The 60,948-nt window shown below is 44.6% G+C and overlaps 1 protein-coding gene across 3 annotated transcripts; it reads right to left on the bottom strand.

Moving 5' to 3' along the window:
* Nucleotides 1–1,188: 1,188 nt before the first annotated feature.
* On the bottom strand, nucleotides 1,189–30,150 carry TMEM39B (transmembrane protein 39B). Of its 3 annotated transcripts, none has more exons than XM_040337053.1 (9): nucleotides 29,970–30,150; nucleotides 29,230–29,408; nucleotides 18,088–18,307; nucleotides 13,601–13,684; nucleotides 13,359–13,513; nucleotides 8,444–8,762; nucleotides 4,593–4,780; nucleotides 3,971–4,091; nucleotides 1,189–1,517 (listed from the first exon to the last, which is right to left on the bottom strand). In XM_040337053.1, the coding sequence occupies exons 2-9, from the start codon at nucleotides 29,355–29,357 to the stop codon at nucleotides 1,281–1,283; spliced, it is 1,452 nt and encodes a 483-aa protein (XP_040192987.1). In that variant the 5' UTR covers nucleotides 29,358–29,408; nucleotides 29,970–30,150; the 3' UTR covers nucleotides 1,189–1,280. The 3 variants fall into 3 exon arrangements, with proteins under 3 accessions (XP_040192987.1, XP_040192988.1, XP_040192989.1); XM_040337054.1 differs by lacking the exon at nucleotides 29,970–30,150 and adding an exon at nucleotides 29,880–29,967; XM_040337055.1 differs by lacking the exon at nucleotides 29,970–30,150 and adding an exon at nucleotides 29,844–29,941.
* Nucleotides 30,151–60,948: the final 30,798 nt, after the last annotated feature.

Here is a 60,948-nt window from a genome sequence, read left to right as displayed (position 1 = left end):
ATTGCACACAGAAACTGATAAACTGCAGTTTATTTGGTGTCATTTTAAAAAGCCCATAAACTGAACTCTATGTTAGCCTATGTGTCCATGCACACATGGATGTTTAGTGTTAATGAGCTTTGGAGTTTGACTTTTTTCTGAACGTCCGAAATTTGCATTCAAAGTGCCGTTTTTTGGCAGAGGGGGAAAAAAAACGCGAAAAACGCTGGCGCCAGCGTTTATCCATTCGAAAAAAAAGCTAAAAAAAACGCTATTGCAAAAACGCTAAAAAACATTGAAAGGCTCCCTGCAAAGCTACTGGTGTTTTTTTATAGCTTTTTTTAGCTTCTATGTGCATGGAGCCTAACAGATGTGCTTTGGGGGGGGGGGGGAGAGAAGGGGAAGTAAGAGAAAAACCGAGGGTGCTCTTGAGGAGGGGGGGGGGGGGGGTATTGGTTTGATGTATTTTTATGTATGGTGTTTTTTTTTTTCTTGTCCCTACTGCTTTTGTTTCTGTATGTGTTGTAATTTTTTATAATAAAGAAAATAAGCAATTATGAAAAAAACGATGTGCTGGGGGTGGTGAACTCTATATGCGGAGGGCCCAATTATCAGTGTAAGATTTCTGGTAAACACCAAAATAAAAGTTGGTCTTTGTTTTGCGATTCCCCTCAGAGTCGGTTCACACTGGGGCGACACGACTTCCAGCACGACTTTCAGAGGCAACGCCAACACGACTTGAGCATGAACCACAGGGTGATCTGGGGCGATTTACAACACAACTTGAAGTCGTCTCCAGGACAGGAGACTTTCCAGTGTCCAATCAAACAACACTCAGCTCTGGGAGAGGGAGGGAGGGGTTTGCCTGAGAAATGTATGTTATCTTCCTGGAAAGTTGCTTTAGTTAAGACAGTGATCAGACTTGGAGGCGACTTCCATTGAAATCAATGGGTACAAATCGCCTAGAAGTCGGATTGAAGTAGTACAGGAACCTCTTCTGAAGTCGGAGCGACTTCAGTAGTGTGTATGAAGACGGCTCCCATTCACTTACATTGCTTTTCTGGACAGCGCGACTTGGGACGACTTGAGGCGACTTCAAGTCGGATCCCAAGTCGCCCCAGTGTGAACCGACTCTAAATCTATTTCAGAATACAAATCAAGCTGTGTACCAAAACAAAAAGAAAAAAACAAAACAAACACATCAGACAGTTTGAGAGTAAAAAAATAGTCTCTTGCTTTTAATTACAGAAAGAAACAAAAGCAATTTGTAACAAAAATACAGGGCTTTGGTGCAGGGGAGGTCAGTTCAGCTTCTGTTCAGTACTGGCGACCCCGGTATAAGAATACGCTTTTCCTAGTACAATTCTGTCACGAAGCAGCTTGAAAAAGGCATAGTAATTACTGAACAAAATGAGAGCTAGGGAGATTGTATGGTGCCACTTCTCTGAAGAGAAGAGTGAATACAGCTGATAAAATATAAGCAATCCTTCGAGGGCTGTTAATATGTTGAGGACCCGCAGCGGATTACTGAAGAAAAACTGGAAAAAAAAAAAAATTAAAAAAACAATTACAATTCATTAGCAGTATTTAAAAATAATTCTCCTGAATCCCAACTACCTAATACAGGAAATATGCTTTCAGAGATCCTAACCTGGAATAAGTATGTAGCCAACAAAGTCAGAACTCCTGATTTCCATAACAGTACCAAAGCCCATTAGATCAGCGCGTCAAGGTAGGTTATTAGAATTTTCAGAAGCAAAAAAATTGCAGAATTGATATTTCTCTTAGAGTAGGCTTCTTTTAAAAAGGAACCCGTCAGTAGAAATGTCAGGGCTGCCATTGCTGACCAGCTTTTAAAAAAGGTCCAAATGCCAGAGTTATCCTGACCTTGGCAATACTACCTTACGATTCAGTGACCTGACCAAATATGAAGCAATGGACTTAAGATTTTTTCTGGCTGGTTGGTAACTGAATAGGCATGGACGCTATGATCTGGATAACAACCCAAAGCTTACACCTTGAAAAATCAGTTTAGACATGGCACAATGGAAGCACCTATATTTCAGTGCTTACTGGTCTATGTTGGGAAATGTAACAAGAAGCAAAGAAATAATTGGGCTCCTGTAACATCTTTTTATTTTTCTGAACACACAAATGGATCCCCATCGGGTCAATTTAATAATGACCCTCTCAGGAAAATGTCAGGCAAAAAGCATGCCCTTCAAAAGAGATTGAATATGAACTTTTCTTGCTGCCTATGCACGCTGCTTCCTTGCTCCACTAAAATCTGCTGGGGCGATGAGCCTACCCTGCAAGTCATTCACATACGTCTCCCTCGGAGCTCAGTGGTTTTCCTGTCAACTTCCACACAGTGTAGTGTGGACATGAAAGTCAAGTTCTTTCATAAAGTTTAGCCATCTGTTGGGCCCATTTTGTTGAGTTTTCAACCTTCAGGCCACTTTAAAAAAAATCCTCCTACATAAGTTTTACTTGTAAATCTACTGTCTTCCCCATTCTACACTCTTTGGAAAGTGCAGATAATGTTAGAAATCTTTCTTCCCCTTTCAGCAGAGGGTGTGGAGTCTGACCTTACACTGTGCAATAGCTGATTGGAGGAAAGACACACATCCCCCTCCACAGACAGATGAATGAAGGAACGTGCAGAGCTGTAGTCTGAATAGACAAGCTCCCTGCTGATCTCCCTCCCCAAAACAAAATTTCAGCTGCTGTTATCTCATGTGTCGGACAGAAGTGACTCTGCCGATAACAGAGGAACCAAGCACCAGAGCGAAAAACAGCACTTAGAGCTTTGGAGAGAAATAAGTAAACGCTACAGATTTCAAATGCTTGGATCAAAATTCATGAATGGGGTTTACAACCATCTAAAAATCACTTTCACTGATACCAATATAGAATTACCACAATGAAAAGACTGCTTGAAGGCATTGAGCCATTTGAAGAAACTATTACAACAATGCTCTGATAATGGAGACTGCTTATAAAATATCTTACTCTGTATTTTTTTAAAGGATATTAAAGCCCGAAAATGAAACCAAAGTGACAGGCAAGCAGCAACTGGCACTCTTACCTGACATACGATTTATAATTCCGTTAAGCCAGTCTTATTATACATGCACTCCAGCCAAACAGCACTGAAGTAATGCTGCTATGACTAAAACACACCGACAGTATTAGGCAGAAAGCAATATAGTAGAGCAGCATTTCACCCTTTTAACCTAAAAGGAGCCCTTGAAACTATTTTGAGGGCTAAATCAACCCTGCAGCTCACAGCGAAACCGCATAAATTAGTGTCGAAAGTTTTAAAAGAATGTTACACGCACAAACAGTGAATTATTTTAAAGCACTCTTCTTGTTCCAATTAACAAAACTAATTATTAAATAAAACAGACTGAAATTTGATTTAAGGTGTCCCCTTACACTACTCCTTTTATTGGGGCTCAGTGGAAAATGTCCTCGTAGATTGGTGCTCAATGGACAAAAAAAAAAAAAAAGGCCCCCTTACATTGGTGCTCAGCAGAAAAACACCTACCCCTCAGTGGAGAAATGGCCCCTTATAAGAGTGGGCAGAGGAGAAATTCCACCCACCTTACATTGGTGAACAGTAAAATACCCACCCCACCACCCTTTACATTGGTGGTAGTTGGTGAAATTCCCCTTGTCTACATTGGTGGTCAGTGGTGATCCAATCCGTCACTGTTCAATGAACCCCTAGAAACAATTAACCCTAGTTGAGAAAGCTTACAGTAGAGCATTAATGGTTCACACACTGCCGTCTCTTCATATGCTAGATTGAGTAAAAAAAAATGAATTTGGGTAGTTATAGTAGCAGCGTTTAAAATTACATTTGATTATACATTTGCTTAATATACAAGTAGATTAAATGGTTACTGATTTTTAAAGGAGTGCAGCTTTTAAATATAATTTTTTTGTATTTTCTCAACCAAATACTAACAATTATGGTACTACTTACATGAAAACGAAAATGAGATACATCGGAGGGAACCGCCACATTATAGTGACCAACTGCTTTGTAGACATTCTTATTGTGTTTTACCAGCACTCCCTGGGGCCACATGCATTCCTCCATCCACCTGCCAAAGAAGTATTACTAAATTAGTCTTAAAGAAGTCATCCATTTCCCTCACAATAAAGAAGGAAACACAGATGAGGTGGACTAAGCAAATACTACTGAACACTAATCAAAATTCCTTCTGCCATCTCTCTGGAGTTATCCCCATTTAATTCTATAAGTTATTATAGGACAAGCGGAGAGATGAAGCAGCCAACCAACGGTCTCAAAGCTCCATAGGAATAAGACTTGATTGGGGGACCATGATCACATGGGTAACCTAACCTGTATTCAATCAATCGACTTATCTGATCCTCCATTTTGGGGAGAAAACAGCCAAGTCCAATAAACATGTAATAAATACGAACATTACTAAAACACTTATTTCTCAGAAACAACCTAAAAAAAAAAAAAAAAAAAAAAAAAGAATTTTTGAATATATAATTGATAAACACTTGCTTTTCTAGATCACTGACTGAATTGCAGATATGTAGAACTATGAAAATAAGAAGTGTTTACTTACGAATGCTGCAGCACATTAGAACAAAGTGTTGGATCCACCTTTTGCCAGCAGCCAAGGTGAGCTGCTGCTTTGTGAAGTAAATCACAGTACCGAGCAGGCAAAAGGTGCTGAGTAAGGATTACAGAGGTGCTGAGGGAGACTTGGAGGAAGAGTTCACAGGACCATCGTTTGTCATAATACTGAGTACTCTGAAAAGAAAAATGTGCCTATTTAGTAGTAGTTGTAATCTATCATTACATTTAAAAAAGAAATAAGAAAAAAATATATATATATATATTAGATAGATAGATAGAGATATATATATATATATATATATATATCTATCTATCAAAATCCTTTATATGATACATCACACATTCAGCTTATACCCAACAGGATCTGTACAAGTAGAATTATAGGCAAAACTTTTTTTTCCCCCTCCGCATCTTGGATAGAGCAAGGGAATGTTATAACCACACGTCAGATTTTTTTTTTTTTTGCCATCTGTGTCCCACTGCGGAGATTTCCCTTCACTTCCTGTCCCATAGCCAAACAGGAAGTGGGAGGAAATACCTGCAAATTAAAGTAAATTCCCTGGGAACCCCCAGGTCACCAGAACTAGTGTCCCCATTGGAAGATCTCCCTCTATTACTTTTCTGGGGATAACCCAAAAAAATAGGATTTTTTGTACTCACCGTAAAATCCTTTTCTCTGAAGTCCATGGACGGACACAGCTCCTTAAATCTTGACAAGTGGGTTATGTTCCCTGTTTACAGGAGAGGACTAGGCAGAAACATGTTAAATAGTTAAATACATGTTACATTAACAGAGTTGAACAGCCCCGCCCAGGGGGCGGTCCCTCCAGACATAACCCTCCTCACTGCAGCTTGCAGCCTCAGTTCGTAACAAGCAGTACAAACCTAAAAAGGAGGGGTGGGAGCTGTGTCCGTCCATGGACTTCAGAGAAAAGGATTTTACGGTGAGTACAAAAAATCCTATTTTCTCTTATCGTCCATGGACGGACACAGCTCCTTAAATCTTGACAAGTGGGACGTCCCCAAGCAGTGTCAAAAAACGAGGGGTGGGAAATATATCAGTAAAAACAATTTTAACTTCACCCCAAAACAAGCAGCGCTCCTCAACGGAGGAGGTGCAACTTTAAACAGCCGCCGGCAAAAACTAGCGGCTGAAAAAAACATCATAAGATGCACTCACAGCAACCATGTAAATTCTGGAAAAAGCGTGAACGGACGAGCAAATCGCCGCCTCGCACACCTGTGAGACCGACGCATGATGTCGGGAAAAAAAAAAAAACCCAGGAAGCACCAATTGCCCTGGTCGAAAGTGCCGTGACCGGAAAGGGGGGCCCGCCCTTAGGAGCATAGGCCTGTATGACGGCCTGCCCGATCCACCGAGAAATGGTGGTCGACGAGACCGCCAGGCCCTTTTGTGGACCAGACACCGACACTGATCCAAAAAAGACCGAGCCCTCCGCGGAAACCCAGCTGCACTATGCAGCTTAGGAGAGTCCCTTGCAGCAGTAAAAAGCGCACCCATAAATGCCTTATTCTGCCTTTTTTTTTTTTTTTTTTTTTAACTAGGTACCTAGTCCATGGCTCCATAACAGAGCATTCCCCAGGGGATAACGGGGGAAGGGGGCACTCTTTTACCGCCCGCCCGCAGTCCACCCCCACCCTGGCACAAACTGTGTCCAGGACTAACAATAAAAACTCTGTGGGAATCACAGGTGCCAACACCTGCTGCCACCACTAGCATGTGGGGAAGGACCCAGATACTGACTCCAATATTTACATATAGTGTGTATTATAATATGCACACCTGTCCATACAAATAGACAAAAGCTCCTAGAGCCCTATTCAGGGCCTCTCACCCACTTGCTGCGCTGACCAGGGGTAACCAGGGGACTCCCTCAGGAGGAGACTGCACAGCGCTGCCTGTGAGGAAAAGAACCGTGAGGTAACTTTTGCAGGGACCTGTGTTTAAACAGGAAAAGCCTCATAGGGCTGTTTTATTTAAGGACAAGTCACAGATACAGCATAAAAAGCAAAACCGTTACAGGTGTCACCAATCAGTCAGCGTCTGCTGAAGTATAATCATAAACATCTGTGCTCATCACAGGGCTTTTTACCTCACAGGAAAGCCCAATACAAAAAAGAAAAAACACAGGCCAGATAACACAGTCCCCTCAGGAAGGCCCCCTCCCCCCTGACAGCGGCAATGTTAGCAATGCAGCAAGGGAAAGGAGCAGGGAAGTAAGGGGAAGGGACCCCCGAACCCCAGGAATGCCCAGCCGTACCAACCCACCGAAGCAGGAGGGACTGTACTTACCCGTCCGAGCGAGGACTCGCTGACGCATTCCTGACAGACCTACAACCGCAATGGAGGTAGCTGTCGGCCCGGTCCACTGTGATTGAGGCAACACCACAGCTCAGTCATATGTGGACCTCGGAGCAAAGCTCACCGGCCACCTCAGGAGTCATGAGGTATGGCGTGGCAGACCAAGCCTCTTTGCAAAGGTGTGCCCACGCTTGCTGGTCGGACTGAGTAGACTACAAGGATCTATAATATCCAGCCTGTCTCTCAGCCAACAGTTGAAAGAAGATTCTTCAAGAAAAAGTAAAGTAAAATAAAATAAAATTTCTCCTCAGGGCGCTGGGCCCAAAGGGAGCCATACGTCCTTCTCCTTTGCTAGGCAGAACGAAACTGAGGCTGCAAGCTGCAGTGAGGAGGGTTATGTCTGGAGGGACCGCCCCCTGGGCGGGGCTGTTAAATACATGTTACATTAACAGAGTTGAACTATTTAACATGTTTCTGCCTAGTCCTCTCCTGTAAACAGGGAACATAACCCACTTGTCAAGATTTAAGGAGCTGTGTCCGTCCATGGACGATAAGAGAAATTGAGATTTTATTTTTTACTTTCCCTTTCAAAGATAATGGTAAACAGAACAAATAGAGAGGGCGAAATGCCTCAACAAGAACACAGACAACAATAAAAACTGACAAGTGGTCTAATCCCACGCCACTCAATTCAAAACAAAAATAAAATAAGGGTCTTTAGTTATACTTTAAACAGTAGAAATATGTGTCAGGTGAGAAGAGGATTTATCAGACATTCCTCCCATATGGCACGTTTAGGCCTCTTTCACACTGGGGCGGGAGGTGCGGTGGCAGTATAGCGGCGCTAAAAAAAAGCGGAGCTATACCGTTGGAATTGCCGCAAGATTCGGCCGCTAGCGGTGCGGGATTAACCCCCGCTAGCGGACGAAAAAAGGTAAATACCGCCCACAATGCGCCTCTGCAGAGGCACATTGTGGGCGGTATTACCGCGGTTTCCCATCGTTTTAAAATGGGAAGTAGAGGTATACACACCGCTCCAAAGATGCTGCTTGCAGGAGATTTTTTTTTCTCCCGCCAGCACATCGCCTCAGTGTAAAAGCCCTTGGGCTTTCACATTGAGAATGCTGGGCAGGAGTTTCAGGCGGTATTTAGGTGCTATTTTTAGATCTGAACTCAAGACAGCCACCATTTCATCCAATCATGTATTTATTCACTGAGTTTGTTGGCAGGTGGAGGGGGGAGGCTGGTGACCCTATTGTGATCTTATCTTGATAAATGCAGGCTGTTCCCTGCCGAAACCTTGACACTGATTAAACTACAAAAATGTCCCCTAGTTGTAAGTCCCACTAAGTGCACCTACTGGCCCATACATTTTATATTAGATAGATACACTTGTCTCTTCTGCAATAAAGTCTGCATATTTGTAATATTTTATACATTTAGGTCCATTTTTAGATATGAGCCATGTGTTCCCATCCCCTATCAGTTATACAAGTAATATGCCATGCTAGTACCTTGACAAACCACACAGGTACAAAGGCCACATAGTAGGCGGACAACATGGAACTAAGAAGCACCTCCCGCACACGCCAGTTGAAGTCCAGCTTCAGATAATGCACCTCACTGCGAATAAGGTCAGGAGAGAGGCAGCATGCATGCGTGGGAAGAGGATCTGTGCTGGGCCTCCACATGTGCTGCAGCACCGTCAGGTAATCCCGACCTGCCTTGTCCACAGAACTTAGATCGCCAACACGGGCGCCAGGAACATTTGCAAAAAGACTTGAACGCCGGAAATCATATCCCAGATGCAGAAAAGGGATGTACATGCCAAACCTGCAACGTAAAAAAGGGCTATATTAGAATGGAATTGATCTAAACTGAAACTGCACAACAGAAATATGGCTTATTTGCATGAAATTTGCATTTAAAGTGGTTATAAAGCCTAAACATTTTTACCTTAAAGCGGTTGTATACCCGCATATGCAATTTTTTTTTTATTTTTTTACACCTGCAAGGCAAAAGCCATAATGAGCTAGTATGCACCGCGTACTAGCTCATTATGAAATACTTACCTCAGAACGAGGAGAAGAGAACTTACCTGGTCCATGCCGAGCGAGATGTCATCTTGACTCAGGGTGTCTTCCGGGTATCGCCGCTCCAGCGCCGTGATTGGCTGGAGCGGCGATGTCGTCACTCCCGCGCATGTGCGGGAGACTTTAATTCGGCAAGTTCCGGCGGCTGCCGGTCCTTTAGCCGAGGATCCTCCCTGCGCATGCGCCGCTGCAATCAGCAGTGCATTGCGAGGGGAATATCTCCTAAACCGTACAGGTTTAGGAGATTATTTTTTTATACCTATAGGTAAGCCTTATTATAGGCTCACCTGTAGGTAAAAGTTTTAAAAAAGGCTATACAACCACTTTAATGCATTCCTTGCATTAAAAGGTAAAAATTTAATTTAGACATCAGTATTCCGGTACAGAGATGAAACCTACCCACCTACATATGTTATACCTGGTAATCCGCTGCCCTCTCTCTGCTACAGCCTCCTGAGGCACACATTTAACACAGCATTTCTGAGTTCCAGAAGGAGGGAATATGATGTCACACATGCACAACAGAGCAGGGATCTGAGGGTAATCTGAAACTGGAGGAAATAGACCCACCCACCTCTACACAGTCTCATAGGAGAATCATGCACAGTGTAGGCATAACCTGTCAGCAGTGACTCATGCAGACGACAAATATGGCAAATATGAACCGCACTAGGTGCTTTGGATTGAGGCAAGTACACGTTTTAACCACTTACTGGGCACATATACCCCCCTCCTGCCCAGGTGAAATTTCAGCTTCCGGCACTGCGTCGCTTTAACTGACTTGTTGCTATAATAAATAGCCCAATTTAAAAAAAAAAAAAAAAAAAAACATTTTCTTTTTCTCAGTCTAGGCCGATACATATTCTACATATTTTTGGTAAAAAAAAAAAAAAAAAAAAAAAAAAAAATCACAATAAGCGAATGGTTTGCGCAAAAGTTATAGCGCCTACAAAATAGGGGACAGAATTATTTTTTATTGTATTTTGTAATGGCGGCGATCTGCGATTTTTATCGGCACTGCGACATTATGGCGGACACATCGGACACTTTTGACACCATTCACATTTATACTGCGATCAGTGCTATAAATATGCACAGATTACTGTATAAATGTGACTAGCATTGAAGTGGTTAACACTAGGGGGTGAGGAAGGGGTTAAATGTGTGCCCTGCATAGTGTTTAAATGTGGGGGAAGGGGACTGACTGGGAGAGGTGACCGATCTGTGTCCCTATGTACAAGGGACACAGATCGGTCTCCTCTCTCCCTGACAGGACGTGGATCTGTGTGTTTACACACACAGATCCACGTACTTGTCTCTAACTGCCGATCGCGGGTGCCTGGCGGACATCGCGGCCACCAGGCACGCGCATTGGCATCTCAGTGATGGCTGGAGGCCGTATATAGACGGCCTCCCGGAAATTTAGATCCACCCTGTGGCCGTAAAAAGTCGTACGCCTGTCAGGAAGTGGTTAAAGGATATTCTTTGTTCGGGTTTACAACTACTTTAAAATTCCACCAGGAAAACTCTGTATGGAGTTTGGAAACTTCACATATTTATAACTTTTCGCCAAAAAAATCTCTGGCTGTCTCCTACAACTTAAAATATATGGGCGAGTTTACCAACACCTCACTAATTTGCCTTAAAGCGGTAGTAAACCTGTAAGGGAAAAGGCATAATGAGCTAGTATGCACTGCGCTGTGAGTGGCTGGAGCCGCAATGTCGTCACTCCCACAAATGCGGGAGACTTCTTTCCGGCAAGGTCCAGCGGCTGCCGGGCCTTAAGCCGAAAATCCCCTTTGAGCATGCGCCGCTGCATTTAGCGGCTCATTGCGAGGGGAATATCTCCTAAACCGTAAAGGTTTAGGAGATTTTTTTTTACCTACAAGTAAGCCTTATTATAGGCTTACCTGTAGGTAAAAGTAAAAAAAATAAAAAAATAAAACTTTACAGTGGACTGTGGAAAAGACTTTAGCCACTTCAATACCAGACACTTTTGCCCCTTCCTGCCCAAGCCAATTTTCAGCTTTCAGCGCCGTCACTGTTTAAATGACAATTGCGTGGTCATGCTACACTGTACCTAAACAACATTTTTATGTGTTAGCCATAATGTCTTCGTGCCGATTAAAACGCTTGGGGGAGGTAAAGAAGGGACCCTGCTTATGACGAGGCTCCTTACCCTTCCCAGATTGTGGGAGCAGAGTGCTCTTACCCCCCTGTAGCATCTATAATGATGTCATCCAGGGACGCCCCAAAAAGCCGTGCACCCTTCAAGGGTAAGTCCCCTAAAAGCCTTTTAGAGGTTTGGTCCGCAGACCAACACTTTAGCCACCCAAGGTGGCATAGTACCACCGCGTAGGCGGAGGCCCTGGAGAGCAAGAGGAGCGTATCCAGGGCCAATTCACAGACAAACTGCAGGCCCTGCACTAACTGGTCAGCCAGGCCCACACAGAGCTCAGGAGCAATATGCGCCTCCAGCTCCTGCAGCAGGGACTTTGCCTGGTAATTGTCTGACACTATAGCTCCAGCCAAAACCGGTCTCACTGCTGACCCCACTACTGTGAACATGGATCGGGCCACAGCCTCAGCTCTCCTATCTGCGGGGTCCATAAAGGCGGGAGCCCCTTCCACAGGTAACGTGGTAGACTTGTTCAGGCTGGACACAGGGTGGTCCGCTGACGGAGGACTTTTTTTTTTTTTTTAAAGTCTTCCTCAAGAGGATAACGGACCGCAAAGTATTTTGGTACATCAAAAACTTTCTGCGGCCGATCCCATTCCTTGTATAGTATTTTGTCCAGGTAAGGAACACAAGGAAACACTTTTGCGGTGCAGGGCGACGTGCGGAACCCAAAAGGGACCGGCATCTCTGATGTCTCCGCCATCCTCAAGTTTTTGAGTATCCCGCACCGCAGCGATAAAAGCTCCAAAATGCCTTATCAAGCGCTGACCCTGAAGCAGAGTCATCCTCACTGACCGTGTGGGCTAAGCCTGCAACATCTGACATGACAGAACCAGAGCCAGCAGCAGGGTCTGGTTCCGTGTCAGAGCCGTCCCCAGAAGCAGGTGCAGGGAGGGGGTTTTTACCCCCCTTCTGGCCGCTTGTCACTTCAATCCTGGCGATAAACGCCTAAGGGACTGCCGTATGGGCTCTACAGAGACCGCAGGCCGAGGGCCGGCGCACGCTCGATGGCCGAGCATCGGGGGACTACAAGGATCAAGATCCAGCCTGTCACCCAGTCGGCAGTTGATATTAGATCTCAGGATCAAAAAATGCAGGAACAAAACAAAATAAAAGCGAAAAAAATAAAAAAATAAAATTCGCTAAAAAATTGCAGAGTACATGGACTCCAGCAAGGCCATGTCTACTCCTGACGCTAGGCAGAAAAAAACTGGGGCTGCTGAGGCAGAGTGAGGGATATACCCGGGGGGCCACGCCCCCTGGGAGGAGCTATACTGAGAAGTGTTTTAACACTTGAAGTGCTGTTTTTTCTGCGTAGTCTCTCTGATAAACCCTAAGGTCAATTGCTGCTGTGCCCGTCCATGTACGGAAGAGAAATTGGCTTTTTTGAAAACATAAAATAAAAATTGGGGGTATTATAGCAAGTACAAAATAGTCTCTTTTTTTGTTTCAAAAGAAAGCTCAATTTGTGGGGAAAAAAAGGACCTCCATTTTGTTTGGGTACAATGTCGCACAACTGCTCAATTGTCAGTTAAAGCGACGCAGTGCTGTATCGCAAAAAATGCCCAGTCATTGAGCAGCCAAATCTTCTGGAGATGAAGTAGTTAAACTGATGGCCAGCGCAAGTCCAGAAATAAATTATGCAAAAAGGTTTTTCCTTCCACCACAATGGAAGGAAAAAAAAAAAAAAATTCTCAATTCCCCTGTCAATCACCCTCCCCGCAGCCCTATTGTGTTCTGCCATTAGGGAGTCTACATGCTGGCAGAACACAATAAGCGTTTTCTGGCTTATAGTTGGAGGCAGTAATCATTTGAGAAAAACCAGACAGGCTGGTTGTACATGTCGATTAATGGATTTGTGTACAACCAGGGTGCCCATACATAAATTGAACCAGCAAAGTTTTGGACAATGTATGACTAACTTTACCAACACATTTACTGTAAGATGAAAAAAAATTATCCGAGTATGTGATATCCTGTGTCTCCAACTATTCTAAACATGGTAAATCCCAACAGAAGCTGTAACAGAATACACTTTATTCTGCACACTTAACACCTCAGGCGTTGTAAGTTTTCTCTAGTGAATGCATTTTTAGGTTATGGATGTGAAAAGCTGCAACTGTGCAGTGCATACCCCACTAATAAACCTTTACTTACGGGTAACATAAAAAGAGCAAGTTGAGAAATGAATGCGTCCTGAACAACAGTATTATGGATCTGCAAAGACTCCATCCCGTTCCAGTCAGAACTGCAAACCGTGTAGCTACCAAAAGCAATGAATGCGGCAGGGAGGACTTCCCTCCTTGTGAAGCCTAGGAGGATCAAAAGATAAGGAATTGTTAAAAACGAAACAAAATGCAAAAATACAAAACTTTTCCACTGTTCTTTTGCAGACTCACCTCCCGCACAATAGCTGCAATCAATCTTCGCGCAAGCACAATCGTGGCGAGCGTCAAAACATTAAAATCTATTAAGTGGAAGTTCTGCAGTAAATGAAATAAATGAGGGATCCGTTTTAGATGAACCATGTTTAAATGAAAAAAAAAAAAAGTCATATCTCCAGTTATAGTCATGGAATATCTGACATGTTCTATCTTCTAAAATGATACACCATAACCTTAAAAGGAAACCTAGGCTACCTATAACATGCTCTGAAAATGCAAATTGGTGGCTATCAAGCTGACCCTTTTGGCTTAAACACTTTGAGAGCCGCTGACCATGAAAAGATATGGACTTCTGACCTCTTCTGGGGTCCTCCACCAGCTCTTGCTCTTCTCCGAGTGCCCCCTTAACAAGCCACATGCATAGCGTTGTTCAGCACCTCCCCAGCTCCCTCCTCACTGGATTTGATTGGCTCCTGCTGCTCTCAGAACCTCCAGTAAATACAGGAAGAGGAGAGAAGACCGTCATCAGACCAGCACAGTGCTGGATCAAGGATAGACTCAGGTAAGCATTTCAAATGGGGTGTGGAGAGCTGACATTGACAGATGTATACGCTAATGTAGAGAATGCATTAAGGGTTATAAAAAAAAAAAAAAAAAAGCTGTTATAACCACTTGCATTCAATCCAGATCACTTGCACATTTTATCTATTTTTCAGACCATCTGGTTTGATACAACAATGCACACACCTATCTTGACGACTAGCTTGTGGTTATTGAACTTTTCATATTTAAACATTCATTATGCACCCAGTGGTCCAGACGAAGCTACGCACTCACGATGCGAAACGCGTTGACGTCACTGGGTGCTGGAGGCCACTCAAACAACGCCCTCACCGCAGCGGGAACTAAAAAGTTTTCTGAACTTTAAAATACAAGAAGGCACAGTGAGCCGACTGTAGCGAAAGGCTACCATTTTCAACTGCAACATCCATTTGCTTACAAGCAAGGCATCCAAACGCCCCTCCAATAATCAGGACCTGGCATTTCAAGGAGAAGAATGTAAGTGGAAGATACAATCGAATACACGGCTGTTTTTTCTTCCTCACACGCTGCCTACACAGTCGCATCTGAAGGCGTACAGACGCTGTCAGCAGCAGATCTGCCATGCAGACGGCGGGAGAACACACCAACACTGCCGTTTCCCGAATCCACTAATTCAGTGACGGGTAAGATCGTTCCATTTCTCCTATTGTGTATTCTTACCAGGAAATCGGGGGACTACATTGGCCTTGTTTTTTCTTGAAAAACCATCTTTACTGTTATCAAGCATGCTACTACATGAACGATATCTGTTGCATTCATATTAGCTCCTCCCTTCTTTTCCCCTTTTTTCGTTTGGAACTGCAGGAAACATCATAGGAATTGCATTTGTTCTTTTTTCCTTCCAGGCTGACAAAATTAATATAGAACTGCCAGTGGATCCACTGCCTATTTTTTGGTCTCTTCCTGCATGACAGGACTTAATGCATTTTCATTATTTTCACTTGCAAGCACTTTCATTGGACTGTGCATCACTATCCTGGTTCATTTAGTATTCCCCTGCAGGGCCACTTCTGCTGTACATTCCATAGATCCAAATATTTTCAGTAACACAATGGTCCATTGTGGCCAGAATCTTCAGCAGAAGTGATCCATTTGGTGTCCGGATCGCCATAATTGTTGCCTTTCATGTTTGTCCATTGTTAGTGTTTATATGTGGTTTCTTTGTTGCACCTGAATGAACTCCGTTCATTGGTGCAGCACTGGCCGGCTCTTGTCTGTAGGTTTGTAAATAGAGCTTCTCAGCTCAGTTGGTTCTGATGTTTTTTGATATCTCCGCTTATTTATATATTTTGTATACTCTTAACCTCCCTGGCGGTATGATTCTTTCAGAAAAAACATGCTGAAAGCGGTACCATTATTTGCAAGGAAATTTGGCGTTTTATATTGTAGGTCTGTCATTTTTAGAAATAACTCACTTAAATCTGACCAAACAAGCTTCTAATAGGCATCCCGGGTATGACATTTTTTTAAAAACAAAATTATAAATTATAATATAATAAATAATTATAAATAATTATAACAAATAATAATATAATTATAATAAAAATTATTCAATAATGTAATCAAATCAAAATCACTGAAATTTGCTCAGTTGCAGAATTGTTGCTGTCATTATTTTTTTTTTTTTATGACGAATTTCCCCACAAATCGCTATCGCACAATTCTGCAAGTGATTATAATTTATTATCGCTGTTTTTTAGCTGATCTAAAACTATTTTTTACATAAAGGGACACTTTTGGTTGCTATGGACAATCTACAGTTTGCAGGGAGAAAGAAACGTTTTTATTATATAAAATGACATGCATGACACAGGACAGACCACTAGGGACAAGGGGTGTGTGTTTTTTTTACATACAGTACTGTAATCTATAAGATTACAGTATACTGTATGTATAGTGTTTGTTTACTTTTTTGAATTTGGCGCCGTTCTCCGTCCCCGTGCGTCGTAACGTCGCAGGGAACGGAGATCGGCGTCACACGGAGGCACTGTGTGAATCGAGCGAGGTCCTGCTCGCTCACACAGCGCGGTGGCATCGCTGGATCCAGGGACAAGGTAAGTAAAACTCCCTGTACATCCAGCGAGGCGAGCCCGAGTCTGACTCGGGGTTACCGATCCTAGCCCAAAAATCTCACCCCGAGTCAGACTCGGGAACACCGCCCAGGAGGTTAATATTTAATTAAACTTTTTTACCCATAACATTGTCCATCATTGCCTTAGTAGCCTCTCTGTTGCCCCATGGGATACCACCTCTTGGTTTCCCTGTGGGATGACACCCCTTTTTGTATGCACCCAGTGGCTACCTACCCAATTAAATAATCTTACCTGATCTTGTAGAATACGGCAGGATATCACATATGTACATTATACAGATTATAACATCAAGTTAAAGGGGTTGTAAAGGTACAATTTTTTTCCCCTAAATAGCTTCCTTTACCTTAGTGCAGTCCTCCTTCCCTTACCCCATCCTTCTATTTTGCTTTTAAATTTCCTTATTTCTTCGGAGAAATCCTCACTTCCTGTTCTTCTGTCTAACTCCACACAGTAATGTGAGGCTTTCTCCCTGGTGTGGAGTGTCATGCTCGCCCCCCTGCCTTGGACTACAGGAGAGTCAGGACGCTCTCTACGTAGCAGATAGAGAAAGGAGCTGTGTGTTTGTGGGCGTCCTGACTCTCCTGTATTCCAGGGTAGGGGGGGGTCGAGCACAACCCTCCACACCAGGGAGAAAGCCTTGCATTACTGTGTGGAGTTACAGACAGAAGAACAGGAAGTGAGGATTTCTCAGAAGGAATAAGGATGAGGTAAGTGAAGGAGGACTGCACTAAGGTAAAGGAAGCCATTTAGGAAAAAAATAAAATAAAAAAATTGTACCTTTACAACCCCTTTAAGCCAGCTCCAGTCAAACTTTTTTGGACAGAGAAGGTTTTTAACATTTTTCAGATTATTCTATCTATGCCCCCTTGGGGATTCTCTTTCACTTCCCGTCTTAATGACAATCTAGAGAAAAGTATAGAAACTTATATATTTCTTTGAGGCACAGACAGTAAGAAAGCATTGTAATTATTAAAGCAGGCGCATGAGAACCTTAGTGAGGTTTTAATGCTTAGGAGATCTTCCTGTCGCTCCCCAAATGGGTCATAAATGGCTATTAAGAAAAAGGGAACTCCAACGACATTAAAAGTATTTAAATACATTGAATTGTGGAACGCTAGACGGTGCAATCACAGGCAAAATGCAAAGGATAAGGTTGTTGGCGTCTGGAATATCCAATAAGATTAGTCTTCGGTATCAAAGGGAAAGTGGGGCACAGAGCAAGGAGAGAATAATGTTACTTTAGGGATAAGAGTTTCTTCTTTCATCCTGCACTGGCTCAGTGCAAATTTTTCCCGTCGTCCCACGCTGCTGGCTCAATGTGGTGACATTAGGAGCCATAGCTCAACCAGTATCCCCAGGCTGATAATTCACCCAGCAGTACATGAATGAATTACAGCTTAAAGGGTTGGTTCTCCTTCAGCAGAAAATGGCCTATGCAGATAAGGAGTGTCTTTAGCTATAAAAATAGTGCATCTTTGACCAAAGTTGAATAATGCCCTTATAGGTGTAGGCCATGCTTCATGAGGTATGCAAAGGCCTACACCTAATACAAGGGAACTATTTAATGTTAGTCAGCGCTGCACAGTTTGTTTTTATCTACAGATGCCCCTCATCTGCAAAGGCAGTTTTCTTGGTAAAAGGTGAACTAACCCTTTAGGAAGAACAGTGAAACCACCGATTTAAATACACTGCAACAGTGGCCAGAGGCAGAAGCCTATAACACTTCTTGCCCTTCTGTAATATACAGCTGTGAACTCGCATTTTAAAAGAATTTTATGACAAATAGGTACCATTTGTGGTACTCACCAAAGATGTATGTGAAGGGGGGTGAGATGGAGGGTACCACCAAACAGTCTTGTAGATATTAATGTAGTGTACAAATAAGGCAATGAGGTGACACAGAAAAAGCTGCAGCTCAAACAGGAGGTGGCGATCTGCAGGTAGCTCAGGGATTTTGCAGTGCCGTAGAGGAACTACTGTCTGAGCAGCCAGAGGGGGGCTGGACAAGCCGGTGCTGGAACTGCTTCTGAAAAGGAAAAAACACATGGTCTGATTAATAGAAATTACGACTACATTAATATAGTCTGAATACTGACTTTCAATGTAATTTAAAAGAACAGCTTTAAGTGTTACTATGAGCCAAAGGAAAAAAATAAAAAATACATATAATGCAGTTTCTCACTCCAACTCAGGGCACAAGAAAAACATTTTTGCAGTGGGGTCCCAGACACGAAGGGTTAAATGCTTGTTAAATCCTAGGGAAATGAGGCATAAGATACTTACCTTATTGCTCCCTACTACAGGCTTCCTCCATCTGTGCGACAGGTTCCCCCCCCCCCCCCCCCCCGCAACCTCCTGTCTAAATCCCCTTAAACACTATTAGATTTTCTGCAGATTTGTCTTCAGGTCTACCAAAACCATATAATATGAGGTCAAATCTTAAGAGTTTCAATTTGTATGCAATAATGCAGGCCCTTGCACTACATGGTTTTGGTAAATCTGAAGACAAAAATCTGCAGAAAATCTAATAGTGTGTATGGGGTCTTAGATTTTTGTAGCTGCTGACTTAACAGAAAAACGAGTGGAACTCACTTTAAAGTGGAGTTCCACCCTCTTTTGACACTTTTCTGCATCCCCTGTAGGTCTGTCCCCTTTAATAGATTTGGCATACGATTATTTTTTTTTTTTTAAACTCACCGTTATATGCCTGTTTGTTTGGTCCCGCCGCTGCCGCAGCAGCTTCAGCGCGTCATCCACGGACCGATATGCCTCCTGGGAGATGTTTGTCATCAATCCCAAAAGGCATAGCCGTCCATGTGCTGTAACATTGCATTCTTTTACAAACCGGAAATGACGCCGGCGCCATTTTAAATGAGGGCAACCAGGCTATTGTTGCCAAGTGTTTACCTAGCTGCAAGATCATCGGCAGAGAAATGTGATGTGCTGGGGACATGTAATGTGCTGTGCTGGGGACATGTAATGTGCTGTGCTGGGGACATGTAATGTGCTGTGCTGGGGACATGTACTGTGGCAATCTGCTGGGGACATGTAATGTGCTGTGGACATGTACTGTGGCAATGTGCTGTGCTAGGGACGTGTAATGTGACAATGTGCTGTGAACATGTAATGTGGCAATGTGCTGGCGATGGGCTGGGATGCAATTTACGGGGGGTGGTGTGATTTGGCGGGGGGCGATGCAATGTGCTGGTGCGATGCAATTTAGTAGGGGGCAATGTGATGTGCTGGGGCGATGCGATTTGGTGGCGAGACGATGCGATGTGGCGAGGGGCGAGGGGCGATGCAGTGTGCTGGGGCGAAGGCGATTTGGGGGAGGGGACGATGCAATTTGGCGGGGGGCAATGCAATTTGGCGGGGCAGTGCGGTCGGCATTTCAGACAACATTCCCGCAAACCTCTCCTCCCCCTTCTAGGAACCCGTAAATATACCGCATGTAAAACAAGCAAGATTATTCAAGAAATATATATTTCTCTATGTTATATAGATAAATCGTTAAAATTTTGTAAATATCTCCCCATCACATAGCATCGCCCCACCAAATCGCATCGCTCCAGCACATTGCATTGCCCCCCCACCAAATCGCATCACATCGCATTACCCCGCCACCAAATTGCATCGTCCCAGCACATTGCATTGCCCCCCGCCGCCAAATCGCATCGTCCCAGCACATTGCATTGCCCCCCCCCGCCAAATCGCATCACATCGTACCATCGCATCACCCCTGCTCGCTCTTCATATCGCTCGCTCTTCATATCTATATAAATATTTTCTTTTTATATTTTTTTGCAAATTTGTTGGTGTGTGTTTGTATCTCTCTCTCACTCAAACTTTAGAGTAAGAATATATACACATATTATTTCTATAAGATATATCAGCACAGAAAAAAAAGATTTAGTTTGCAATTGGGATATTTTTAAAGCTCTTACATTTAGCAGCAGATGTCTATCTCTAGAATAATATTCCTTTTACATACTGGGGGGAGGAGGGGAGGAGAGGTTTACATAGATGAGGGGTGGCAACTAGGGGTGTAACGGATCGTCACCGATCCGTGATCCGAACGGGCCACCCCGTTCGGATTGGCACACCCCGCGATCCGCGGAGCGCTCCGGAGCCTAGGCCTAGGAAAGTCCCCGGCTTCGGCCTAGCTCCGGCCAGTCTGCTTGCCAGAGCCCAGCGTGACACGCCTCCCCGGGGAGGCGTGTCACGCTGTGCACTGGGCTCTAGCAAGCTGAATGGGAATGTTAGCAGTGAAGCACTGGTGTGAGAGGAGGGGGGGAAAGGGGGAAAAAAAGAGCACAATAGCAATTCACAGGGGTGGATTAAAGAGGAAGCAGGTGAGGCTGTTTGGGACTTAAAGTACAATCTTGATGTTTTTACAGATTATATATATATATATATAGCTGTAAAAACATCAAGATTGTACTTTAAGTCCCAAACAGCCTCACCTGCTTCCTCTTTAATCCACCCCTGTGAATTGCTATTGTGCTCTTTTTTCGGATCAGCAAAAAAAAAAAAAAAAAAAAAAAAAGTTCCTTTTTTTAATTGGTCCAAAAAAAAATATATATTATTTTATTATATATATATATATAACATTTTTTTTTTTGGACCAATGAAAAAACGGACCCTTTTTTTTTTTTTTGCTGATCCGAAAATGATCCGATCCTTGACTCCTGATTCGAGGATCGATCCGATCCGTGAGTTTTTTGATCCGTTGCACCCCTAGTGGCAACTTCCTTTCACACTGGAGAGAAATTGAAAAATGAAACAGAAACCTATTATACTGCTTGTGCAGCACTGAGCATGTGCAAGATTTGCAAGTCTGAAATCCAGGAAGACATACAGTCTGGCTTCATGATACCCACACTTAAGATGGCCCCAGTCAATTTCTATTTTTAAAACTATCTAAATGCTATAACAACCTAACTAAACGGACCTTAGTTTACAGACTAACTTTACTAGAACACATTAAGCTTGTGTATTACAGGGGTATTTATATTTAAAAAGCGTAATTGTGGCCGGAGCTCCACTTTAACAAGCAGTTTTCCCTCCCAATCCTGGAGTTGGGCTTTAACACAGCAGATTTAGTTCTTCAGTTTGCTCTCTGGCAGGATCAATAGGTTTTACTACCTTTTGAATCTTCCTTTCCTGTAAAGGGGTAAAAATTACCAGTTACACTTACCGATAACGGGTTTTCTAAGAAATCTTCCAGGACGGCACGCCCGAGATGATGCGTCTCACCTGACAGGAAACACGAACAACAGAGTTTAAAAGGTCCCACCCTTCTCTCTGTCCCTCAGTTATGACAAAGTATAATCCCACACCGGTGTCAGAGGGTACTGTGAGAATTGAAACATCACTGACAATTAAGAGTAGGGAAGTAGGCCTGCCGTCCTGGAAGATTTCCTAGAAAACCTGTTACCGGTAAGTAACTGGTAATTCTCTACAGTCATCTTCCAGGATGGCACACCTGAGATGAGCAAGAAGTTCAGGCCTACCTTAGGGTAGGACCACCGCCTGTAGAACCTTCCTGCCGATTGCCAAGTCCTGATGGGGACAACAGCTCCACTCTGTAGTGCCTTAGGAAGGTATTTTGGCACATCCATGTTGCTGCCCTGCAGATCTGGTCGATTGATGCACCTGCCCTCTCTGCCAAGGAGGTTTCCAGTGATCTAGGTCTACCTGAGTGCTCATAAGCTATTGAGATAGTCTGTTTAATCCACCTGGCTATCGTTGGCTTGGAGGCCTGAAGACCCTTTCTCTGGCCACAAAAACTAAGCAATAGATGGTTTGATCTCCTAAAACATTTCACTCTCTCCAGATAGACGTTAGATGTTGTCTTCTGGTCTAATAGATGACATTTTTCCTCTTTATCTTTTCTTGGATTCTGACAAAATGAGGAAAGTATAATTAACTGTGACCTGTGGAAATCCGAGGTCACTTTTAGTAAACACAAAGGATCTTACCCGAGTATTACCCTATCTTCTAGGAGCAAAAGAAACAGCTCTTTAATAGTCAGAGCCTGAAGGTCGCTAACCCTTTTGGCAGTCGTGATCACTAGAAGGAAGGCCATTTTAAGGGCAAGAAATTTAACTGAAACCTGAGCCACCAGCTCAAAGGGCCCTTTAGTTAGGGCATCTAATACCAGGGATAGTCCCACGGTGGGACTTATGTGTTCTCACCAGGGTCACCCTCTCCCTGGCTGTTAAAAAAACGTTTTATAGGGAGGATTCAGGGCCAGTCTACTATCCAGAAACACCGATAGAGCTGCAACCTGGCCCTGAGAGTCTTTACTGCTAGGCCCTGGTCGACCCCATCCTGGAGGAAGTCCAGGACCATAGGGACTGTTTGGAGAGTGCCTTCCCTGGACTGAGCACAGAGAGAGAAGACCTTCCAGACTTTAGCATAAATCTGTCTGGTGACTGGTTTCCTACTTGGCAAAAGTGTATCAATCACCTTCTCTGAACATTCCCTTCTCCTGAGGATCTCCCTCACAAACACCAGCCAGTCAGTGAGAGGAACCCCGGATCGGAATGCAACACTGGTCCCTGGCAGAGGAGATCGCACCGGGACGTGAGATGCAACGGAGGAGCGACCGACCACCTCATCAAGGTGAGGAACCACGCTCACTTCGGCCACCAAGGTGCGATTAGAATGAGGCACCTGTCTGATTGGGACAGTTTCTGCAACACCCTGGGAATGAGGGCCATGGGAGGGAATGCGTAAGCCAGGCCGAAATCCCAGCTCTGGGCCAAGGCATCTACCCCCTGGGAGCTCCGCTCCTTGGTGAGAGAAAAGAACCTTTGAACTTTTCTGTTCTTCTTGCAAGCAAACAAGTCTATTTCTGGTTTGCCAATATGTTGGCTTACCAGAGAGAAAACCTTGTTCAGCTCCCACTCTCCCTGATGAATGGGCTCCCCGCTGAGGAAGTCTGCCTGGGTATTGAGGGATCCCCTTAAATGGACTGCAGATAATGAGGGAATTATCTTCTCTGTCTCCCACAGGATTTCCTGGGTGAGCTTCATTAGCCTGAGGGACCTTGTTCCTCCCTGGTGGTTTAGGTAGGAATCTGTCACTGCATTGTCCGAGAAGATCTGCTCCTCTCTCCCCTGAACCTGGCTTTTGAAAAATTCTAGAGCTTTTCTGACCGCCAGGAGCCCTCTGAAATTGGAGGATGCCCTGCTCTGCTCCCGATTCCAATGTCCCTGGGCGTAAAGATCTCCCAAGTGAGCTCCCCAGTCCCAGGCACTCGCGTCCGTGGTCAAGCTTCACGGATCTGTGTCCAGGTTCGACCCCCTCCCCTGACAGGTTGCTCAGACTGATGGATCTCAGAGACCCCCTCGGCTGCATTGAGAGCGGAAACCACCCCTTGCACCTTTGAGATCTTTTCCTGGGGAAGGAACACTTTCTGGGTTACAGAGTCTACCAGGTAAGGGACTGAGGGATCCAGGGAGGACTTCTCTCCCGACTAACCAACCAGCCTAGAGCTTCCAGAGTGGACAAGACTTTGTCTCAGTCTGACCGAAGCTGTTCTGGGGTCGGACTGTAGATCAACATATCGTCCAGATATGGGATCAAGGCTTCCCCCCCCTGGAGGTGTAGAAACGACACCACCTCGGCAAGAACTTTGGTAAAGATTCGACTAGCCGCTAAGCCGAAGGGGAGCGCCTTGAACTGCCAGTGTTGGACACCCTGCCCTGTCTGAACTGCAAATCGCAGAAACTTTTGACGATTTGGGGCAATGGGGACATGCAGGTAAGCATCTTTCTGATCCAACGTGATCATGAAGACTTCTCGCTGGAGGTGTCTTCTGACTGTGTAGATACTATACAAGAAATTTTGTATGGAAAGTAAATATCTGTTCAGCTTCCGTAAGTTTATGATCAGTCGGAATTTGCCTGAGGGTTTCTGGACCACAAAGATGTGGGAATAAAACCGCTGACTGACCTGACCTACAGGAACAGGGATGATGATCTCCTGTTCTGCCAACTCCTGGACACTGTCCAAAAGACCCTTTGTCTTCTGTGGATCTTTGGGGAGATAGGCAAGGGTAAAACTCAGAGGAGGGGTGGACAGGAATTATAGGCTGTAGCCTTCCCTTATGAGATTTAGACTATAGGGGCTTGGTGTGATCCTTTCCCACTGGGGGAGAAACCACGTGAGCCTCCCACCAACCATTAGGTCGGCGTCATTTAGTTTCCTTGTTGAAAGGACCGGACCCAAAAAAAAAAAAAAAGATCCCACTTTTTCTTGTCCTTTCCAAATCCCCACTTTCTCCTCTGCTCCTTCTTACCCTTAAAGTGGTCCTTTGAGGGAGGGCCTCAAAAAATTTTCTTCCCTTTATCCCTCTTGGGTTTAGGAGTAGGAGCAATTTTTTGCCCTTTTCTGTCGATCGGGATAGGACCTGATCCAGGCCTGACCCGAAGAGCAGCGAGCCCTCAAAAGGGTATGCCACAGAGACGTGATTTAGAGGTGAAATCCCCATTCCACATCTTTACCCAAATGGCCCTCCTAGCGGTATTTAGAAGAGCCACCGACTTGGCAGTTGTTCCAATGGTCTACTGATAAGCCGGCCTAACTCTTTGTGAATCTACCTATTAATCTTTTCTGACATTTGTTGCTTACAATTAAAAATCCTGTATTTTCTGCTAGAAAATCACTTAGAACACCCAAACATTATATATATTTTTTTAGCATAGACCCTAGGAAATAAAATAGCGGTTGTGGCAATATTTTATGTCACACGGTATTTGCGCAGCGGTCTTTCAAACGCAATTTTTGGGGGAAAAAAAATACACATTAATGAATAAAAAACAATAAAACAAAAAAAAAAAAAAAAAAAAAAAAAAACCACACACTAAAAACAGTAAAGTTATGTAAAAATAGGATTTTTGTACTCACCGTAAAATCCATTTCTCCGAGTTCATGGACGGACACAGCAGCCTTTGACCTTAGGGTATTATGCACCTTCCTTCCAGGAGAAATCTCTCCTGGAAGGAAGGTACATAATACCCTAAGGTCAAAGGCTGCTGTGTCCGTCCATGAACGGAAGAGAAAACAGTGTAGCGCTGAATAGATTAACCACTTAAGGACCTTAGGTGTTTTTCAGATTTGGTGTTTGCAAGACTAAAACAGTTTTTTCTGCTAGAAAACCCCAAACATACATACATACACATATATATATATATATATATATATATATATATATATATATATATATATATATATATATATATATATATATTTTTTTTTTTTCTAACACCCTAGAGAATAAAATAGTGGTCATTGCAATACTTTGTCACACCGTATTTGCGCAGCGGTCTTACAAACGCACTTTTTTTGAAAAAAATTCACTTTTTTTAATAAAAAAAAAAACAATAAATTTGTCCCAATTTTTTTTATATATTGTGAAAGATAATGTTACGCCGAGTAAAATGATACCCAACATGTCACGCTTAAAAATTGCGCCCGCTCGTGGCATGGCGTCAAACTTTTACCCTTAAAAATCTCGATAGGCGACGTTTAAAAAATTCTATAGGTTGCATTTTTTGAGTTACAGAGTAGGTCTAGGGCTAGAATTATTGCTCTCGCTCTAACGATCGCGGCAATACCTCACTTGTGTGATTTGAACACCGTTTTCATATGCAGGCGCTACTCGCGTATGCGTTCGCTTCTGGGGCGCTTAAAAAAAAAGGTTGTTTTCTTATTTATTTTTATTTCATTACTTTTTACACACAGAAAAAAAAAAAAATTTGATCACTTTTATTCCTATTATAAGGAATGTAAAACATCCCTTGTAATAGAAAAAAGCATGACAGGTCCTCTTAAATATGAGATCTGGGGTCAAAAAGACCTCAGATCTCATATTTAGACTAAAATGCAAGAAAAAAAAAAAAAAAATTGAAACTGTCATTTTTTTCAAATGACAAAAAAAAAAAGTTTCTTTAAGACGCAGGGCGGGACTGACGTTTTGACGTCACTTCCGCCCAGCAGAGCTATGGGGACGGGTGAAGGACATTTTTCCCTCACTCGCATCCCCAGTCAGCTGCCGAACAGGCCCGATCGCCTCCGCCGCTACCGACGGCAACGGTAAGCGGCGGAGGGCGCGGGAGAGCCCCTCTCCCGCCACCGATAACAGCGATCTCGCGGCGAAGACCGACGTTATCGTGTACAGGACCCTTAGCACTAAAGATGGATACCTCGGTTGTGGCAGCAGCTGCCCCCGTTACCGAGATATCCATCTTTAAAATTAGGACGTATATATACAGTGCAGGGTCTGGAAGTGGTTAAACCTTAAAAGGAGTTGTAAATAAAAAATGTTTTTTTTTTTGCTGAAATTACTGTTTACAGGGTATAGAGACATAATAGTTAACCGATTCCTTTTAAAAACGATTAAAAATAGATAAAAGAAAAAACAATCATATAATGTACCTGTAGTTTCTAGTTTCGTTTTTGCATGTTGTTTCCTGCCTCTGCTGTACAGAGCCACAGAGCCAATACAGGGCAGTGATGGTTTGGAAAACTAAACCGATTGGTGCTGAGGGGGTTTTAGACACAGTAATAACACCTCCTTGATTAGTGACCACAGAGAGAAAGCTCCCAGCACTGTGGTTATCAGAAAACAAGGAAGTGTGGAGATCAGAGAAGAAATACAGCAACTTGAGCGCAAAAACAAACAATGAGGACATGAAAACAGCACTGCATTAAGGTAAAGGAAGCTATTAAGATAAAAAAAAAAAAAAAATTCCCTTACAAACCCTTTAAGTCAGGGGTCTCAAACTCAAATTACCTGAGGGCCACAAGACAAGATTTCATATCCCATGGGGGGCCGCATGCAAACTTTCAAACTTCAAAAACAACAGTACTGGTGTCAGCGAACACATTATTAACCCCCCAGCACTGGTGTCAGCGAACACATTATTAACCCCCCAGCACTGGTGTCAGCGAACACATTATTAACCCCCCAGCACTGGTGTCAGCGAACACATTATTAACCCCCCAGCAATGGTGTCAGCGAACACATTATTAACCCCCAGCACTGGTGTCAGCGAACACATTATTAACCCCCCAGCACTGGTGTCAGTGGATGCATTATTAACCCTGACCACTACACTACACGATGACCACTACACACTGACCACTCACCATCAGGGCACAGCGCATCAGGGCACATCGGGGTACAGGGCACAGCACATCAGGGTACAGAGCCCAGCACACTAGGGTACATGCGGCACAATCAGGGTACATGTCAGCGTTTACTTGTTGTCTTTTTTCTTCACATGCAGAGTAGCGCAGGAAGCGTCTGTCATAAGTTCACCTCTGTCTCACGCTGCGGCTGCTCCCCGCCCCTCTCTTCTCGTCCATCACAGGTGATATCACAAGCAAATGGGGATGGACGAGAAGAGGGGGGGCATCAGGGAGCAGCGTTAGACAGAGAAGTGAACTTATGACAGAGACGCTTCCTGCGCTACTCTGCATGTGAAGGAAATCTACTCCCCCCACTTCTGCGGCACCCTCCGCCCTGCCTGCGGGCCATTTATAACCGGTCCGCGGGCCGGTACTTTGAGACCACTGCTTTAAGTACAATCAATATATAAATATTTAAATAAAATCTAAAAAACGATTGCACGTGAACAAATAGTTCACAAATCAATTCATCCGATAGATCCACAGGTGAAAATCCAAAGTAAGAAAGCTTCAGTGAGTTCAAAGAAAAGTTGTAAACATCCAATGTGCAAAAAGTGATTCCACCGAGTGCAGTCAGCCCGTCACCTGGAGGTAAATTAAAGGCTTACCAGAAAGCCAGTGACCGCCCTTTGCAGGGGGGTCAAAACAGGCTAATAGATGAATCCTACGGAATCGTTCCTCGGTCTCTCACACACCGATCAGCTCCGATCCACAGCTAGCAGATCCTTCCAGGGGTATCACAGGTGTGTGATTGAATCTAAGAAGCGCACACTCAGAAGTGGGATGGTAAGTGAGCCACAATGGAAATAAAAAAATAAAAGAGAAAAAATCCCATAGTGCCGGCGTTTTGAAAAGAGGAGGGAGGTTTATTTAGCAAATAAAGTTAAAATACAAACACTCTGTCAGTGAGAGATAAAATAATCCTTGCAAGGAAAAAAAGCAGCAGTTCTGTTTGAAGTCAGTCAGCCTGGGGATTTCGAGCATGCGCGGTGCATGTCAACGCACACGCGCATTCGTGACGGGCTGGCTGCACTCAGTGGAATCACTTTTTGCACATTGGATGTTCACAACTTTTCTTTGAGCTCACTGAAGCTTTCTTACTTTGGATTTTCACCTGTGGATCGATCAGATGAATCGATTTATGGACTAATTGTTCACGTGCAATCGTTTTTTAGATTTTATTTAAATATTTATATATTGATTGTACTTAAGGTTTAATCTATTATTCAGCGCTACACTGTTTTTACATATTCTATTTTGCACTTGATATCAAGGTTGTAGTGTCTAGCAGCAGGAAGTCCCTAAGGGACCATTTTTCATTTTTTCACCGAGCGCAAATTTTCCTTTCCCCTTCTCCCCTGTTTACACAAGCAGTAAAGTTAGTCCGCTTTTTTTTTTCCCTTCAGCCAAAAGTTTTGATTACCTGTTTTTGTTCCCGATTCCCTTACCGAAGATGGCCGGGGCAGCACCCGAGAACCAAGGGAGAGATCGGCTTCCGACATTGCGTGCGCCCAGGACAGGTAAGTGTCCATATATTAAAAGTCAGCAGCTGCAGTATTTGTAGCTGCAGACTTTTAATATTTATGTTTTCGGCGGAACGCAGAGCGGACAGGCGTTGACGGTAAAACGCTGCTAGTTTTAGATAGATCAGATATAGTGGAATGCCGGGTCCTGGGTTTAGTAACACTTTAAAAAAAAATCCTTGTCCTTTGGCAACGACACAGAGAACTTTGCTTAGTTTTGTACCTGGTTCTGGATCTCACTCCACTGACAGCAGGTGTTCCACCGTGAACTGCACCACCTCCAGATCCTGGGTCACAAAGGGGGGTACGACAATATGATGTCCGGTTTGGGCCCCGACGCCCCCCAGCCATATCTGGGCTTAAATCACTTTAGGTACTGCCTGGCATGTATGCTTGATTAACCTGGGTATGAATAGGAGACATTACATAAACATTATAGCCTTAGGATAGTGTGTGTGTGTGTGATATTTATATAGAACCATAAATGTATGCTCTTAGTAGTGATCTGAGCAACTGATTACAGCCATTATTTAAAGTGCCTCATATGCTGTCAGTAAGTGAGTGAGTATAGCCATATTAGGGAAAGTAAAGAAGTTGAATGTGAAGCCCATGTTCCTGAAAAGCCTACATTGTAGTTAGCACAGCAGTGTCCATACATAAAAGCAATGCAAATAAACTAGGATGAGCCTAGGTATGAGCACAGAGCCCATGTGCAGCAAGTCAGGGCCCCCTCAATCACAGCTGGGTGCTGACAGTGAGAATATAAATGCGTGTACACAGATGCCTGTGCCCCGTGTGAAGGAAGGAACACATGTAAAGCACTTTAAACCGCCTTACCACACCCGTCAATCACATAGCAGCTCAATAACCTACGAGAGTGCAGCACATAAACGGGAAGTGCTCTCAATAGCCGCCAGGTAAGCAGTCACAACTGTCCGCCACCCCCCCAAGAAAAACACTCACCGCTTCTGCCCGGCGAGAGCGCGCCTTGTGTCATACAGCATCGGGACCGCGCATAGAGGATCCCGCTTGTAGAGGGAGAGTTTCAGCTAGCGTGATGACATCAGACGCGCATGAGAGCAGCCTGCTGCGCGCGCATTATCGTGCTCTGTCACTGTGGTGTAGTTTGTCGTTCAGCAATAGAGGGAACAATTCAGTGACAATGTTAAAACACGAAGAAGAGGATGTTTATGTTTAACCATGTGGCTGATGTTCCTAATTGGACTCCGCTGAGAGAGTCTTCACTTTGTAAATGAGGATCTTTATTCTCATGGGTTAGCTTTGTCAGTTGATAAAACAGGTGTGGAGATTGATGTGTGAGATTTAGCCCAGGTTCACACTGGGTACGATTTGAGATGCGATTTCACGTGTCAAATCGCACCTCAAATCGGCTGCATTTGCCGGCAATTGTCGGCAATGGCACCGTCCTAATCGGTGCGACGCCGCATCTGTGCCGCTGCACCGATTTAAAAAAGTAGTTCCTGTACTACTTTTTGCGTTTTCGGGCCGCGATTTACATTGACATCTGTGCAGAAACCTGCACAGATGTCTTTTAAATCGTGGCAAAACCGCAGCCGCGAAATCGTGGTAAAATGGTGATTTTACAGCGATTTTGAATTCGCAGCAGTGTGAACCTAGCCTTACTAATACAAAATACATGTTACAGTATTGCAGGCAGGGCAGCCATCACACATTTTGGGGGCCCCTTACACAGCTTTAGGCAGGGCCCCCCTGGAGCAGAGAACCTGGGACGGCCTGCTCTCTCCTTCCGCAAGATAATAAGCAGGGGGGGTTGTGTGGTAACAAACAAAACAAAGTCAAGTCAAGTCCTCTCTTTCCTGCCGCAAGTTGCTAAAGTCAAGTCAGACGATGAGATGAAAAAATAAATAAAAGTAATACAAAAAAAAAAATATTCATTTTTTTTAAACGGGGGGGCGGGCACCTACCACGAGTTTCTAAAGGTGTAATGCCTGTACCCCCCTGATGGCGGTGTAGTGTCACCGTTTGCTCCCTATCGCAGAATGCAGCCTAAGTCACGTGGCGTCGAACTGCGCATGCGCAATGCGTTCCAACGCCAAATGCGATGCGTTCCAGGGGATTCACGACACTACCGTTCAGTGAACCCATCACAATTTGTGACGGAAGTGACGAGGAAGCATACACAGAGCGAGGGGGGGGGGGGGCGGAGAGAAAGACATACAGATGTAATGAGAACCATACAAAGAGCGGGGGGGGGGCGGGAAAAAAAGAGACATGCAGATATAATGAGAACAATACACGGAGAGGGGGAAGAGATAAAGAGACATGCAGATATAGTATGGTTCTCATTACATCTGTATGTCTCTTTCTCTCCCGCCCCCCCCGCTCTGTGTATGGTTCTTGTTACATCTGTATGTCTCTTTCTCTCCCGCCCCCCGCCGCTCTGTGTATGGTTCCTCGTCACTTCCGTAACAAATTGTGATGGTTCACTGAAGGGTAGTGTCGTAAATCCCCTGGAACGCATCGCATTTGCCGTTGGAACGCATTGCGCATGCGCAGTTGGCCGCCACGTGACTTCCGCAGCATTCTGCGATAGGGAGCAGAATATGACACTGCAGCAGACCTGATTGCAGGCTAGATCAGCTACAGGTTTTAAAAAATGCTAGCAGCAGGGCTTTTTTCTCTCTCAGAGAATAGGTCCAGGTACTCCCCCATTCCGATTCACCGCCTACCAACCTCTGAGCACCATCCTTTGGTTCCACACTTTACCCAGGGCTGTCTTAATAGCATCATGGGCCCCTGGGCAAAGTAATGCTCTGGGGCCCCTACAATGATGACAGTGCAGGTAAACTTACATCAAGTAGGTAGGAGGCAGACTGCCTCCTCCCCTGTGTATCTATCACTCTCAGTGCCATCATGGGGCCCCCAATTTCGGGGCAGCGTGGGCTCAAGGACCAGCTGCTTTGGGGAAAGTGCAGGGCCCCCCCCCCCATGCAGCTGGGGCCTCTGGTCAGTGCCCAGGTGTGCCCTTTCATTAAGACAGCCCTGACTTTACCGTCCTAGAGAATACAAAAAAGTATAATTTTCTGGTGCGAAGTAGTTTCTATGGAATTTGTTAATGAAGCAATAAAATAGGTTCCCTGCAGCCAGCAACAGTAGACCCCCCAAGCAACAGTAGATTCACCATCAACAATAGATCTCCCCAGCAACAACAGATCCTTTCCAACAGCTATAGATCCCCCAGTAACAATAGATCCCCCAGCAACAGTAGATCCACCCAGCAACAATAGATCTCCCCAGAAACAACAGATCCTTTCCAACAGCCAAAGATCCCCCAGCAACAATAGATCCCCCAGCTACAGTAGATCCACCCAACAACAATATATCTCCCCAGAAACAACAGATCCTTTCCAACAGCTATAGATTCCCCCTGCAACAACAGATCCTTATAATGAAGGCAGAGAGATCAGAACAAAACACCACATCCCAATAATGAAGAAAGCAGAAGGGAGAATAAGGTAACAAACCTCGGGACTTTAAAGGTGTTCAAAAAAGTGTATAATATAAAATTTCATATTTTATTACAACAATAAAAACATGATAAAAGATATTTCATCCTTGACAATATCACTTGTTCTATTCAAGGCATATATACACACTACAACTCGACATGTTTCGCTTTATATAGCTTCTTCAGGAGATTCAGGTGTATTGTATTGAATACTATAGATAACAAGGAAGACAAGAATGGATTTCATGTTGTTCTTGATAGAATAAATTAACTATCAACATATTGGCATATATTCAATATGCATATTTTTGGCAAATAAATTAATAATATTTACATATATAATTTTAAATGTATAAATGGGATGAAGATGAACCTACCCAAACTGATTGAACCCGGACTTAGATTGAAATTGGATAAAAAAAGTATCCTATATCTACAGAGGACGCCTTAATGGATTACCCTCCAGTGAAATTTTTCTATCATGTTTTTATTGTTGTATTAAAATATTAAATTGTATTTAAGTTGTAATTTGTTATTATACACTTTTTGAATACCTTTAAAGTCCTGAGGTTTGTTGCCTCGTTTTCCTTTCTGCTTTAACAACAGATCCTTCCCAACAGCTATAGATTTACCAGCAACAATAGATCCCCCACAATAAACCCCAAGCAACACTAGATCCCTCCCAACAGCTATAGATCCCCCACAAGAACCCCCCAGAGACAATAGATCTCCCCAGCAACAATATATCTGTCCCAACAGCTATAGGTCCCCCAGCAACAATAGATCTCCCAGAAACAATAGATCCCTCCCAACAGCTATATATCCTCCATCAACAATAGAACCCCCACAATAACCCCCCCGAAGCAACAATAGATCTCACAGTATCCAGCATCAATAAACTCTCCAGCAGCAAGTAACAATAGATATCTCCCTCAGCAGTAAATGTCTCTTATCAACAACTGACCTCCTAGAAACAATAGATCAACCTCCCCCACCAACAGCAATAGAGCTCAACAGCAACAATAGATCCCCCCAGTGACAATAGAGCCCCCAGCAGCCAGCATCAATAGACACTTCCACACATCCTAGCACCCTTGGCATATACATTCAGTGCTGGAGGTGCCAGAACTACGTTCCCCTGTTGGCAGGGGGTTGTCTTTTGACAGACTGTTGTCCTAAAATCTGACTGTTAGTACGCTCCTTTTGAAAATTGTTGTCCAACTTTCGGCTAACAAATATTGGATGACATGCTAGTAAATTTTCTGCGGACAACGGTTGGTTGTCAAATTTTCTGATAGTCAGCACACAAATCCGTCACACAAAAGTTAAAAGTACAAACACGCATGCTCGAATCAATGCTCACCAAACACGGAATTAACAGAAGAGGCCCAAAGGGTGGCGCTCAAGAGCTCAAATTCCTCGTAGTACGTCACTACGTTTGTGTTTGTTGGTCGACAATTGTGTACCGTCAGTATGCAAAGACAATATCCAGGCACAAGGCCTTAAGACAAAAATCTGACGCTCGGTTGGCCAACAATTGGATTGTGTATACGAGGCTTAACAGTGGTACCTTGCAATGCAGCAGTCTTATTCGTCCTGTTAGGGGACAATGATTGTTTTACTGGGGACTTACTGGTCACAATCCATCTCTGTATAATATGTACTTGGTTTGAGATCCATCTGACCAATAATGTAAACGTTTGGAAAACTTTGGGAGACATATGGTTTAACCTATTACCATTTTATGGGATTTCATATGAAGTTGTATACAATGTTCAATCTTCCCACATAATGTTTCTCCTTGACGATGGGATTGTCTCTTCACTGTTCAGCGTGAATAGATGGATATTTGTATTGTCCTCCCTCCATTGATCTTCCTCTCAGGCAGTGGCGACTCCAGCTTTCATATTTAGGGGGGGCACATGGGGGGACAGGGACAAAAGTAGGGGGGCCAACTATAAAATGCAATTATATATTTATATATATATATATATATATATATATATATATATATATATATATATCCTGGGGCCCTTTACTACGATCCCACTATGGGCCCTTTCACATGTTCTGCAGTGAGCTCCCTTCCTACTATACTGGGGCCCCCCAGGGTGGCAAAAAACAAGAGATATATGTCACCAGCACACCAAGAAAATATAAGGGTCCAAAGCAGTGGGAGAACTATCAGGGTTGCAAAGGTTGTCTTGCCACCGGGCCCTGGTTTTCTGCCACAGTGGGGATCCCCAACTGTCCTGTCCCTGCTATTTACAGCGCTGGTCTGGCGTCTGTCTCCTTGGCAGCGGCGGCAGTCTATTAGGACCTAGTGCTGGTGACATTATGGGTGCATGCAGGGGAAGGCTGGCACTATTGGTTATAGAGAGCCGAGCCCCCAGCTGGTCACCTAGCAGCAGTAATGCTGTATAACCCTCTCTGTTGACATGCTGATCGGCATGTGATCCAGGTGATGCTCCAAGTCAGATCTAATAAACACAGTATTTATTAGCATCAAGAGTACAACCACATAAATATAATAAACCGTATGATTAGCAGCCATGTGGGCTCTATGCCTGTAAAGTGTGGGCTTTGATCAATAAAATCTCTGATATTTATGACTAGGATTTGACTGGGAGCATCACCTGGATTGCATCCTGATCAGCATGTCAGAGAAGGGTCCACTGCTGTTAAGCAACCAGCAGGGAGCTCAACTGTCTACAACCAATAGAGATGGGCTCGGGTGTGTTTGAAATCCCACATGCCCGATCACGCCAGGAAGCCGACACTACACAGTGCTAATCAATGTATGGGCTGCCTAAGAGCTAAGACCAGCCATAGACAGTTTAAATCTCAGCTGGTTCAGCAGAAACTGGCTGAGATTTGAACCATTAATGAGCAGATTCTCTTATAATTATCACTAGTGGTTGCTGTATAGCCACTAGTGATAATCACTGTTTGTCGGGAGAATATAATTGCTGGGCAGGAGGGATATTCCCCTGTCACCACTGTCTGTTGATGGGGGAATCATGCAAGTTTCTTTCCTGCAATCTGTGGATGCAGGAAAGAAATTTGCACCGTATATTATCTGCCTAACTGAAAGTGAAAGTAAATGTGAATGTTTTGAAAGAACAGGAGAGGGGGATGGAGACAGATGGGGGGGGAGAGAAGGGATGGAGATAATGTAGTTCAGTGATTACAGTGTACTGCAGTCTGCAGTGCACACACTTAAACACGGCCCAGGCTAGAATATCTGGTTGTGTGAGCGCTCGCACTATGCAGTGTCGGCGAGAACAGGGAGGGGGAGGAATCCCCCGCAGAGCTGACTGGGGACGCTCTCCCTCTCGGGGAGCAAAATACAAAAATTGCAAAAAAAAAAAAAAAAAAAACATTTTTTTTTTGGGGGGGGGGCACATGGTGGGGCACAGCATGATGTTGGGGGGGTCAGGGCCCCCTCTGGCCCCCCCTAGGGACGCCTCTGCTCTCAGGTAGCAAGGATGACACAAATTTGTGGCAGTGTTGAATTGTAAGTCTTGTTAACTTGCACATTTTCACTGGCAAGTTGTACACTTACACTATAGCACAAGTTCAGGTAAACAAATTTGCGTGGCAAGTCTCGAGCAAGAGCAAAGTTGCGGTGGTGAGTCTCTACAGCAAGAGCTCTGCAAGCCTACAGTATGAAAATTACCCCTGTGGTGGGATAACTATTACACAACATTACTAAATCTTTGCATAGAAAGTTGATCTGGAGTCATGCAATGTTGACTTGCTGCAATTGTGCAACAAACTTGTGAAGTCTGACAAGTTTAGCAATAGCTTAGCAAGTCATTTTCAAACTTGCAGCACAATTGCTACCTACCTGGGCTTGTTGTTATCCCTATGCCCAGTAAGCAGTTCTATGGATTCGCTGACACAAATTTGCTACTACTGTTAGTCTCTTCATATGTCCTGAAGAATTGTGAAACATGTTGACCCATGAATTTTTTTTGTGACAATATCAATTTAATGAGTATTTGGATGTTTTTATGTATTTATATGTACTATCGTTGGAGCTTTAGCTTGTATCTATCATGAATTGTTTTTAACTGACCTTTTTGATTATTATAAAAACATGACATGTTTGTAACAAAAATTATCTTTTATAAATTATGGGTGTCCTAGCTTTGCCTCAAAGTATTCTATTCTATATAACAGTGATGTCGAACCCGTGGCACGCATGCCACAGCCCTGCATGCAGAGCCCTCTCTGTGAGCACGCCAGGAAAAATGAGAAAAGCACACACTGACCAGGGGGGGCAACAGGGAAATTGCCCCCCCCCCCAAAAAAAATACCACACTGACATGTTATCACTTGCTCTGCCTCTGCCAGAGTCTCTCTCTCACATCAGCAGATCAGCGTTGTTTTTAATGTTTTGACTATTATGTGTTTTTAGTAATTACCATTCATAAGTTTTTTTGCCGTTAGCACAACATCAGGATATTTCCCTTTGGGCACCTTTGCATGTAATTTCATTGCTGCAGAGTCTGCCGACAGGGTTGTAGTCCCATACACTGAGTCACCTGGTGGCATCTGAGTCCAATCAGGTTTCCGGTGTCTCTCTCCTGCTGTTATTTAAGTGTGGTGTGTGACTTCCGGTTCTAGACTCTTTTCCCTGTCGATGCCTCATACAGAGAAACGCAGTGTCGGGTGGAGCGGAGAATTTGACATCACCACGCTCCAGCTGGCTGGTTCAAGCCACGGCTGGTTACTTTGTAGCTTCGTGTGAAATAACTTTCCCTCACAAAATACCTTTATGATGTCAGTGTCCCAGCTATCTATGAATAAAGGGATTTATTTTTTAAAAAGATATACTGCACCATAAAGTATCCTTCTTTTATCTCTCTATCTTATCACTTGTGAGTGATCCCATACATCTAAAAGACTTGAAGGGAGATCCCTGGTGCAGTCTGTGGATCGTTAGTGGAGGAGTGAGACCAGCTGCCGTTGTTGGAGAGATTCCTGTATGCTGAGCTTGTTTGATCTCCGTGATAGAGAACCAACTTATCCGGTAAGCGGCCACTTTGTATATCCCTAACTGCTTGTCATCTGTCCAGTGGAAGGACCTGAGGAAGATTGTACATCTGGCGTACCTTTTCTGGTTACAGTGAAGCACTTGCACCTTATTTCTTCACAGACACTTGTGCAATATGGACATTTTGTAGCTTTGTTGTATCACATTTACCTTTGATATCACAGTTTGCTTACTTTACAGCTGATTTTTATTTTGCACTTTGTTCCTGCATTTACCTATGGATGCGTATTTATTCTTTACTTAAACAGTGAGTCACATTGAACTTGAGTCTCAGACGAGTGACGTCAGTGAGTCACATCGGAATCGAGTCTCAAAGCCGACGTGACAGGAGTTGGAGCCTCAAATAGGGGAACAGTTGTTGCTGCAGTTTAGACAGACTAGTTAAAATGTCCAGCGTCCACTGTCAGTGGCAGAGAGCCAGCATTCTTCCTTCTCCGGCCCTAAATGTGTTGGCCCCACACACTAGCACCTCCTCCCTCCATCTTCTCCACACTCCAGGCCTCCACCGCCCCTGAGTGAGTGTTGGCTCCACCCACCTTCTCCACCTTGCAGTCTGCAGAGCGATGTGGCAAGTGACAATCTGCAACTTGTGGCAAGTGGACAATCCGCAACTTGTGGCAGTTGACGTGGCAAGTGGACAATCCGCAACTTGTGGCAAGTGACAATCTGCAACTTGTGGCAGGTGGCGTAGCAAGTGGACAATTCACAACGTGTGGCAGGTGATGTGGCAAGTGACAATCTGCAACGTGTGACAAGTGACACACTCGGGGCTCCCACTGATTCTGCATTATGGTGAGTTGAACTATTTCATTTTATATTACAATGTAATAATATAAATAATGCGAAACAATCATCCGGACACAACAACCATGGTGCCGTGATGATTGAAGTGCCAACACCAGCCATTTCCCTGATAAATAGCCTGCCTAATATCTTTTTTTCTGGCAGTGCCCCTCCCATGACAAGACTCTGGATCTGCCCCTGACATCCAGTTGTCCACACCGCACCACCCATTGCAAACTACATCTCCCACAGGTCTCTAGGGCCAGCGATAATGTGTCCGAGGTGGGCATGACTAAAAAGAAGGCCATGGGTGACGTGCGGGCGGAAATCCAATGATAGAATCTGTCTCATCCACACTGCACTCACCATCAAACTATATCTCCCACAAATCTCTATATCACCCACTCCAGCGGTGACGTGCTGGGGTGGGTGTGACTGAGAGAACACGCCGCTGGTATCAGAGGAGTCTTGCTGGAGACACTGGAGACAGGTGAGATTTTAATGTGGAGTGGACATTATGTACAGTACAGTAGGATCTTATCAGTCCAAAGCAAAAAGGGTTCACACCGCTCCAGGCATGTTATCCCATGGATTGCCTGCCCCACTCTCAGACATCAGGTTCTAGCTCTGCAAACGTGCAGACAATCAAGAAAGGTAGCTGGAGGGCCGCACACCAAATTAACACTTTTATTGTGCAAAATCCAAAACAGTCAATCCATGGACAGAAGAGGTACAAAAAGAACAGATGGCCGCACACTAAATTCACACCTTTAGCCCTGGTTCACACTGGTGCGATATGACATGCGATTTGTTCTAATCGGTGCAATGCCGTATCTGTAGTTTCTGTACTACTTTTTGCAATTTCGGGACAGATGTCTCTGTAATCGTGGCCGAAATCGGGACTGACCAGTGGGAGTGAAATCGTGCGAGTTCAGCTGAACTCGCACGGCTTCACTCCATCAGCCCAGTGTGAACCTGAGGTAATTGTGCAAAATTGAGTAAAATCCAAAACAGTCAATCCATGGACAGAAGAGGTAAAAAAATAACTTCTGTCCATGGATTGACTGTTTTGGATTTTACTCAAATTTGCACAATAAAGGTATTAATTCGGTGCGCGGCTGTCCAGCTACATTTCTTGAGTATCTTATCAGTCCAGGATGTCCTGCTTCTTAGGCCGCGTACACACGATCGGTCAAAACCGATGAAAACGGACTGAAAGTCCATTTTCATCGGTCCAAACCGATCGTGTGTGGGCCCCATCGATCAGTTATCCTTCGGTCAAAAAAAAGAGAACTTGCTTTAAAATTGAACCGATGGACGCCTAACCGATAGGTCAAAACCGATCGTTAGTATGCAAAAGCATCGGTTAAAAACCTGCGCATGCTCAGAATCAAGTCGACGCATGCTTGGAAGCATTGAACTTCGTTTTTTTCAGCACGTTGCTGTGTTTTACGTCAATGAGCAGGTCCTTAAGTGGTTAAACAGCAGTTCTGGGAATTGTTCCTCATTATTGGGCCTCATTGGGAAACATTGTGCTCCACAACCTCCTAGAGTGTCACATCCAGCCCCTAGAGGGAAGGGATGGGGACAAGGTGATGTAAGAGGACAGGGCCATCCCTCTGTTGGTATAAATAGCTGGCGTCAAGGGCAAATGGGAGATGTCGACTACCCCTCCCCGGTGTATTTTCAACCTGAATCAGGACTAGGATGGGATTATAATATTCCCACCAATAGTGCCTTTTTCCCTTTGAGTGATAGGGATTGTCCTGATGAGTATCAGATTCCTCAGGCCAATCATTTTTCGGGCTCTCAGAGAGGACCCTGGTTTGCACCTCCTCCCTACTTGCCACATGGTGCCCTTGCTCCTTTGGGAACCCCTGTGGGTTCTAATGGCCCCCAGAATTGGGGTTTTCACAGACCCAGCCAGGGCACCAAAAGGTTGGTCGAAAGAGGCGAGGCATCAGAGGGGGGAGGGGACGCAGGACAGCCCAAACGTTCAAAAACGTAGAAGGTAGAGGGATTTTTAATTTGAGCTCCAAGGTGTTGACAGACTCTGAGAGGGCGCTTTTGGATAAGGGTCTCAAATTTGCACCCCCCCAGAGTCTCAACAAATTTGGAACATACATGGATATCCACAAACTTGTCAGAAAGATCAACATTAAGAGATACATGGTGGGTATCCATTCTAGTAACCAAACTTCTGGAAATGGCTATGTTCATTCAGGCCTTTCCAACGCCTCGTTGTTCAACCCCCCGGGAGGACTGGCACCTTCCCTGAAAGTTTTCAGGGATGTTCTACTGAGGGATTTGGAAGCGATGGATATTAAGAAAGTAAAACTTAATAAAACCCTACAGGAAGGATTGGATTCTTTGTGCACTAACAAGGATTTAATCATAAGACCTGCAGATAAGGGGGGGGGGCATAGTTGTGTTAGACAAGGTTGATTATTTGCATGAAATGCACAACATTGTCGATGACACCAACACATACTCCATTTTACCTAGTGATCCTAGAAGTAAATACAAAAGGAACTTGGAGATTTTGGTGGAAAGGGGAGTATTTGAGGGGATACTTACACTAAAAGAAAAAATTTTCCTCATACCCAAAGCCCCCCGTACTCCGACGATATATTACCTTCCTAAACTTCACAAGGATCCTGTCTGCCCCCCGGGACGTCCTATAGTGAGTGGTATAGATTCCATCACGGGTGGGCAGATATATTGATTTTTATTTACAGCCTCTGGTTAAGAGAATCCCTTCCTATGTTAGGGACTCTAAACATATTATGAATGTTCTATCTGGTATTCCACCTACTGCAGATATGTGGATGGTTACCATCGACGTCAAGTCCCTTTACACTATTATTCCCCACACATTGGGACTGGAAGCAGTCCAGTACTTCCTTGGAAAGGATTCAGGGTTACTGACCATACAGGTGGACTACATTATGGCATTATTAAAATTTGCTGCCGATTCCAATTATTTTTGGTTTGAAAATAAGTTTTACAAACAGGTTACCGGTGTAGGCATGGGGGCCAAATACGCCCCCAGCTTGGCCAATTTATTCATGGCCAAGTGGGAGGAGGATGTCATCCATGTGCGGGATTCTTCCCAGATTGCCCTATGGGCGAGATACATCGATGACATCCTCCTCCTATGGACTGGTACATATGAGGACCTCACTGGCTTTATCTCTGTACTCAATTCCAATCAGAGAGGAATAGAGCTAAAATATGAGGCAAGCCAGACTAGTGTCCATTATTTGGATTTAAATATTGGGATTAAGGCAGGCAGTTTTGTCACGTCCACTTTTTTCAAGGACACAGATCGTAACGCCTTTATTCCAACTGATAGTTGTCATCATGCCCCCTGGATTAAAGGGGTTCCCAAAAGCCAGTACCTAAGGCTGAGACGGAATTGTACCGATTCACAGGACTTTTCCGTTCAAGCTAGAGTTTTGACTGACCGCTTCCTAGAGAAGGGTTACACTCAGGAAGAGTTAGAGGGAACCCTGGATCAAGTTCTCGCTATAGATAGGAAAGACCTGTTGGTAGACAAGAAAAAAGATGAGGCTGCCGATTTTTTGAATAGTGCACCCTTCATTACTAATTACTCTGTCCAACATCGGTCTGTTTCCCATTTGATTCGGAAACATTGGCATATTGCAACCAATGATCCTATACTGAAAGGTATTTTGCCAGATAGGCCTAAAGTAATCTTTAGGGGAGTCCAGTCCTTGAGGAATAAAATTTCACTTAATGTGGTAGACCCCCCAACTGGGAGCAGAGGTTTCTTTGACCAGCTTAAGGGGTATTACAAATGCAAAAGATGTAGAATCTGCTCTTTGACTACCAATACGAGGAGATGTGTTACATCGTTCACTTCTACGGTTACTAACAAAGAATTCAAAATTGTTCCATGCATTACCTGTGTATCTACGGGGTGGTTTATTTGGTCCAATGCCCGTGTGGCCTACAATACGTAGGCCGGACCAAGAGGTCCTTTCAAATAAGAGTAGACGAGCATATCACCAATATATTGGGAGGTTTCAAAGGACCATTCAGTATCCAACCATCATAGACTCAAACACAACCGAGACCCTTCCAATACCCTATTCTTAGGGATCGATAAATTCAAACCCCATTGGAGGGGGAGTAACCTAGTGAGGGATTTATCCCAAATGGAGATGGGCTGGATACACCGATTAAAATCATATAGTCCGTTTGGTTTAAACATTGACACGGATGTTAATGCTTTTATTAATAATGCATAATTATGTATTCCTTATGAAAGGCACTCGTGGAAGTAGGAAAATAATTTTTTCTATAAATAAGAATTTTAAAAAATTCTCTTCACATTTTTTTCACTAAAAATACTTTTTCATATTTTTTATGCACATTTTTTTGGTCTTTTTCGTACCATTTACCAATTCTCCTCGTATTAGACAAGAGGAGAGTTGGATATAATATAGATATTTAGGTAGGGGAAGGGCTAAATATATTTAAATTAAAATTTGTTATTTACTTATGTTAGAATGACCATTAAGGTCAAAAATTTGACATTTTTCACCATTATGTAATTTCTACACTATTTATCACTATTATTAATCATGTCCATTGAGGTGACGATTATCTAAAGTTTATTTGTTTATCGCACTTTAATGATCAGACTTAGTCAAAAAATGTTTTGGATTATAGTTTTTGAGTTCCAGGGAGGGTCACACTGGTTCTCTATGCACAGTACTCCAGTTTATGGAGACACTTATAGACATGACCTTTTACGAGGTTATGTCTGGTATTAATCACAGAATAAATTAAATTCTCTTTTGGGATGCCTTATTCATATATAACATCCATATTTTTATGTGGGTTGGAGCGTTTTGGAAACTCCATTAAGTTATAGAGGTTTATTACCTCTTATTAACATTGATATTACCAATCCCTGTTCCGCTTTCCTGTAGGATGGGCACACTTTCAAGGAAAAGTTTTTTAGGTGACCGATATTTACTACGGTATTAGAGCAAGGAGGCTTAGGGGAGGGAGGAGTCCAGTGCCAGGGAGAACTCCGCCCCGATCTCGAGTTTTTATCCGAGGATATATTTTATTTGTAATTTTATTTGTTGCATTTTCCAAAGTAAATGAGAAAACGAGTGTAACAATTTTTTTTTTTTTATATATGTATTAATGTTGCGGTTGCATTGTCCTGGTTGCGTGGCGCCGCGCTCCTTGATATGGGCATGTAACCTCAACCAAGATGGCGCTGTCTATATCCATTGGGCTGCCTTTCATAACGAGTGGGCATGATACCTTACTTAAGATGGCGCGATCTACGTCAAACGAGCTGCCTCTCGTAACGAGCGGAGGCTATATAATGGTGCCTCACTGTCGAGAGCCCCACCCCCATTGATAACGTCAACTTGTGATGAAACGCGTCTGGGAGGCTGCGTCAGTGACGTCACCACGCTCGGGAGGAAGGGCTCCTTTTTGCCGGCCGGCTTTCAACCTTTTATACATTGGCTGTTTTTTATTCATTGCTGCTGTAAGTAGACTACTTTTTTAATAAATTTGGTTACTGTACTGTATTACGCTATATGCGTCCTCTCTTTTTTATACGTTTCCTCCAATGGAGCAACTGTGATTTAACGACTGTGACGCTGCTGACTCCTGTTCTGGGATCCCTGGAGAAATTAAAGGCCGAGGCTGGGTTAAAGCCACCCGCTTTGATTCCTTACCTTCTGGTAAGAGGCTTTGATTTTCAGGTGGAGGAATTTCACATACTGCATGCATGTCACCGGGTGTTGGAGGAATTTACATCCATCGTTACATCATTGTGTTATACTATATGGAACTTGTGTCCTTGCACCACTAAGTGCATTTTAGACCTCCGCATAAGAGCTCATAGACTTTCTTCCATTGTTATTATTTCCATCTTCACAAGTGGACTTGTACAACCATTTCTTGGCGCGGCTTTTTGTTTTTTATGTTTATTTGTGTACTTCACACGATAGCTGCTGCCTTGGTGTTTATTGGGTTGTAGCGCAGTTTTTTTGTTATTTATTGTGCTCCATCATTGGTGTCATTGGGCCTCATTAACCACTTGCCGTCTCCGCACCGTCATTATACGTCCACAAGGTGGCTCTCCTAGGCGAGACCACGTAAATGGACGTCCTGCCTTTTAGCCGCCACTAGGGGCGCACGTGCGCCGCCGGAGGCGCGCGCGCGCGCCCCCCGCTCGCCCCCGACTCCCGTGCGTGTGCCCGGCGGGCGCGATCGCCGCCGGGCACACGCGATCGCTCGGTACAGAGCGGGGAACGGGAGCTGTGTGTGTAAACACACAGCTCTCGTTCCTGTCAGCAGGGGAAATGCTGATTTTCTGTTCATACACTGTATGAACAGAAGATCAGTGTTTCCCCTAGTGAGGCCACCCCCCCCCACAGTAAGAACACACCCAGGCATACTTAACCCCTTCCCCGCCCCCTAGTGTTAACCCCTTCACTGCCAGTGGCATTTTTATAGTAATCTAATGCATTTTTATAGCACTGATCGCTATAAAAATGCCAATGGTGCCAAAAATGTGTCAAAAATGTCCGAAGTGTCCGCCATAATGTCGCAATACCGAAAAAAAAATCGCTGATCGCCGCCATTACTAGTAAAAAAAAATATTAATAAAAATGCCATAAAAATACCCCCTATTTTGTAAACGCTATAACTTTTGCGCAAACCAATCAATAAACGCTTATTGCGATTTTTTTTTACGAAAAATATGTAGAAGAATACGTATCGGCCTAAACTGAGGAAAAAAAATGTTTTTTTATATATTTTTGGGGGATATTTATTACAGCAAAAAGTAAAAAATATTAATTTTCTTCAAAATTGTCGTTCTATTTTTGTTTATAGCGCAAAAAATAAAAAACGCAGAGGTGATCAAATACCACCAAAAGAAAGCTCTATTTGTGGGGAAAAAAGGACGCCAATTTTGTTTGGGAGCCACGTCGCACGACCGCGCAATTGTCTGTTAAAGCGACGCAGTCCCGAATCGCAAAAAGTACTCTGGTCTTTGGGCAGCAATATGGTCCGGGGGGTAAGTGGTTAATAGTGTCATTGGGAAACATTGTGCCCCATCATTGGTGTTATTGGTTAGAGCTAGTGAGACCTAGTGCATTCCAGCCCTCTCTTTTGGATTCTTCCCTGCAGTTCTTGTAGAATCTACAGCGGCTCCCAGACCCAGAAGTGCGGTGTCAGCAGCGGCACAGCGCGCCTTGTTATTTCACAGGACGTTGGGCGATTTGTATCTGTCCACAAAAACATTAGTTGCTCTTCTACAATTCTGTGTTTATTATATACTTTTTTTGTGAAATGTGACAATAATATTTTTGGTATAATTAGGGACAGAGTTGTATTGTTTTTTTTTTATACTTGAACACCCAAAAATTAGTACATCAAAAAAACTAAACTAAAAACAGATAGTGGAAGATCATTCCAAGAGGCCTGGACACGCAATGGGAAAGCGTTATGTGTTCTGTGTAGTGAAAGTGTTGTATCGCGCACAAGTGTCAGACGACACTTTGATACAACCACAAAAGTGTTGCCGAAGTTGGTGGAGCTGAAAGAAAAGAGTTTCTTGATGGGGAAATTGAGGAAATATCACTTCCAGCATCGTAGTTTTTGCAACAATTTTTCTAAAACAAATTATCTGGCAACTGCCAGCTTTGAAATTTCACTGTGCGTAGCAAAACATCGTAAGCCCCTCTCTGATGGGGATTATTTATCAAAACGGCCATGTAATTCCCTTTTTCATGATTTCTCAAACAAGGACAAAATTAAGCAACGCATCTCTGAGATGCCACTTAGCAGAAATACTGTTAAAGAGCGAGACCTGCGTATGGCAAGTGATGTTAGTCAGCAGCTCACCACTGACTTACAAAAGTCTTCCTGTTACTACTCCATGTGCTTGGATGAAAGCACAGATATAAACAATCATGCAAGGCTAGCAGTAATTTTGCGTTATGCTGTTGGTGACACCATGAGAGAAGGGCTCATGAAACTGGTGTCTTTGCCTGGAAGAACACAGTGGGGCTGATTTACTAACTGATTGCGCCTTGTTTCATTGCACATCGGCAAGCACAACGGCCGTTTCGGTATTTACTAAATGAATGCGCCGGCAATGCAGCGCTATTCCGTATTTACTATTATGCCGAATGCGACCCAGGAGGGGGCGCACGGTGCGCCACTATGGACCTGGCGCACTGCATCTACAAATGTAAATGAAAAGAAGCTGGGAGTGAGTTTATTATGGGGGTGATGTGGGGAAGTGTAGTGACAAGTGTTCGTGTAACATATACGGCCTGAATAGAAAGTGAAAGTGACTTTTGTATAAACCAGCCGCTGCGCCTGCTAGTACATTTAAACCTGCGGGAGGTTTATTTGTGTACTGCACATGCGTGAGCGGCATTTTCGGCCATTCAGGTGCGCCTCTTCACTACGCCGGCAAAATCTTGATAAATATCAAGTGGCATAGCTGCCTTTGCATGGGTTGAAGAGGCGCACCTGTAAACCTGCCTTTTATTTATGTTACGCTGATCATGAAGGGAAACTCCGCGCCAAATTTTAAATAAAAGACAGGCGTGGGTTCCCCTTCAGGAGCATACCAGGCCCTTAGGTCTGGTATGGATTTTAAGGGGGAACACCTACGCTGAAAAAACGTCAAATCCATACCAGACCCTTATTTGAGCACGCCGCCCAGCTGGTCAGGAATGGGGGTGGGGACGAGCAAGCGCCCCCCCTCCTGAACCGTACCAGGCCGCATGCCCTCAACATGGGGGGGGGGTGGGTGCTTTGCCCCAAAGCACTGTTGTCCCCATGGTTTTCGCCGTCTTCTCTGTTCTTCACCACCGTCTTGTTCTGTTCTGCCGGGGGGCCCGCTTTCTTCTTTAACCACTTGCCTACTAGGCACTTTTACCCCCTTCCTGCCCAAGCCATTTTTCAGCTTTCAGCGCTGTCACACTTTTTTTTTTTACTTGGAAAAACCGACTTTATTCATTTAAAGCACATATTACAAAACAGGTCAAACACATTTGACAATAAAAATACAGTGTCAAAAGGTGAAATGCATGCTCATTCTTTGGTTACTTAGATACCACGGGTCCTACATTCACATGTTCAAGAGGACAGAGGAGCATTTTAATATGGAACAATCCCCAGGCATGGCACAATCAGACACACGTTTCTCCATCCTCTAGCCATCTGTCCCAAACCTTGGAATACTTTTGTGTGGAGCCCCTGTGTGTATTGATCAGCTTCTTGAATGGTAAAGTGTCATTAACAACCTTTTTCCACATCAGTAGAGTGGGGGGCAGATCCTGCATCCATCTCTGGGCAATTACTTTACGAGCTAAAAAATAGGATTTTTTGTACTCACCGTAAAATCCTTTTCTCTGAAGTCCATGGACGGACACAGCTCCTTAAATCTTGACAAGTGGGTTATGTTCCCTGTTTACAGGAGAGGACTAGGCAGAAACATGTTAAATAGTTAAATACATGTTACATTAACAGAGTTGAACAGCCCCGCCCAGGGGGCGGTCCCTCCAGACATAACCCTCCTCACTGCAGCTTGCAGCCTCAGTTCGTAACAAGCAGTACAAACCTAAAAAGGAGGGGTGGGAGCTGTGTCCGTCCATGGACTTCAGAGAAAAGGATTTTACGGTGAGTACAAAAAATCCTATTTTCTCTTATCGTCCATGGACGGACACAGCTCCTTAAATCTTGACAAGTGGGACGTCCCCAAGCAGTGTCAAAAAACGAGGGGTGGGAAATATATCAGTAAAAACAATTTTAACTTCACCCCAAAACAAGCAGAGCTCCTCAACGGAGGAGGTGCAACTTTAAACAGCCGCTGGCAAAAACTAGCGGCTGAAAAAAACATCATAAGATGCACTCACAGCAACCATGTAAATTCTGGAAAAAACGTGAACGGACGAGCAAATCGCCGCCTCGCACACCTGTGAGACCGACGCATGATGTCGGGAAAAAAAAAAAAAACCCCAGGAAGCACCAATTGCCCTGGTCGAAAGTGCCGTGACCGGAAAGGGGGGCCCGCCCTTAGGAGCATAGGCCTGTATGACGGCCTGCCCGATCCACCGAGAAATGGTGGTCGACGAGACCGCCAGGCCCTTTTGTGGACCAGACACCGACACAAAAGAGAGTCAGAAGCTCCGAAATGGAGCCGTAGTAGGCTGGTATACCCGCAAAGCGCGTACCACGCCTAAAGTATGAAAGGCCGAAACCTCCTTCGGAAGAAGGGAAGGTCGCGGGCGCACCATCACCTAATCCTTATGGGGGATCAAGCATGGCGGCTTGCAAGACAAGACCGCCAACTCAGAAACCCCTCTAACAGAGGTAAAGGCCACTAAAGGGGCCACCTTCTGAGATAGTGTCAAGAGAAAATCTCTCTGATGTTTCCAAAAGGAAGGTTCCTGAAGAACCGAGAGCACCAGAGTCAAAACTCATGGGGGAAGAGATGGGCCAAGAGGGGAAAGTATATGACAAACCCCTTGCACACAAAAAAAGGGGACCCACCAGGGAACGGGCCGCAAAAAGGCCACTAAAAGAACACAGCCAAGGCTGAAATCTGCCCCCAAACGGTGCTTTAAGCAATTTTTAGATCCAATCCAAGCTTTAAAAACAGCAGGACCCTGGACACCGAAAGTACGCCCGTGGACGTCACTCCATCCCTTCGCACCAAGAGAGGTGCGACGGTAGATCCTCCGGAAGAAGACTACGGTGCCCTGTTGAGATGACCGAGTCAGACAGACCCTGGTCACCTAAAGTCTGGCTTCCAATAACCATGTTAAGCAAGTCAGTGACTGTACAACAGGAGGAAGTATGGGACCTTGAGACAGGAACCTCCTGCCCTGGCAATCGCCAGGGTGCCTCCGCTACCAGGCGCCCGATATCAGCGTACCAAGGACGCCGAGATTAATCTGGAGCGATTAGAATCATCGGGATCTCCTCAGCATCCACTCTGTGGAGCGGCCGAGGAAGCAACTACCATGGAGGAATGGCAAAAAATCACCGATACAGACAACACAGGGCCACCAGCGCGACTGACGCGTCTGTACAAGATCACTAGACCTGGCCACTAACTGACACCCTTGCGGCGGAGACAAGCTGCCAGGAGAGCATAAAAAGCAAAACCGTTACAGGTGTCACCAATCAGTCAGCGTCTGCTGAAGTATAATCATAAACATCTGTGCTCATCACAGGGCTTTTAACAGTGAAAAACCCCTCACAGGAAAGCCCAATACAAAAAAGAAAAAACACAGGCCAGATAACACAGTCCCCTCAGGAAGGCCCCCTCCCCCCTGACAGCGGCAATGTTAGCAATGCAGCAAGGGAAAGGAGCAGGGAAGTAAGGGGAAGGGACCCCCGAACCCCAGGAATGCCCAGCTGTACCAACCCACCGAAGCAGGAGGGACTGTACTTACCCGTCCAAGCGAGGACTCGCTGACGCATTCCTGACAGAACTACAACCGAAATGGAGGTAGCTGTCAGCCCGGTCCACTGTGAGTGAGACAACACCACAGCCCAGTCATATGTGGACCTCGGAGCAAAGCTCACCGGCCACCTCAGGAGTCATGAGGTATGGCGTGGCAGACCAAGCCTCTTTGCAAAGGTGTGCCCACGCTTGCTGGTCGGACTGAGTAGACTACAAGGATCTATATTATCCAGCCTGTCTCTCAGCCAACAGTTGAAAGAAGATTCTTCAAGAAAAAGTAAATGAGGCTGCAAGCTGCAGTGAGGAGGGTTATGTCTGGAGGGACCGCCCCCTGGGCGGGGCTGTTCAACTCTGTTAATGTAACATGTATTTAACTATTTAACATGTTTCTGCCTAGTCCTCTCCTGTAAACAGGGAACATAACCCACTTGTCAAGATTTAAGGAGCTGTGTCCGTCCATGGACGATAAGAGAAATAATGTTTCAGATATGAAAATTGTGTGATATTTATCCACCTCTACGTCAGGCAACAGCCCCAAAATACACAACTTAGGGTCAAGTACCACAGGGGATCCCATATTGTCATGCAGAAAGTGGACAACCTGCGTCCAGTAAGTCTGAATATTTGGACAACTCCAAATGAGATGATAAAACGTGGCGCTCGTGGACCGACACAGACGACAGGTCGGATTGGGTGTGTGGTGGAATTTGGCCAGTCTTAGCGGTGTCAGGTAGGCTCTATAAACAATGTAAAGTTGCGTCAGTCTGTCTGACAGTTTAGGTGATGTAGTCTTGGTCCCCTCCAGTATTTCATCCCAGTCTGTACCCTCTATTGGGTCTACGTCCCTCTCCCAAGCCGTCTTAGCCTTCTGAGTAACGGCTACTGTACCCCGATGTCTAAGGCCTTGTACACACGACCGGATCTGTCCGATGAAACTGGTCCGCGGACCGTTTCCAGCGGACAAGGCTGAATTGTCTGTTGGTCCTGATGTGCGTACACACCAGCGGACAAAAATCCGCTCGGACCAGAACGCGGGTACGTAAACCACGTACGACGTCACTATAAAGGGAAAGGCCAAAGTCAACGGCGCCGCCCTCTGTTCCGCTTTTGTTAGTTACGTGTTCGCGAAGGTTTGGTTAGAGCCGATTCATGCTTTTCAGTCTCCGCGCTTTAGAGGTCGTATTCTCGGGTTCAGTGTGTGCTAGCGGGATCGCAGTTGGCAGTCAGTGCAGGCTTTCAGGTCGTTTCTGCTTTGCAGTGGCGTCCTGTCAGCTCGTATCTGTTTGTTGTGCGTTCTTTAAAGGTATTGCTGGATTTGGGGGTGCTTTCTGTTTGAGTGCGTTCTTGACTGACCAGCCGGCTGGTTTGAAGCCAAGATGGAGCAGCAGCGTCACTTTACTTGAGTTGGTGCTGGATGTGGGCTTGGTACTGGATTTTATCAGCAATCCAGGAGTTTGGCCAGGAACAGGGGGAGGAGGAGTTCCTGGGCCAAGAATTGGTTGCGCCAGCGTGACCAATTTTCTCATATGCCTCTGCTTAGGGAAATCCAGGAGAATAATCCTGATGACTACAGGAACTTTCTCCGTATGACGGACCCCGTTTTCCACCGTCTGCTGGATCTTCTGTCCCCCTATATCACGAGGCAGGACACTGTGATGCGCCAAGCCATCACGGCCGAGCAGAGGCTTATTGCCACGTTGCGGTACCTGGCGACTGGGAGGAGCCTGCAGGACCTCAAGTTCTCGACAGGCATCTCTCCCCAGGCGCTTGGGATCATCATACCGGAAACGTGTTCTGCCATCATACAAGTTCTGCAGGAGGAGTATATTAAGGTAAGTTTCCTCATTTTTACATCACAATCTGTCTTTAATAATGTGTGCTAAAGTATTATTTTTTCCCCTAATAACCCTGATTGTAATATGCTGTGTGTTGAATGTTCCCTTTTCTCCCCGTGCATGTTGATAAGCTTTCCATGTTCTTTTTGTAGGCCTACCTGCATATTTTTACCTTACCACTATTAACCTGTCCAGCATGCTATCCTAGGGCTAAAACACACCTAGCCTATTTTTTTTTCTACTCCATTGTAGTTCTGCCCCCCCCCTAAAAATGTTTATTTCACCATCAGAGGGGTGTGGAGTCTGATAATTAAGTGGGCCTATATTTGTGGCCAGAAATACTCACTCCACAATTATTTTCAGAAATGTGAATACTGTGATGTTGCACAAGGATGGTTTTTGTATTGTGTTTGCAATGTTTATGTGCCAAAGTACTAATACTTGTATTTTGTTTGTCCCCACAGCTTCCCTCCACGCCACAGCAATGGCAGACTGTGGCTTCCCAATTTGCCCAGCGGTGTGATTTTCCAAACTGCGGAGGAGCAATAGTTGGGAAACACATCCGCATAGTCCGTTCGGGGTCGTACTATTTTAACTACAAAGGTTTTCATAGTATCGTGTTGATGGCGGTGGTGTCGGCACACTACGAATTTTTGTATGTGGACGTGGGGAAGAACGGCCGGCTGTCTGATGGGGGAGTGTTCGCGCGGACTGAATTCTACAGGCGTCTACAAACTGGTGGTCTGGAACTGCCACCGGATGAAGACAATGTGGAAGGACTTCCGTTTGTTTTTTTAGCAGACAAAGCTTTCGGGCTTGGACCTCACCTCATGCGACCTTTTCCCGAGAGGACCCTTACCTCAGAGAGGAGGGTGTTCAATTATCGGCTGGCCAGAGCCCGGAGGGTAGTCGAGAATGCCTTTGGGATACTCACCAGCCGCTTCCGCCTGTTCCAGACAGCGATACACCTGGCGGAATATAAATTGAACACTGTTGTTTTTGCCTGCTGCATTTTGCACAATTTTTTACGCAGGCACTCCCAGGCGTACCTACCCAGCATCGGTGCTGAGGCAGGACTACCCTCAGATACCCTTCCTGGGCTGGACACTGGTCGTGCTGGCTTGGCCACCCAATCTGTTTGTGATGTACGGGACAAATATGTTGAGTACTTCATGGGTCGGGGGGCCATTGCTATGCCTGATCATATTTCTTTCTATTTCGGCCCCCAAAAGAAAGAAATATTCCAAGAAATAATAAATAATTAGACCATTGGACTTTATACAGTTGTTTGTCATTATTGCTTTTTTCTTTTTATCTGTCTTCCTGGTTCTCCAACTAACTAGTGCACTTCTAGTGCCAAATGTAGTTTTCATGTTTTAGTAAATAACCACAATTGCACATTATTCACTCATCTACAAACTGGGTATTGAGCATAGAAAGAAGAAGCCACTCTTTTTTATTTTTTTTTCGTAAAAAAAATATATTTTTAGCTTGTGCATTAGCCAAATTTTTTTTAGTTTTTTGTGCAAAACCTGGCTTTTTTTTAAAATGTATTTAATATATATTTTTTTTCATTTTTATACTTTTTTAGTTGGTTATCGATTTTCAAAATCTGGAAATGTGGGTAGGGGGCGCTGATAAACAAACATGAAAATCCAAAAGAACAGTGAACATATAAAAGTGTATGAAATCACAATAAAGTGCATGTGCAATAAAGTGCCAAAGAAAAAAATGTGAAATAATGCTAAAGAGACGTGATCTCATCCATAAAATGAGTATGCAAAAAACGCACACAAAGAAAGTCCGTAGAATAAATTAACTAAATAGCTAGTGTCCATATGATCCTTGTTGTCACTGTGCATGTGATGAGATAAAATAAGATGATAAGCAGGTTTCCACCTTCACCGATCTATATCACCCAAAGTGCATAAAGGATGGCCCCTTACCGCATGAAGTTGACCTAATTCGCTACCCTCTAAGCCCAATTGTATTTATAGCAAAGCCCCTGGTCTCAGAAACAGAATAGCAGGAAACGTTCCGGACCCCCCGGAAAGACCTCTCACTTTCCTGGATGGTTCCGGTTTTTATTACTGCACTTGTTGCAGATCCTGCAAAAAAACAAACAGGAAAAGTCGCAAAGTAACCAAATTTAGCTCTGTAGTCACCAAAGAAGAGTTTTCTATTAAGCCCCTAATCACATGCCATTCTAAGTATGTAACCTACATCTTAGAATGCCCGTGCACTTTCCAGTATGTGGGCAGGACCACTAGAGAGCTAAAAATAAGGATTAACGAACATGTAGCAAATATCCTTAAAGGTTATCCTAACCATAGTGTGTCCAGGCATTTTGATTTATTTCATAATAGGGACCCTAGCAAACTTACCTTTTTTGGCATTGACAGGATCACCAGTCACTGGAGGGGCACTCATCTCACTCGAGCGGTGTCCCAAAATGAGACTCAGTGGCTGCATCGCCTGAGGACTATGCGACCACTGGGTCTCAATATCGAACTTGATTTAAATTGTTTTTTGACTAACGAGTAACCATGATGGAGTCCTTTAAGATGTTTTATTCCATCTGTTTATATACCCCCGTTTTTTATATATTTTTATTTTTAGATTATTACAATGTCTATGCATAGTAATTTATTATCAAATTATGTGTAATGTATATTATTATTTTTAGTGTTGATATTACCTATGTTTAAATATCAACCAGTGTACACCAGTTGAGCATCAAACATTAAGCTTCCTGGTCATTTATATTGTGTACGGCTTGTCATTGCATCTTGCACTTTTGTTTATCAGTTGCCTAGTGACCGAGATTGAGGCTTTTCATTGGCTATACACTCTTGCTGTTCACGAGACCTATTTATTCTGGTCTAGTGCGTGAGTCTAGCGCGCTTCCTGATGATGACATATTGAAACGTACGTCGAGGCGACACGCAGACCACGCACAGCATCTTCCTGTCCGGCTGGCTTCTCAGTCCTGCGAGGTGGAGCACACGCTGCAGATCCTTCCAGCGCGGACTTTGCTCTCTATTGTGATCGTTTTCCACGATCTTTCTTCTGATTGACAAGCCTAAAGCCTCAGTGCTGGGATGCGGGCACTATTCAAGTAAGCCTCCACTCGGCATTGTGTCTGTTTTTAACATTTTAAATGAACGGTATCATGCTATGGCAGTATCTCTCTGTTTTTATACCCCTATGACGCTCTAATCAGCTGACCAGCAGGAATCTCAGGTGCCTATTTATTGTCCAATGGTGACAACAAGCTGTAATTGACCTCTTTCTAGCGAATTAGGTCAACTCCATGCGGTAAGGGACCATCCTTTATGCACTTTGGGTGATATAGATCGGTGAAGGTGTAAACCTGCTTATCATCTTATTTTATCTCATCACGTGCACAGTGACAACAAGGATCATATGGACACTAGCTATTTAGTTCATTTATTCTACGGACTTTCTTTGAGTGCGTTTTTTGCATACTCATTTTATGGATGAGATCACGTCTCTTTAGCATTATTGCACATTTTTTTCTTTGGCACTTTATTGCACATGCACTTTATTGTGATTTCATACACTTTTATATGTTCACTGTTCTTTTGGATTTTCATGTTTGTTTATCAGCGCCCCCTACCCACATTTCCACATTTTATTCTTATTTGAATTTTTTGGGGAGCAGCTTTTTCATTATTACATATTTTTTTATATATTTTGGTGCGAGATCTTTACCCGATTTTCAAAATCTGTTTTTTAATCCAAATGTAATAATGTACAAACAATACAACTTACAAAATTCAAACTTTTCATTATTCACAACAACAGTCATGGTCTGATCTCACCCCGGAACACGCCAAAATTTGAAGATGCACACATTCAGTGTGATTCGCCAAATGGTGATTTTTATCCAGAGATACCATGACAAATGTCCACATGTGCTATCTGCCATCATGGGTGATCAATGTATGTGTTTTGTGGGTGCAAACCCTTCCTCTCACCTACTTAAGAAGCGAGGAGGGGGTTGTACCCACAAAGCACAGACAATCGATATTCTGTGATGGCAGATAGCACATGTTGACACACTGGGGCTGATTTACCAAAGCCTTTACTCCATGACTCATGGAGTAAAAGCAGGAGTAACAGCCGTTTTGACATTTACTATTGAAATACGCTGCTAGTGCAGTGTATTTCAGTAGTTACTAATGTGCTCAGTGCGCCCAGGAGAGGGCGCATTGTGCACCACTATAACCTGGCGCACGGCACATTGAAATGTAAATATCGGGGATTCGGGCGGGATTTTATTAGGGGGGGAGGTGGGGTGATGCAGGGGAAGTGAAGTGACATGTGTTTTAAAGTGTTTGGCGGGGCCGAATTGAAAGTGAAAGTGTTTTTTGAAAACAGATCCCGTACGCTTACACAGTGCGCCTGAACCTCGGGGAGGTTCATTTGCATACTGGGCATGCGTAGAGAGAAAAGTCAGGGATTCCCGTGCGCCTTGTCAGTACGCCGAGAAAATCTTGGTAAATACCAAGCGGCGTACCCGTGAATGCGCTGCGTGACGCGGCGCACGGGAATCTCCGACCTGTTTTCAGCCATGAAGGGGAACTCCGCACCAAATTTCAAACTTGAAATCGGCGCGGGGTCCCCCTCCAGGGGTACATTAGGCTCTTAGGCTTGGTCCGGAACGTGAGGGGTTAAACCCACGCTGAAAATCGGCGCGGGGTTCCCCCCCAAGCCCTCATCCCAAGCACGCAGTCTGGCCCGGACAGGAATGGGGGTGGGGACGAGCGAGCGCCCCACCTCCTGAGCCGTACCAGACCGCATGCCCTCAACATGGGGGAGTGTGTGCTGTGGGGGAGGGAGCCTTCCGCCGGGGGCCCCCACCCCATTTAAGCTCTTTTACATTAGGGGGGGGCATCCGGACTTCTGCCGGGGGATGGCGCCTATCCCCCGGTCTTTCCGGTGCCTTCCGCCAGGGTTCCGGTCTTCCTGGTCTTCTGCCGGGGGTGCGCCAACTCCCCGGTCTTTTCTCTGCTCCCTCCCGCGGAGCCAGGGCTTTCTTCCTTCTTCTCTGTTCTTTCTTCTGCCTGTCTCCTCCTCCTTGTCTGCGCTGTCTTCTTCCTTCTCTTCCATTGGATGTTGACACGACGAGGCTCCGCGCTGACATGCCGTGTGAGCGACGGACATGGACTTATATAGGGCAATGCCACCATGTGACCTCAACCCATGTGACATCACATTCCCTGGGCATGATGGGAATGTGATGTCACATGGGTTGAGGTCACATGGTGGCATTGCCCTATATAAGTCAATGCCCATCGCTCACACGGCATTCCAGCGCGGAACCTCGTCGTGTCAACATCCAATGAAAGAGAAGGAAGAAGACAAGCCCTGGGCTCCCGGAGGAGACAGGCAGAAGCGGAAGGCACCGCAGAAGCCCGCGGGTGTCGCCCCCCGGCGGAAAACATCGTAGAAGCTCGGGACCCTCCCCCATAGGCAGGAAGCCTCATGGTGAAGGGGGTCCCGGTGAAATACGGCGCTGAAGACGGGGAGGGGGGGCAGGTGCACCCCCCCACAGAAACCGACGAAGCCCGGGACCCTCCCCCATAGGCAGGAGCCTCATGGTGAAGGGGGTCCCGGCAGAAGACGGCGAAGCCCGGGGCCTAATGGGGTGGTGGTGGGGGGCCCCGGCAGAAGACCCCCGGCTGACTAATAAATTAATTTATTAATGTGTGGTTTTATTTATTTACATTTTCCCCCCCCCAGGTGAATGGGTAGGGGTACAATGTACCCCATACTCATTCACATAGGGTGGGGGGCCGGAATCTGGGGGCCACCTTATTAAAGGGGCCTCTCAGATTCTGATAAGCCCCCCGCCCGCATACCCCGACAACCAACGGCCAGGGTTGTCGGGAAGAGGCTCTTGTCCCTATCGACATGGGGACAAGAGTGCTTTGGGGGTGGGGGGCAGTGCCCCCCCCCCACAGCACACACTCCCCCATGTTGAGGGCATGCGGTCTGGTACGGCTCAGGAGGGGGGGCGCTCGCTCGTCCCCACCCCCATTCCTGTCCGGCCAGACTGCGTGCCTGGGATAAGGGCTTGGTTTGGATCTTGGGGGGGACCCCACGCTGGTTTTCTGCGCGGGTTTAACCCCTTATGTTCCAGACCAAGCCTAAGAGCCTGGTATGCACCTGGAGGGGAACCCCCTTTTTTTTTTTTTGGTCTGGAGTTCCCCTTCATGAACAGCGATCTGTCATTTACCCATGTCAGTCCCACCCCCCCTTCAGTTAGAACACACCCAGGGAACATATTTAACCCCTCCCTCGCACCTAGTGTTAACCCCTTCCCTGCCAGTGGCATTTTTATAGTAAGCAATGCATTTTGATAGCACTGATCGCTCGAAAAATGCCAATGGTTCCAAAAAAGTGTCCGATGTGTCCGCCATAATGTCGCAGTACCGATAAAAATCGCAGATCGCCGCAATAACTAGTTAAAAAAAAAAAATAACCAAAATGCCATATTTTGTAGACGCTATAACTTTTGCCAAAACCAATCAATAAACGCTATTTGCGATTTTTTCGAACAAAAAAGATGTAGAATATGTATCGGCCTAAACTGAGGGATTTTTTTATTTTTTAGAATATATATTTTTTGGGATATTTATTATAGCAAAAAGTCAAAATGATTCTTTTTTTTTTTTTAATTGTCGCTCTATTTTTGGTTATAGCTCTAAAAAAAAAACCGCAGAGGTGATCAAATCCCACCAAAATAAAGCTCTCTTTGTGGGAAAAAAAGGCTGCCAATTTTGTTTTGGAGCTACGTCGCACGACTGCGCAATTGTCAGTTAAAGCGACGCCGTGCAAATCACAAAAACTGGCCCGGTCATTGACCAGCAATATGGTCTGGGGCTCAAGTGGTTACAAATTAACAAAACACTAAAGTTAGCCCAATTTTTGGTGATAATGTGAAAGATGATGTTACACCGATTAAATAGATACCTTACATGTCATGCTTTACTATTGAAAACACTCCTGGAATGGGGCCAAAATTCAGTACTAGAAAATCCCCATAGGCAACCTTTTTTTTTTTTCTGGTTACCAGTTTATAGCTACAGAGAAAGTCTAGTGCTAAAAGTATTACTCTCGCTCTAACGCACGTGTCAATACCTCACATGTGTGGTTTGAACGGTGTTTACATATGTGGGCGGGACTTATGCAAGTCCCGCCCACATATATAAACATCGTTCAAACCACACATGTGAGGTATTGACGCGTGCGTTAGAGCGAGAGCAATACTTTTAGCACTAGACCTTCTTTGTAACTATAAACTGGTAACCTGAAAAAAAAATAAGTCGCCTATGGGGATTTTCAATTACTGAATTTTGGCCCCATTCCAGGCGTGTTTTCAATAGTAAAGCGTGACATGTAAGGTATCTATTTACTCGGTGTAACATCATCTTTCACATTATCACCAAAAATTGGGCTAACTTTAGTGTTTTGTTAATTTTTAACCACTTGAGCCCCGGACCATATTGCTGGTCAATGACCGGGCCAGTTTTTGTGATTCGGCACGGCGTTGCTTTAACTGACAATTGCGCAGTCGTGCGACGTGACTCCCAAACAAAATTGGCAACCTTTTTTTCCCCACAAATAGATTATTAAATGTGCGTGTTCACTTCGACCTCCCCTTCAGGCTGGAAAGCATGAGATCAGGGAAAAAAAAAAAAAAGCTCTCATGCCATTGCAGCTTTGTTCCTACATGTGTGATGAACTGAGTCTGCTCAGACACTTAGAAAACAATTATCCTTTCTTTTTAAAAGGTGAAAATCACTTGGATGGTCATAGAAGCTTGGTTGGGTTAATACCAGGTGGAAGCACTTAAAAAGCTCACCCAAACTAGAGACTGCAATTTGTTCATGTGATTTCAATTGCTTCATTACTAGCACTGTTATAAAAAGCGGAGATTGATCAGACCTCAGCTGCCCTCATAGGGGCAGGCAGGCAGGCAGGCAGGCAGGCAGGCAGGCAGGCAGGCAGGCAGGCAGGCAGGCAGGCAGGCAGGCAGGCAGGCAGGCAGGCAGGCAGGCAGGCAGGCAGGCAGGCAGGCAGGCAGGCAGGCAGGCAGGCAGGCAGGCAGGCAGGCAGGCAGAAAGAAATGCTGTTGCCAAACACAAATGTGGTTTGTTGCATGTTTTTGTTTTATTTTGCCAATGGTTTTTGTTTATTTTTAAATGATGTTCACTTTGATGTATTTGTCTCTGCTGCCTTATTTTAATAAAAATTTCTGAAGATGTTAGGACGGTTAACCTATGTTTATTGTGATTATTGAAATGTATTTTTGTTTGTGTGTGTGTGTGTTTGTCTTTTTTTGCTTTCCTTGTTTTGTTGACCAATAAAAATTACTTTAAATTTTTGAAGTTTGTTTTTTGTTACTTTTTCATGCTACATATTTTGACAGCTGCAGCTGAAATAGGTTTGGGCCTAACAAATTATGTGTGATTTTTGTCTAAGCTTCTTTCCTGGTGTGTAATCATGAAATGTTTGCCATGTTTATTCTCCATGACTTTAAAGACAAAGTGGTAAGTATTTTCTTTTTACTGCAGTGGTCCTCAGCCCTCAAGTACCCCTGACAGGACATGTTTTGTGGATTTCTCTTATCAAGAATTGCTGTCCAGACTGTCTTTTAAAGCACATGTGCAAGATGAAGGAAAACCTGCAAACATGGCCTGTGGGGGGGGGGGGGGTTTGCTATTGGTGGACAGGCTTGAAGTGCTGATTTACAGCACTGTGCTTAAATCTAGCGCAAGGCAATCCTATTCTAATTGTGGGTGTTTGAGGGAAGCCAAGTGAGTGTTAGAACCCCTGCTTGTGTTTTTTTTGGGTTGAGCTTTTGTGTCCCTTTTCTTAAAATTGGCTTCACTTCCTGTCACACAGCTGAACAGGAAGTGAGGTTAAAACCCTACCAGTGTCTTTTCTTGGGGACACAGGTCAATCTAACTAGTGTCCCCATTAAGCAAATTGCACTCCAGCACTGCTGTGTACACCCCAAATCATGGGTCTTCAAACTACGGCCCTCCAGTTGTTCAGGAACTACAATTCCCATCATGCCTAGTCATGTCTGTGAATGTCAGTGCATTACAAGGCCTCATGGGATGTGTAGTTCTACAACAGCTGGAGGGCCGTAGTTTGAGGATCCCTGCCCCAAATGATTATTTAGTTTGGGGTTTAGTAAAGGCAAAGCCACTCTGCAAGTACAAGCATAGTTGCTGAAAATC

The sequence above is a fragment of the Rana temporaria genome, chromosome 2 (genome assembly GCF_905171775.1).
Source record: "Rana temporaria chromosome 2, aRanTem1.1, whole genome shotgun sequence".
Lineage (NCBI taxonomy): Eukaryota > Metazoa > Chordata > Amphibia > Anura > Ranidae > Rana > Rana temporaria.
This window is presented reverse-complemented; position numbering and strand designations above follow the sequence as displayed.

Excerpts from the sequence above, each read along its gene's own strand:
- TMEM39B (XM_040337053.1), bottom strand. The coding sequence starts at position 29,357 with ATGGCTGGGGGGCGTCGGGGCCCAAACCGGACATCATATTGTCGTACC. Across the intron at positions 4,781-8,443 it reads TACCTGTGTGGTTTGTCAAG|AGTACTCAGTATTATGACAA; the intron begins GTACTAGCATGG and ends TTTTCTTTTCAG. Across the intron at positions 1,518-3,970 it reads TATCTCATTTTCGTTTTCAT|TTTTTCTTCAGTAATCCGCT; the intron begins GTAAGTAGTACC and ends TTTTTTTTCCAG.